The sequence below is a fragment of the Rosa chinensis genome, chromosome 7 (assembly GCF_002994745.2).
Source record: "Rosa chinensis cultivar Old Blush chromosome 7, RchiOBHm-V2, whole genome shotgun sequence".
NCBI classification, from domain to species: Eukaryota; Viridiplantae; Streptophyta; class Magnoliopsida; order Rosales; family Rosaceae; genus Rosa; species Rosa chinensis.
In genome coordinates, this window is record NC_037094.1 from 38,307,657 (window position 1) to 38,379,745 (window position 72,089).

The 72,089-nt window shown below is 38.4% G+C and overlaps 6 protein-coding genes across 6 annotated transcripts in view; 2 read left to right on the forward strand and 4 right to left on the reverse strand.

Annotated features, from left to right (window-relative positions):
• Positions 1 to 1,064, reverse strand: part of LOC112177886 — a 1,144-nt gene extending 80 nt beyond the window's left edge. The window contains exon 1 of the mRNA XM_024316126.1: positions 69 to 1,064. Within this exon, the coding sequence (XP_024171894.1) occupies positions 69 to 1,064 (996 nt within the window). The remainder of the gene's footprint in view (positions 1 to 68) is intronic.
• Positions 1,065 to 25,742: 24,678 nt separating this feature from the next.
• On the forward strand, positions 25,743 to 26,210 carry LOC112177887 (protein FAR1-RELATED SEQUENCE 4-like). The gene has a single exon (XM_024316128.1). The coding sequence runs from the start codon at positions 25,743 to 25,745 to the stop codon at positions 26,208 to 26,210; it is 468 nt and encodes a 155-aa protein (XP_024171896.1).
• A 17,330-nt stretch (positions 26,211 to 43,540) lies between these two features.
• LOC112177888 (calcium uptake protein, mitochondrial) lies at positions 43,541 to 46,098 on the forward strand. Its single transcript, XM_040511252.1, has 7 exons — positions 43,541 to 44,087; positions 44,170 to 44,237; positions 44,366 to 44,589; positions 44,734 to 44,817; positions 44,930 to 45,122; positions 45,226 to 45,522; positions 45,605 to 46,098. Exons 1-7 carry the CDS (start codon positions 43,700 to 43,702, stop codon positions 45,794 to 45,796), a joined length of 1,446 nt encoding a protein of 481 aa, XP_040367186.1. The 5' UTR covers positions 43,541 to 43,699; the 3' UTR covers positions 45,797 to 46,098.
• Positions 46,099 to 48,477: 2,379 nt separating this feature from the next.
• LOC112179239 (triphosphate tunnel metalloenzyme 3) lies at positions 48,478 to 49,559 on the reverse strand. Its single transcript, XM_024317593.2, has one exon. The coding sequence runs from the start codon at positions 49,331 to 49,333 to the stop codon at positions 48,710 to 48,712; it is 624 nt and encodes a 207-aa protein (XP_024173361.1). The 5' UTR covers positions 49,334 to 49,559; the 3' UTR covers positions 48,478 to 48,709.
• A 1,813-nt stretch (positions 49,560 to 51,372) lies between these two features.
• Positions 51,373 to 51,909, reverse strand: LOC112177889 (nucleosome assembly protein 1;3). The gene has a single exon (XM_024316130.1). It carries the CDS (start codon positions 51,907 to 51,909, stop codon positions 51,373 to 51,375), a length of 537 nt encoding a protein of 178 aa, XP_024171898.1.
• A 5,622-nt stretch (positions 51,910 to 57,531) lies between these two features.
• LOC112177890 (DNA-binding protein HEXBP-like) lies at positions 57,532 to 57,879 on the reverse strand. The gene has a single exon (XM_024316131.1). The coding sequence runs from the start codon at positions 57,877 to 57,879 to the stop codon at positions 57,532 to 57,534; it is 348 nt and encodes a 115-aa protein (XP_024171899.1).
• Between the last annotated feature and the right edge of the window lie 14,210 nt (positions 57,880 to 72,089).

Consider the following 72,089-nt stretch of genomic DNA (forward strand, 5'->3'; position numbering starts at 1 on the left):
AATTGTTAGTAGAATGCTTTAGTTTCATCGGCCTTAGGTATAACATGGCCATTTGGCAATTTAATTACTTTCTCAGCAAGAAGTTGATCAAAAATTATGTCAGCCTTTGTGATATCAAAAGTGTAAGTGCGGGTAGGTGTCAATCTTAAAGGTGTGCCATCTTTGGTATGGTAGGTTATCGGCTGAGGTTTATCCTTGATTGGGTTTGTTGGCTTTGCAAGGGCTTTACAAACCACTGGCTTGTTTACAAATAGTTCGGCAGCATTGATCTCGGCTGAATCTTCTTCCTCGACCTTCAAACCTTGGAAATTGGCCTCCACAGCATGAACAGTAGGGTTCTTATAATAAGTTCCCTTTGAAGCTGATCTGGCTTGATTCTCTTCTCTAATGATTGCCTCATATCTATCCACGCTAGTGGTTAATTCAAAGATGTCTCTAATATCAACTCCCTCATATTTCTTGCGCAACTCGTAATTTAGACCTTGTTGAGCTATCCGGACAAATTCTAGCTCCCCCAAATTAACTCTGCACTTGTTTCTTGCAGCCTTAAATCTATCCAAGAAATCTTGGGCCGACTCATGTGCTGCTTGATACATTTTTGCTAAATCAGCGTTGGTGACTTCTGGTTCGGCTCTGTAGAATTGCTCATGGAAAGCTCTTTCCATGTCAGCCCAGTTTTGAATAGAATTAGGAGCCAAGTTGACATACCAAGCATGAGCAGGGCCGGTCAGTGAGTTCTCAAACCACTTCAACTTCAAATCGTCATCTCCAGAATGCTCAGCACATCGCGCAGTGAACCGGGAAATATGTGCTATAGTTGATTGGTAATCATCTCCACTGAATAAAGGAAAGTCGGGAAATTTGAATCCCCTCAGATAGTCTCTGTTTTCAACCCTTTCCGGATATGGTTTGGTGTATTTCGGCCTAGTCGTTCTTCTAGGAGCCGGCCCTATAGTTTCTTCACAGATTCTCCTTATCTCTTCGACTGTTAACCCATTGCTAGGTGGATTTTGTCCTCCTAAACCGTTGTTATTTATCAGCTGTTGCACGTAATTATTGGCCATTCCAAATTGGGGTTGAGCTTGAAACGGCTGTCCACCAATAGGAAACTGGGCTAGTGGCTATGGAACATAAGCATGAGCTTGCTTCCATGGAGGTTGAAGTGCTTGGTTGAGTTGGCCTTGTTGATTTTGTATCAGCAAGGTTTGCAAAGTGTTCTGACCATTCACCATAGCCGCCATTGTTTGGTTCAGTTGCTCAAGAGATGTTTGCAATCCTCCTATTGATCGGTTAGTATTCTCTCCCAAAACAGTAGCTAACTGATCTACCAACGTTCTATTGTTGATTTCTCCTCGGGTAGCGAGTTCATTCGTCTGCAATTTAAAAACTTCATTCAATGCTTTGTACATATACTCGGCTGATACTCCGGCCGGACCTAAATAATTATCTTCCACAGTATCTCTAACTCTACCATCTCGTGCTGCATGGATGATAGCACCGGGAGTGGTTACACTATTCGAGGCACACTGAAAAGCATTAAGTGGCAATCCTCTAGACGGACTTTCAGTAGATTGTCTGGCCAAGGCTGCGTCAGCGGCTGCTCGTCTCATGTCTTCTTGCCTTGCAGCGGCGTCGGCTGCCGCTGCTTGTGTGGCCTTCTGTCTTGCGGCTACTTCGACTGCTGCAGTCTTTGCTGCTTCTTGAGCTCTATGTTCATCGGCTGATTGCTCTGCCGACGAAGCATCTGAAGTCCCATTCCCACTTGATTCAAGTGACATTCTGATTGGAGTAAGATCAAGCTTCGGCCGTGATGGACAAAAAGTTGAATTATGTCCTGACTCTCCACACCGAAGACACTTCTTTCCCCTGTTTACACTGTATGGGTTGTCTTGTTTTTGTTGACTAACCTCCTTCCCTTGCATTCAACCTTACTAAGAAAATAGTAATCCTGTGTCCCACTGGGCGTGCCAAAAGATGTTGCCTCTAAAAATCACCTCGGCCTATACAGCCGAGGGATCAAGGAACAAATGTCCTTCTCGATGAATAGATGCGGAGCGTGCCAGCACACGGCCAGAAGGCCAAGTGTGCAACTGTAGGTGTAGTGGATGTAGATCTGACTTATCAAGCAATCGTTAGCCGAGGAAGGAACTTATTCTCGACTGCGGTTCGATGCCTCTAAATTAAGGACTTGGTGGCTGAAGGTCGGGCAAGTTAGGTGCGGTCGTGAGAGTATGAGTAAATATGAGAGTAATAGCTATTATGCGACCACGAACAGTAAATAGCACGATCAAACAAGTAAAGCATAAAGACAATAAGGAGCAAATAAAAGATAATAACAACGAAACTAAAAACTGGAATGGCTGCAAATTATCAACTATTGTTTGAAAGAAAACAAAGAGAACAATTCGAAATCGATACTAGGCTACAAGAAAGATAAAGTAACTGAGATTGTAACTAGCAGAGCAAATAAACTAAGGTAACAGACGGAAAGTGTAACGTCCCGTATCTTAATTTACCTGTTTACTAGTCATTTGGACGGTAAACGACAATTACTTTCACTTTACCGTCGTTTCGATACTTTTAGTGGCCCTAAATTGTTGACTTTTTGTTCGGGTCAAAATTTGAGAAAATGTTCTTCATGAAAGTTGTAGAGGACGTTAAACCGAGCGCGTGGATATGTGGTACGTAAAAATCGGAGTTCGTATGCGAAAGTTATAAGTGAAAATGTGAATGTTACTGTTCATGGTAACTTTCTATATATATAGAAAGTTACTATGGTAGATTTCCATTTCCGGAAATCTACCTTCTTTCTCCTCTCCCCCGAACTCTCTTCTTTCCCCTTTCGGGTCCTTCTTCCACCCTTCGATTCCACGCATTCCGGCCACCAACCGGCGTGCAGCCGGCCACCATAAGAGCTCCTCCCTCACCTCTGCACCCTAGTAGCCTTAGGTTGTGGCGATTTGGCCGAGAAACCTTGAATCGAAGCAAAGTTCCTCATAGGTGCAGTTTGGCTTTTTCTAGCAAATCTTCCATTTCCGGCCGTTTCCGACCACCAAATTGGGACCGTAGGAGCGCCTTGAGCCGGCGAATGTTTCCCCTAAGGCCTCTTGCTCTGATTTGCATCGTGGAGGTCGAATCGACGAAGAACATCCTAGGGGACGAAGCTTGATTTCTGGGTTTTCTTCATCGACTTAATCCGAGCTCTTAAAGGACGACGTACCGAGCTATTGCTCGATGACGGAAAACGAATGCGTGATCGTCGGAATAGTACTGTGAGTGGACTTTTATTTTTAAATATTGATGCATGCATTTATTTTCTTAAATAATGCTCTAGTTTTAATCATATTACTTATTGAGCAAATGATTTGATTTTCGGAAATTCGATCTCGGTTTATCTCGTGGATTTGCTCTCGATAATGAGTTTCAAAGGTTGATTATGATTTATAATATTATTTGACAAATTGCTTATTTCCGAGGTAATTTTCCGGAATTATGTATATTTCTAATTGCCGATTTAAGTTCCTGGAAGATTCTCGAGATGAGTTTCGATGGAGTTGGAATTTCTTATATATTTATCGACTTTCGGTTTTGGCATTGGGAATGCCTTAATGATGATTTCGAGATTTTTCTGGAATATTATCGGAAATGGGATTTCTTAAAGAAATTATAATGATTTATTAATTCTCGCCCATTTGTTTATGATTTCGAGACTATTTTGGCGTGCGGGGTCACGTCGTTGAATACATGGATTTTATCTTGAGAGATTTTGGAGAAGCCTTATGGATTTACGGATTTACTGGTTTTCGATGGTTTCTCCTCACCATACGCGAGTTATGTGATTAGGTCTCCTCCTCACCGACTTTGTGTTGGTGAGTGGCAGTTGAGGTAGCTTATTCTCCTCCTCACTTACTTTGTGTTGGTGAGTGGCAGTAGAGGTGATTTATTCTCCTCCTCACGTGGGTGGCAGTCGAGGTAATGTTCTCCTCCTCACACAATCTATGTGTGAGTGGAAGTCGAGGTTATTAGTTCTCCTCCTCGCACAATCTATGTGTGAGTGGCAGTCGAGGGTAGGTAAAGCCTGGGAGGCTCCATTACCCGTATGGTGATATTTCTTCTCCATATCCTATCATTACTTAACTAGCGGGGCCTAGTCTGATTTTCGTTTTAACCAGCGGGGCTGGTCTTATTCTGTTGAGTATCGGAGTTTCCATCCTTCCTTTTAGTTGTTTGGGACTAGCGGCGCTAGTCGGTTTTCTTGAGCGGAACTCCTTTTGTTTTGTTTTCCCTAAATCAATGCATGCATCGGAAGATTTTTAATAAATTAAATGTGGGAAAGTATAAAATCTCTTTTGTTTAAAATTGTTTATTTTTGTCCACTCACACTAACGTGTTTTCAATACTTTTCCCTGGGCCTTTCGGTTTCAAATGCCCAGTTTGCAAGCGAATTAGTGAGGTCGGGCTTACACAGAGTTGAGGCATAGTTAACAGCATGGCTTCCGCGTTTGCCTTTGGGTTAGGTTGTCCTTATTTACCTTTCTATTTGAATTGCTCTGATTACCTATGGGATTTATGTCTTTCAAGTTGAGATTTGTGTTTTGTGAATTGGAGATTGATGTTGAGTTGGGGAGCAGGGTGGCTCCAGAAGTATAAGGATGATTTGATTTAGAAGTGTAAATGCTTTCTACAGGTTTTGGGTAGCCCATTTTAGGGGAAGTTCCGCTGAATTTTTGGTAGAATTTCTTCTAAGGTGGCCCTCGCAGGGCCACTTCGGATTTCAGGGTGAAATCCGGGGCAGGTCCTGTCAATTGGTATCAGAGCATTAGGTTGTCAGATTCTGTAGACTCGTTCTATCTTGTTACCTTATACGCTTGATGTTACGCAGAACCTCTCGAGTGATGGCTCGACTGCAGCGGTTTCACATCGTTTACTCTTCGGTGCTGATGTACTCATTAAGTGTGTGAGGTACATGTCTAGATGGTGTTCCTTTAGGTGCTATGCCTCTTGTACGCCGACCTCCTAGGGTTTTCGTTGCGTAGCGGATTGTTCGCTTGTTTTGCACATTTCCCTGCTGATGGTAGAGTAAGACTACTCTACAATTTTGAGTTGTGCTATGAAATATGATTCGAGGAAATGTTGTGGTTATTTCTTCCTCGGTGCCAGTAAGTTGTTGGGCAGGGTTTAAGATGCGAGAACGGAATTCTATTCCGTGCTTGAGTGTTTGAGACGAATGACTGGAGGTGATAATTGGTTTGGAATTAGGATTGTTGGGAAAATGGAACTAGTGGTAATAGTAGTTTTGATTTTATACCGAGAGATGTGTTGGATGGCATGATTGGTCTTGTAGGTGATTTTTGGGGCGTTATTGGCAGTCCTTGGGGGTTGTTGGAAATCTTTGGACTGGTCATCTTGGATTGTTGACCTAGCCATGACATTTGGATTTAGTTTTGTTCGGACTGCAGGAATAATTTCAGGTATTTTGAGTTATGAATCGGCCATCTTAAGTTTTGGATCGTAGTGAGTTTTGAGATGTACAGAAGTGAGTTTTTGAAGTTATTATGTGTTTTAAGTTTTGTAGGCGGGACGCTTGAAGTTTTGAAATGGAGTTTGAAATAGTTTTGCATTTGAAACTTGAGTATTTAGTTGGATGCGTAGAGCTTTATATTAGAGTTACGATTTTTGGCAGTATTTTAATTGGGAGGAATAAAACCAACTTTTTGTAAATGGTATTGTACGAGAGTGTGTGTCTTGGTCATTTGATTTTAAGTGAAATGGTTCAACGTAATTTCGGGGATTGACGGTAGTGACGCTGTTGGGGTATCCATAGTGGTTCAAACGAATTACTATGTGATACGGAGTTTGATTCGGTTTCTGAATCATGAAGTCATCGGAATTGAAATGTAGTAAGTTCTTGAAGGAGTAAGTGTCAGACTGATTGGTTGAGATGTTATAAGAGTAGTAAGTAGAGTAACTCTAAGGACATGGGTTTTCCCAGTTGACTCATGGAGTATTCTAGGTCATAGTTTGACCGGAGTTCTAAGTTATATTTTGAGTAAAACTTCTTATGGGTTGAACTTGAGAATTGGATCGTAATGTGGTGGGACCACTGTCGGATCCTGGTATCGCTGGGTGTGATACATGATGTAGACGGGTGTCCTTCATCCTAAAACTGGTGATGTGGTCAGGGGGAATGGCCCGTGTAGCAATAATTTGGAATTTGAAACCAATTACGAGCACAAAAGTGAGAATTGAGGTTTTGAAAGGTTTTGGAAATCAAGGACATTCGGATCGTCTTACAACGGTTGCGATCACTTTTATCGCGCATGGGGGTACTATTAAGTGTCATTGGATATCCATTTGGGTGAAATTGTAGAACTTGGAATCAAGAATTGGTCGTAGTGACCCCACGGGGTGTCCATAGTAATTCAAGTGGAAGTGCTAGGCGATGTAGTTATGATCTTAATTTAAAATCTTTGAGTTATGGCGAAGGTTTGGAGGCAATTTTCCTTGCGGGGCGACGATAGTCAACGAGTTTCGATTTGTCTTTTGGGGACTATGAAAGAATTTCTTTCCTGCTTATGGATTACGTTGTTACTTCAATACCTCTTTTCCTAAATTCGTGAGTCGATTTTCTTCTCGGTAGTATTTGAGGTGCTTTACTCTCGTGTAAACGATGCACTTTTGCTTACTTACCGAGCCGTTTACAGGTTGCTTTGAACATAGGGTTTTGCTGTCGCGAATGGAGGTAAACTTTTTTTTGGGGATTGATCAAAATTTGAATCTAGCATCTAGTAATTCAGATTGTGATGCTCTCGGTAGTGCGAATTACTGGGGTATATGAACTAAGATAATATTTGGGGGCAATAGAGATCAACGAGAATGACATGGATCCAATCAGATTTCAGATCTATGACTATTAAAGAAGTGTAACCTCAACTAAGAACAGCTTTAGTGTGTTGCATCCCCTCCTAAATTTGAATCTTTGGGTTCGTTCGAGGATTTCCTTTATGCGTTGACAACTATGGGACCTTTAAGTGAACGACCTTCGATCAGGAATTTAAGCACAAACAATTAAGGAAGTCATTTGTTTTGGAATTGTTGACTAGCAACGACCATCTTGTGGTTATCACAATATTGATGGTGAATGGGTTGGTTTTTCACTAGGCGATTTTTATGAGGAAGTTTTGAATGCTATAATTTTAATAGGGTGGTTTGTGACGCCAATACCATGTGTTATCTGAGCTAACCATTGATAGGAATTTTCTAGTTTGCACTCCTTTCAGACTTTGATATCTCAGGTTATGAGTATTTAAAGGAGGAGTGGTCAAGGTTGAAATTTCGGATCCCATTATTTCTTGTTTAGCTTGAATTATTTTTCAAGGAAAGATTTGGGGCGAATGGCACACAACCCAATATTCCTCGAATTCCATACCTGGGCATATACCCACGATTTATTGGAAATTAAATTGACAGCAGGAGTGTGAATCCTCAGTTTCCTATGATTTAATTTGAGAGGTAGGTAGCGTTTGAGAAATTGTGGTGCAATAATTGTTCGCGTAGTATGGTCTTTGGAATTGTTATTGTTGAAGCAGTAATTATATTAAATAAGTGTTGTTTTTTGTGGTAGCTAAGGCGCTACTTGTCTTGGGCTTGTGGTTAACTGTGATCACCTAGTGGTTATCACCACGTTATTGGTGAACAGAGTGGATCTTCACCATACAAGTTATATGAAAAGATTATGGATACCTCTTTCCAACCGAATGACTTGTGATGTCAATATCTTGTGCTATCTGAACTATATACCTGTTGTGATTTGCTGGAATAGTTGGGATGGTCGGGGACTCTATGGATTGTTAAGCCTTACCATCCCCAGTGTAGTGAGACTGGTGTGTTATTAATGTGTACTTCGGGTTGGTGTGTACTCCTCAGCGGTATGAAATTTCGAGGACGAAATTTTTATAAGGAGGGGAGAATGTAACGTCCCGTATCTTAATTTACCTGTTTACTAGTCATTTGGACGGTAAACGACAATTACTTTCACTTTTACCGTCGTTTCGATACTTTTAGTGGCCCTAAATTGTTGACTTTTTGTTCGGGTCAAAATTTGAGAAAATGTTCTTCATGAAAGTTGTAGAGGACGTTAAACCGAGCGCGTGGATATATGGTACGTAAAAATCAGAGTTCGTATGCGAAAGTTATAAGTGAAAATGTGAATGTTACTGTTCATGGTAACTTTCTATATATATAGAAAGTTACTGTGGTAGATTTCCATTTCCGGAAATCTACCTTCTTTCTCCTCTCCCCAGAACTCTCTTCTTTCCCCTTTTGGGTCCTTCTTCCACCCTTCGATTCCACGCATTCCGGCCACCAACCGGCTTGCAGCCGGCCACCACAAGAGCTCCTCCCTCCCCTCTGCACCCTAGTAGCCTTAGGTTGTGGCGATTTGGCCGAGAAACCTTGAATCGAAGCAAAGTTCCTCATAGGTGCAGTTTGGCTTTTTCTGGCAAATCTTCCATTTCCAGCCGTTTCCGACCACCAAATTGGGACCGTAGGAGCGCCTTGAGCCAGCGAACGTTTCCCCTAAGGCCTCTTGCTCTGATTTGCATCGTGGAGATCGAATCGACGAAGAACATCCTAGGGGACGAAGCTTGATTTCTGGGTTTTCTTCATCGACTTAATCCGAGCTCTTAAAGGACGACGTACCGAGCTATTGCTCGATGACGGAAAACGAATGCGTGATCGTCGGAATAGTACTGTGAGTGGACTTTTATTTTTAAATATTGATGCATGCATTTATTTTCTTAAATAATGCTCTAGTTTTAATCATATTACTTATTGAGCAAATGATTTGATTTTCGGAAATTCGATCTCGGTTTATCTCGTGGATTTGCTCTCGATAATGAGTTTCAAAGGTTGATTATGATTTATAACATTATTTGACAAATTGCTTATTTCCGAGGTAATTTTCCAGAATTATGTATATTTCTAATTGCCGATTTAAGTTCCTGGAAGATTCTCGAGATGAGTTTCAATGGAGTTGGATTTTCTTATATATTTATCGACTTTCGGTTTTGGCATTGGGAATGCCTTAATGATGATTTCGAGATTTTTCTGGAATATTATCGGAAATGGGATTTCTTAAAGAAATTATAATGATTTATTAATTCTCGCCCATTTGTTTATGATTTCCAGACTATTTTGGCGTGCGGGGTCACGTCATTGAATACATGGATTTTATCTTGAGAGATTTTGGAGAAGCCTTATGGATTTACGGATTTACTGGTTTTCGATGGTTTCTCCTCACCATACGCGGGTTATGTGATTAGGTCTCCTCCTCACCGACTTTGTGTTGGTGAGTGGCAGTTGAGGTAGCTTATTCTCCTCCTCACTTACTTTGTGTTGGTGAGTGGCAGTAGAGGTGATTTATTCTCCTCCTCACGTGGGTGGCAGTCGAGGTAATGTTCTCCTCCTCACACAATTTATGTGTGAGTGGAAGTCGAGGTTATTAGTTCTCCTCCTCGCACAATTTATGTGTGAGTGGCAGTCGAGGGTAGGTAAAGCCTGGGAGGCTCCATTACCCGTATGGTGATATTTCTTCTCCATATCCTATCATTACTTGACTAGCGGGGCCTAGTCTGATTTCCGTTTTAACCAGCGGGGCTGGTCTTATTCTGTTGAGTATCGGAGTTTCCATCCTTCCTTTTAGTTGTTTGGGACTAGCGACGCTAGTCGGTTTTCTTGAGCGGAACTCCTTTTGTTTCGTTTTCCCTAAATCAATGCATGCATCGGAAGATTTTTAATAAATTAAATGTGGGAAAGTATAAAATCTCTTTTGTTTAAAATTGTTTATTTTTGTCCACTCACACTAACGTGTTTTCAATACTTTTCCCTGGGCCTTTCGGTTTCAAATGCCCAGTTTGCAGGCGAATTAGTGAGGTCGGGCTTACACAGAGTTGAGGCATAGTCAACAGCATGGCTTCCGCGTTTGCCTTTGGGTTAGGTTGTCCTTATTTACCTTTCTATTTGAATTGCTCTGATTACCTATGGGATTTATGTCTTTCAAGTTGAGATTTGTGTTTTGTGAATTGGAGATTGATGTTGAGTTGGGGAGCAGGGTGGCTCCAGAAGTATAAGGATGATTTGATTTAGAAGTGTAAATGCTTTCTACAGGTTTTGGGTAGCCCATTTTAGGGGAAGTTCCGCTGAATTTTTGGTAGAATTTCTTCTAAGGTGGCCCTCGCAGGGCCACTTCGGATTTCAGGGTGAAATCCGGGGCAGGTCCTGTCAGAAATTCCACCTAAGCAAAAGGTAAGACGAAATAAGAAAAGCTTGATGGCTTGAGTTTCTTGAGTTTTGTGTGTTTTGTCTTCTATCGATGCTTCTATTTATATCGGCTGCTTTATGACTTGAACTGATCTCTTGACTCTTTGAAGTTGAGTGGAATTCGGCCTCCTCTTGCCTCAGTGACTCTATCTTGATTCGGCTTCAATACTTATCGTCGGCTGACTTGACGCTGGACTCTATCCGGATTGGCTTTGATGGACGTCATCAACGGCTGCAATTAATCTTGAAGTAGGCTTATCTTGGATTGAACTCTCCTCATCGGCTGACATGAACTTCAAGTCGATTGAAATACTACTTGATCAAATTTCATCTTTATCGCTTATCGGCCTCTTCTGGCAATCGGCCATTATCTTTCTAAGTTGAGTTCGGATTGGAAATCAATTAGAGTATTGGCCAACGGGCTTTTAGACAATAACCCAGTGACTACGGGCCGGCCGATAACCAATAACTTAGCTTCGTCTGACTCATGTTGAACCAACTGAAGTGTCCACTTATTCATCTGCCAACATTTCTAGCTACCGACCCAAATTACTTGTAGAGCGGCTCATTGTAATTAGAAATGACTATGCACATTAGTTATGTCCTAGTGGCCATGCAAATGTGGGTTCAAACAAACACCTAACAAATACAAGATCATCAGTAACCAACCCTTGACCATTTCGGTATCCCAAAACAGAACCTGCACATGGTTCTTACCTTCTTCGATTTCAATTGAAACTGACCCGACCAGCAGTTTTCTCCTTCTCCAAAACTTCCAGAAATGCTGAAATCCTTAACCTCATACAATCCAATTTGAACAACAACAATTAGGGTTTTCAATCTAAATCGAAGCAGGAACCTCAACTAAGAAGAAGGGATAAAAATCCAGCTTACCAGAAGAAAAGGATAAGCTGGTGGCGCTCACGGCGGCGTCCACGGTGGAGGTGGCTCTAGTCGGAATCGGAGGTCGGGATTTGGGGGATTTTGGCGATTGACGCGACATTGGATCTATTTCTAGAGGTGGTGTCGCTCAGGCGAGGCCGAAGAACGGTGAATTGATCTCAACCGAATAAGAGATTCCGGCGGCGCTCGTGCAGCCTTGTCCGGCTTCGGTGGGTGGCGGAACTTCTGGGTTTTGCTCCTCGTTGCTTACTGAGTCAGGTGGCGACGTCATTGTGGCGAGGTGGTGGTCAGAAATCGACGGAGGAGGAAGCGTAGTGGTGTCGGGGATTTTGGTGGTCATGTGAAGAGGTTGAAGACGATGGCATTAAGTGGCGGACGATTGTTAGAATTTCAAATCCAACGTAGTTGCCCATTCGTCTGTAAGGACCCATCATAGAGTGTTGTGGCGGCGCAATTGACACATAAATGGCACACTCAAATATGCGTAAGTATGATACTTATACCCAGTCACTAGCTATAACGCAGAAGGAGATTGAGTGGCGGTGGGTCGTAGACGAATTAGCATAGTTGCATGCGATATTGCATCACCCCAAGCGAATATAAGGAGATTGGTGCTCATTACCAATGTCTTGACTACCATTGTAGTCATTTCTGTGAAACCATTTCGGTGTGTACATGGGAATATGATGTCCAACATCAGTCCCATTGCAATAAACATCGAAAGTCTTCGATGTAAACTCTCTAGCAGTGTCAAATCCAATTTGACTGAATAGGATGATTCAAGGAGTGAGCCCATTGTCATATGATATGTGCTAGGAGTGTAGCATGAGCAGCATTACAAGTGGACAATGGCACAACACGTGACCAGCGTGTTTGCGTGTCAACCAACATTATGAGATATTTAAACGTCTGCAAGTTGGTTGAATTAGTCCATAGAATCCCCATGGATTCTATGTAAGAACAGATTGAGTATTTTCATATCCTTTGCATAGGACAATCTCAGTCCTAATTTCCCTAAGGAACGGCTTTGTAAAACGAGCGAGAGGCCTTAGAATCAACCAATGAGGATTTTGGTTGGGCCTAAGCATCTGAAACGCTATTTGAAGCAAAGTTGGTGATTGCAACATCACCTGGGGCATCATCACCATGATGTATGCTATCCATGGCATCATAAATAAGGACTATGCCAGCCCTAGGCTGGTGGTGGACGACGTCGATCACACTTAGTCCAGGAATCAACTTTTGATTCATGCTTCGTTTCGCTCAAAAGAAAGGATATCCATGTGAAGTCTTTAGTAGATGGATCATCATATCATGACCAGGATGACCTATCCTGTCATGGCAAAGCCAATATGTGTCTAAATCTAAAAGATCTTCTCTCATGACTTTATGGGATTTAATAGCTCGAATAGTGACATAGATCCACTAGAGAGACACATAAACTTCTCTAAGATGCGTCTCTGTTTGCAATCTTTAGAGGTATTGCAAAGAAACTCATTTCCGTTCTCTATATGAATTTTCATATGGAATCCGTTGGCTATTCATAGGTGTGATTTGCCCTAAGAGCGTAGAGAGTTTTCGTGACAGTAATCAAGTTGCCATTTGGCAGGGGGGACTTGGGCTATTCCATGTCCTTGAATTAATACTGATGACCCAGCCATCGTAGTCACAAAGTAATATGCTTAGAATCAAAATGGAGTCATAATGAAAAGAACTTGAAATTTTATTCATAAGCCAACGGAGTACATCATTGTCTCTTAACCATTAGGAGAATCTAATCCAAATGCTAGCTAATGCAAAACAAAGGTAGTCGTTTGACTTTTTTGGTAACTCTAAAGTAAATATGACCATGTGAGTAGAGAAATGTCGGTGGAGCAAAGCACACTTAAGTATCACTAGCTTATCTCAAAACCTTCCTAGACATCATACTCATTTTGGATGAGCCTATGTGAAGAAAAACAAAACCAATGGCATTTACTACGAAGTATATGGCAATTGTTTATTGCTTCTCTTGGAAAAATAAAGACTTAAACAGAATTGGCGATCTATTGATCCCAGCTAGATTTGTAGTCTTCAACCCTTCACTTTAGATCATCTTCTTGATCCTCTTGTTCCATATAGTGAGCTTCTCTTGCTTCACAATATGCTTTGTAGGGGGTGACAATTTCTTCACGAGCTCTACAAATGTATGCCCAATGACCGGATACTCCACATCGAGAACATACATCTCTTTGCTCAGACTCCGTTGATTGAGGCGGTTTAAAAGCGTCATTTAGATGGCTCTTAGTGTTGGTGGTGCCACCAACATGGCCAGAGGCGTTGCTTCCCTCTCTCTTTCCACGTTGACCTCTTCGGTTCCGTGTTCACCTATTTTGGCAGTTATCTTCGCAAGTAGAGCGATTATATGAACCAGAATGTCCAGAAGTATCCCTAAGATTAGGGTTTCGCTCTTAGCGCCCTCTCTTAGGGGCGCGACTATAATTGGATTCCGGAATATGATCTGTTTCCACGAATCTCGAATTATAGTTCTTCACAAGGATGTTGTCATGCTTTTCAGCGACATTCAAAGTTCCAATGAGCTTATGAAACCTTGTGATTTGTCCTGCAGTAACATCGATTCGATAGTTCTTAGCAACCATCAATGCAGAGATGGGGAAGGTAGAGAGAGTCTTCTCAATCAACATTGCATTTGTGATCTCTTTACCACAGAATTTCATTAAGGATACAATGCGAAGCTCTTCCGAGTTGTAGCCAAGAACTTACTTGAAATCATAGAAGCGGAGGCTATGCCATCTCACTTCTAGGTTAGGAAGCAAGGAGTCATGGACGTAGCCAAATCTTTATTCGAGTAAGACCCACAGCCTTCTGGGGTCTTCTTCATTCATATACTCGTACTGGAGCGAATCATCCATATGACGAGTCATTAGGATGATGACTTTCGCCTTATTTGCCTCTAAGGCTGCTCTATTTGCTTCCAAAGCTTGAGCTTGCTCAACAGTTAGCACGTCCTGGCTAGGCTCGAGAATTGTATCCAGGATTCCATCGGCCTTGAGATGCTGGTGGACATTACGAACCCATCTGTGATATCCAGAGCCAATTGTTCCCAATGGAGCAAAGTCCAATTTATTCAGGTTACTGATCATCCTGAAAGATAACAAGAAAAAGGGTTAGTTTCAGAGCGGATAAAGCTACCACGAAAACATATAAAATTTCTGAGCATAATCGCTCCCAAGAAATTAGGAATTTCTGGGCGTAATTGCTTCCAAGAAATTCAATTCCAAGAGGTATTGAATTAAATCGAAACAATGACGTAAGTGGTCTATCATAAATTCTCTACAAACTCTAAGTTTAGAGATCTCAACAAGCTCCAGGCTTAGAGTGAGCACGAACCTCCACAGTTCGGCTTAATTAGGTCTCCCCTATGACGAAGAAATGGGGGTAGATGAAGGGAGTTTGCAAGTCCCCGAGAAAAAGAAGAGAAATTGAATAAAAACTCAAAACCGGGAACTTTTAGTAAAAATTACCTCGAAATAGGTCGCAGGAAAATTTGGCCGGAAAGTCACCGGCGGTGGTTGACCAGTGGGATGGACGTTGACATCTTCTGGGCCGCTGGACTTTCTGGGCTGGTCCCCCTTTTTTTTCTTTTGCAGTGGGCCGCGTCTTCTTTCTTGGGCCGATCTGTTTCCCTTTTTTTCTTCTGCCTTTGACCTAAGTGAAGGCCGCGGGGCCCCTCTATTTTTCTTTCTTTCTTTTCTACTTCTGGCGCGCCTTCCCCCTCTTCTTCTTTCTTTTCCTTTCATTTCTTCTTCTTGTGGCAGTGGGCCATGTCTGCCCCCTCTTCTTCTTTTTTTTCTTTTTTTTTCTTCTTCTTGTCGCAGTGGGCCACGTCTGCCCACTCTTCTTCTTTCTTTTCTTTTTTTTTCTCTGCCCAGCACGGGGGCTGCTCCCTTCTCCCTTTTTTCTCGAGCCTTTGACTGAGATCTCCTTCTTCCTCCTTCCTCTGTTTTTCTTTTTCTTCTGTTCTTTTCGTTGGCAAAGCAAGAGGGAGCCGCTGCTGCTGGAGACCGTTGAGGTTGCGCAAGAGAGCTAGGTGGGATAGAGGTGCAATTAACTGGCCGGTAACTGGGCTCCTGAGATCGAAGGCTTCGAGTTGTGCGGCGGAGGTTGCTAAGGTTTGAAGGCTATAATATTAGGGTTTCAAGGTTAGGGCTTCTTACTGATAACGTATTTAAGGAAACCAAAATTGGGAGAGAATTGAGTCATGCTTTCATTGATAATAAGGGTCTCTTTATATAGAGGATTACAAGACATAGAATTAGAGTTGTACAAGGAAAGATAATCGTATAATTAATCAGATAGCTGTGAATATCTCCGAGAGTATCTATAATTCATAACCCTATTACAACTAGGTCAAGTAACCTAGAGTTTGGGTCAGACACATTGTCTGGATTTACTTGAATATATAGCACATTTTTAGTTGGTGTGGATCATTATTATATGAACGTGTTAAATTAATATTAAATTAATACTAAAAGATGTTCAAAAACCATGTTCTTAATATTATCTATATACTAATAAGATGTATCAAACATTCAAATCTCCAGATAAGTAATCTCTTACAATCAATTTTCAGTAAATTTTCTCTTTTCAATGTTACATAAAAAAATAGAGGTTAAATTTTATTTTTCTTTCGACATGAGAAGTGTCAAATGCGAGGACTATGTAAAGCATACTTTTGTTTGAGATTGACCACACTCTATAAATTTTTAGATTTTCTAATCGAAATGAACTTAAACCGAGTTTCTCGCTGACAATACAGATGGAATAACTAAAATTATGTGCTACGCAACGTGAAAGACTTTAGAAACTCGATTTCTTTTAGGGAAGACATCTTTGCGTGTTGAAAAGTCTTAATAAAAATCATTATAACAGTCAAAAAAAGAAGATTGATATATAGACACTTAGACAGGAATGAAAGATCAGAAAGAGAGTGCACGTACAACGCAATATTAGACGAAGTTTGTTTCTAAATTTACACCTGATTTAGGGGATGTCAGATCTTTCTATATAGAAGGCAAGTCGCTTAGGTTTGGAAAGGCCTAATTGATCAGCTTTTAACATTTGAGCAACCGATGACATGGTTGGCCTATTTTAGTGGGAAAGCTGGTGGAGTTTAGGGTTGAGGTTGGAATGGGAGGTTGAGTTTGTGGTGAAGACGGTGGTGTTTGGGCAGATATGGGTGAGTTAGTCAGCTTTTGTGGTGGGAAAGCCGAGCAAGGTAACTATTAAGAGAAGAAGAAGGTTCACTTCTGCCATACTTACCTCAACAACTAGCTACCAACTCCCTAAAAGTCATGCCAGCTTGTACATCAATGACTTGTTATTAATTTCCCATAAAAGTATTTGCCTGTTGAAAAGTATCTCTGTTCTAAATCGATAGTCAAATTCATTGAAAAAAAAAAGACTGAAATCAGAGGAATGAAGGATGGAAACTGAACTGACCAATATGATGAGGCAATGACAATGCCAGGTATACGTCCAGGCCAAAACCAAGGGCTCCATGAATGAATGAACTGCCACAACTGTCATCTAACTCAGCGTGGGATATCGTCAGAAATAGTCAAAACATTGACAAAGCAACTAGGTAAATCCCCTGATGTATGGCAGTGATCATTGATAGATCTTCCTCTAAGTATACACCAAATATGTGTTTGGCCCAAACTCTAATTATTTGTTTCAGTTGTTATAGTGTACAATCTTCTAAATATCCCCAACGCCAGCGCACATCTTCTGCCTAGCCTCCAGCGACCAAGACAGACCACCGACCAGCATTTTTCGGCCAACTTCCGAAAGCCTTTTCTCTAGGTAATTTTTCAATTGAAGTTCCCGCAGTGAACATGATCGAGAGTTTAGTTTCATTCGAAAACATGTGGCAGCTTCTTGCAAATGAATCTATTTTATTTAGTTATTCAGTTAAAACAATGAGTCGTTATTGTTGCAGATAGCAACAACCATTTCATCCAACATGCGTATTTTTGAGGCAGAAAGCCATCCTTTCAACCAGCCAACCTTGAACACAATACTAACTTCGGCCAGGTTTTTCCATCAATCTTCTGGCCCTTGCTTAATTCCTTGTTCCGTAAACCGGTCGCTAGTTGATCTGATCATTTTATCTAGTTTTTGTACTTTCTTTTTCTCTGGGAACTTGCAACCTCCGTTCTTCTACCTCCCACTTTCTTTTCACGTGGGATTCTTAAGTCAAACTATGGGAGTTCGTGCTATCACTGAACGAGGAGTTTGTTGAGAGTTTTTAACAATCGACCTCTACATCATTGTTTCGATCTAATCCAATATCACTTAGAATTAATCAAATTTCTTGGGAGGGATTACGCCAAAAAATTCATATTGTTTTTGTGGTAGCTTTTTCACTGAAACTAACCCCTTTCCTTGTTCTTTTTTAGGATGAGTAACCTGAATAAGCTGAACTTTGCTCCATTGGGGAGAAAGGGCATGGGATATCACAAGTGTGTTCATGATGTCCGCCTACATCTCAAGGCCCAAGGGATCCTAACAACGATCCAAGAACCTAGCACTGATGTGCTCACCAAAGCTGCTGCTAATGCTTTGGACGCGAATAAAGCTAAAGCCATCATCATAAGGGATGAATCTCTTCAGTTCGAGTATTTGAATAAAGAAGATCTCAGAAGGTTGTGGGTCTCACTCAAAGAGCGCTTTTGGAATGTTCGTAACTCCCTACTTCTAGACTTAGAAATGAGATGGCATAATCTTCGCTTTTGTGAATTCAAGCATGTACTTGATTACAATTCTGAAGCATTCCTCATCAAATCTTTAATGGAGTTCAGTGGTAAAGACATCACAAATACTATGCTGATTGAGAGGATTTCTCCACCTTTCTCGTCTCTACAATGTTAGTTGCTAACAACTATCGCATTGAAGTGAATGCGAGATGGATCACAAAGTTTCACGAGCTTATTGGAGCCATGTCTATTGCTGAAAAGCATGACAACATCCTTGTACGTGAAGAACTATAATTTGAAAATCGTGAGAACTAAAGCTGTTCTGGAGTCCAATTATAGTGGCCCCCCTAAGGGAGGATGCCGCGAGTGAAACCCTAAATCTAGGGATAATTCTAGACGTTTTGGTTCATATAATCGCTCTGCTCAGGAAGGTAACCGCCAAAATAAGAGGACACTGAATCGAGCAGTTAATCGTGGCAAGAGAGAGGGTGGAAACACCACAACCATGTTAGTAGCACCACCAGCGCTAAGAGTTGTCATAATCGCATCAATACTTTTACTTTCATTTTACGACCGAACTCCCATAGATATGCTTGTATTATTGAAAAGCCTTCAAGTTCCCTGACCACACTTGGCTACTGAAGATGGTAACAATAGTGTAATACCCAAGAAATTCATATTAATTTATTAGAATTTCCTATAATTAATAAAGTGTTCGTTAGTACAATTTCGTGGTTCGAGGATGGAGCGGAAGTGTTTCGGATGAATAATTACTCAAAACATTTTATTTTTGAGGGGTCAAAATGTTGACTTTTTATTCGTTGAGTTTCTTAGAAAACTTTCTTCATAAAAGTCGTAAAGCGCGTCGCTATGAATTTGTGGACATGCGGAACATGAAAATCGGAGTTCGTAACTTCGTATGAAGAAGTTACGGCCAACGGAAAAAGTTTCCAATTTTGGATAAATAGAAGAAAAAAAATCAGAAAAATATGAAAAAACCTAGGTTTCCACTTTCGAAAACCCCAAGTTCTCTCTCTCTCCCCACCGCCGACCCGAGTTCTATTTCATTTTACGGCGATATCTTCACCATCCGGCCACGTATTGGGGCATCACCGATGTCGTTGGAAAGCTCTCTTCCCCCTCTTCAAGTCTATGGTGCCTCAGTGGCACGATTTGAGCCGTAGAAGGTGCAGTAAGGCAGAGAAGGCAGTGGCAGTGCCATTTCAGACCCGTTGTGATTTCATCGTGTTCCGGCCACCTCTGACGGCAATTCTTGGAAAATTTTAAAGCCAATGAGACGCTGATCAATCTCTCCAAGTGGCTAGAACCAATTTGCAGCGAGGAAGGAGAATCGAACATATTGAGATTTTAGGGTTTCACCGTGTTCTTGAATTTTCGAGGCAAATTTCAACCAAATGGCTTAGATTCTGACTTTGTGCTAGTTGAGACTATTGTTGTGCTTGTTGAGATGAACATTTTGGCATAGGTTTCATGATTGGCAGGTTGTCTGCGGCGCGCCAGGCCAGTTTTTGGGTTTTTGTTTTCGTGGTTGCCTTCTACTCGTCAATATGAGCATGTTGATATATTACAGGATCATGTTGTGATCATTTGAGAAACGTTAGGTTTTTTTAATTTTCTCGATTTGCTATCCGTGAGGATCCGACTGTTGGATCATCATATAATTTTGTGAAATTGATCCTAGAAGTGTTTCGGAGACCTTGGGAGGTCTCGGAGGAAGTTTCGTCTTGTTGGACGTAGTCTTTGGTTTTTAGTTCGCGTGTTTTGAACTTTAAATGCTTGTGTATGTTGTATCGTATTGAGTGTGACTTGTTGTGACTAGGTGTGATGAGGTTGTTGAGAGGAGTATGATAGTTCGAGCTTTATCACGTGTGGTGTGTGAAGACGCAGCGGGATTTAGGGGTGAGTAAATCTTACGAGGTTCATTTATGAATGGAGTTACTTTATTATTTGAAATTATTTGTTAAATTGTGAAATCGTTTTCGAAAATAAATATTTGTTTTAAATTATATGAACTTGATCGTCTACAGTTCACAGGTAAGTAAAATGAAGTTTTAAATTAAAAATAATTTTCACGGGTTTTGTAGTTGTGAACTATAGTTAGTATTAGTGGCATCCTTGAGTGGATGACTACGTATATATATAATTACATGAAATATATATATATATATATATATATATATATATATCTTGGTGGAATTGTGTGTGTAGTTCACAATTGTTGTGCAATGTGATGTTGAAGAAAATAAATGATTTTGTAAAGAAAAGACGGTTTTGTCGTCTTTGAGTTTTGAAAGAAGTATGTATGATTTTGGTGATGTTGAGAAAACAATATTTGGAAAATGATTTCATTATTGTTTTGAGGTTGTTGGAGATGAGGAAACAATATTTGGAAAATGATTTCGTTATTGTTTTGAGGTTGTTGGAGATGATGAAACAATATCATGTGACAACCTGTGTCATGACCTATGTGATGATTTCATGTAAATCATGTGGGTTGTTGTTGAGTGATTGATGTTGTGGTGATTGGTGTTATTAATGGATGATTGCGTATTGTTTTCTAGTTTTTTTCTATTATTGAATTGCTTGTTTTCTTTCGTAATCTCCTAAACTAAATTATATACAGGGATTACTATTTTTTGAATTGATTGGTTTTAAGGATAAATTTCAGTTTAGTACCCTGTATTTTGGGGGTAACATCATGTCAATCCCTGCTCTTTCAATTTAATCAGCAACACCCCTGTGCTTTCAATTTCAATCAGCCGTGCCCAAAATTTGCTGTTCCGTCCAATTTAAACGTTAACTTTGACTGGATTGACAAAGTAAAATTTGGACGGAACAGTAAAATTTGGGCACGGCTGATTGAAATTGAAAGCACAGGGGTGTTGCTGATCAAATTGAAAGAGCAGGGACTGACATGATGTTACCCCCAAACCACAGGGTACTAAACTAAAATTAATCCTTGGTTTTAATGTAATCTCTTAAACTAAACTATATGTAGGGATTACTATGATTTCTAAAGGAGATATTTCTACATCTTTTAATATCTCCTAAGTTCTAACATATACTATGTGGTGGTTCAGATGATCCAGACATTCATTGATCCTGAAATAGAATAAAGAATAAAGTTAGTAAGATATAAACAAGACGTGGACCAAGGTACACACATCAAAAACGTCACATATACATGTATAAACCCAAGTCAACGAAATTTTTATAGTGGTTAGTTACAATCTTCTACAACTTTCGAATTAACCAACTTTAATAAGAGATTTGCAAGTCAAAGTTTGGACGTGCGGCCCAGAGATTCTAATGTTAATACAAGTCTTCCTCCCTTTATCTTTTGGTAACTCTTTTGGCACAGAGCCAGGTAGTAGAGGAACGATTTTGGCGGAGCTACTCCCACATAGTGGTTTTGGCCCTCTTGTAAGCACTTCTCGTATCCAATCAACCTAGACACCCTGTGTTACTAAGGTGCGCCGCAGAGATAAAAGCAGTTGCTTGACAAGTATTAATAAAAGAACTCTCACCTGTTCCGTTATGACTCACATCCTTCTTACCAAAACCAATTCTTTCGAAAATTGTCTAAGTGTATGACTTCAATAAGACATAATGAACCATTGTTTTGGACGTGCGGCCCAAGTCCTTGCCTCCACACATATTTCTTCTCAAATCCTTTAGGCAACCTTACTGAAATGGCCAGTGCAGGGGAGGACGAACACGAGAGGTAGAAACCATTTTGGCACAAGCTACTCCCACATAGTGGTTTAGGCTCATTTGATTGCGCTTCTGGATTCAAAACCCATCATGGACGTTGTCCCCTTCCTAGTCACCATTTCACATAGGCTATACTTACTTAGATAAGAAAAGGCCTAAGTGTAAGACATTTTTTAAGTGTTAATAAAAGCCGCCCTCAACCTTAAAAGACCTGAATCAGGTGCTAATAAGGGGTTAAGGCTAATATTAACAAATGAGACTTCACCTATTCCATAATAGTTCAAAATCTCTTACCAAAATCATACCTTAGTGGCGTTTTTTATCACATGAAGACTTTTCAATCCCCGGCAACGGCGCCAAAAATTGATACGTGCAAAAGCATTCGCCAATTTAAACCCTGAAAAATATCATCGTTAGTATAGATCAAATAGGGTATCGTTCAAAACCGGGGATTGAGGGTGCTAACATGTGAGAAATAAATTAATAAAACAATACACAAGTTACGAAAAATACAAGAACATTTACAAGTTCACACGAAAATTAGAGAGAATAAGAGAGACATACATTTAACACAAAGTTAGAGAACAAAGAATGAAGAAACAATCGAAAATCACAAGTATATATATACATAGAGTTCGAAACCAACAAAGAATTTAAGTTAGAAAAGGTTTTGGAAATCCTACTCCTACTTAAATACATTTTACAAGTCCATATCATATTAGAAATCCATATACAACAAGGATTACTAGCTATATACTAATTAGTATTACTTAATCATTAAGAAAACAAATTAAAGACCAAGTCAAACAAGGAATCCTAAGTCAAAACTAACTCTAACTACTTTCCCTAAAATTTAGGAACAAACACATAACAAACTCCTAAAAACCACCAAATTAATTCCTAGAAAACACTAACACATAGACACTATTCATGAATTTTTAAAAACATTTTTTTGACTAATTTTTTTAAATTATTTACATGAACATGCTACCTAAAATTCTAAGTTAATTTTATTTATTTACACAAACAAGAAAACATAAAGATAGGGGGGTTTTGAAGATTGAATTGTAAATTTTCAGAAAACAAATAAAGATTAAAAATCGTTTCTATACAAAGGTGGGAAAAGAAGAATTTTTTGGAAAACAATTCATCAAGGACCATTCAAGAACAACATATTCATGCATCCCTTAATCTTATTTATTACCAAGAACGCCATCAACCAAGACACAAAGATCAAAGCAACCAATGTCCCTTTTAACTCTCTTTCTTATGTTAGTCGAAATAGCAAAGCACCAAATCAATTATACGTTGAAAATTCGTTTTCAAATCATTAAGTTTAAGAAAGAATTGATGAACATGCGAATCCAAGCATGTTAAAACTATTCAACACATGCATAATCTGATTTCGACTCAAAGCAAGCCTTTACTACTTTTTCAAATTAGGTTTCACATGCAAAGCATCAAACCTAATTACTAGCAAGTTACATGCAATTCATCCTATTATGTTTGTCAGACCAAGTGAATCGTTAACATGTAATGAAGCACAAAATTCAGATTATCATTCTATCAATTCGGCAATCAACAAAGATCAAGAACACATAAACACATTAAACATCAAAAGCACATCAAAATCGCATCCAAAAACAGGTTTGTCACATCATAGTTTCAGTTTACACAACAGAAATTCCAAAGCAGAAATTCTAACTACAAACAAGCCACAACCGTGAAAATACATGAAAAGATGATGGTATGAACAACCCTTGATCACGTCCCAAGGTCCAAAGCAGCTCCAAGGTGGTGCACAAGTGTTGATCATGGCTATGCTCCTTGAAGATTGCGAAAACCTGAAAACTAGAGAGAACAAGTCATAAATCGAAATTGTGGAGAAAATTCTGAACCTTGAAACGTCAAATACACTAGGTATATATAGGAGAACGTCTCAAGGTACTCCCAATTCGTTTCTACTTGACTTCTCTTAGTTCGTGTTGATCTAGGACTTCTTTGACACAAAACAGATTTCCCATAGGATTGACCTCAGTGTACTAAAATGGTCATAACTTTCTCTAGAAAATAGCTATCGAAGAACCGTAAAAATCTCTGGAAACTAGACATCCGTAGCTTTCCAACCATATAAAGATCATAATTTTCTGAGCTCTGAGCGATTTATGCACTCCATTGAAATTGACTGATCTGCACAAGCAGTAATCCGAATCTGTAATGGATTTGACTTTTAATGCACAAGTTGAGTCCAATTCGATTTTCCTTCACATCACATGCCTCTCACATGTCTTCCACGCCTATTCTGAAGTAGAAAAGTGAAGAACCTTCAAGAACTTTCAAGATTATCACGGCAATTCCAATCCTTACTCAACCAGAAATCCAAACTCCACATTGGTTTGCAGTTCGAATTCCTTGAGACTTCCTCCTCATGTGCACGTCATATGATCTTCTTGAGACTTCTAGATATTTCATGAACGTTCCAAAGTACTCCTAGTGCGAGTAGAACTCCATATGCAAGTAGGTTTCCTAGTTGAATACAAACTTCTTTTCTGCAATACTTCTACACTCTTCCGGAACCTTCTTGAGTAATCCTTATCTAACAGGGACTCCTTGTCACACTAATATTCCTTATCTGAGTAGAATTGGGTTTCCTTCTCCAAGAAGAACTTCTAATTTCCGCGACTTAAGAGTTTGAATCCAAGTCAGCTTCTGATTCCTACTCCAACTAGGATTCCTTTTCCTAGTCAAACTGGGAGAACTTCCATTTCTTCATTTTCTTTCCATTTCTGCGCCACTTATGCTTCCTTTGCCATTTTTGGACTTTGAGACTCCATTTACACCTGCAAAACACTAACTAAGTTAAATTGATCAAGTTAAAGGAAATAACTTAGCAAAATATAGGGTTTAAACATTATAAACGTCGCATTTTATGCTCCTATCACCTCTAGTTTTTAGGTTTTCACAACCTTCAAGGAGCTTTGCCATGCCATTCTCTTCCATTGATGTGATCTTCACTTGTTGCGACTGTGTCTACATTCCATCACGACTTATTGAAGATGCATAAGTTTTGAACACAGGTACGTACGTAGGAGTAAATTTTATAGTTGTCTATTGTTTCCTTTGTGAAGTTGTCATCTCCTTTCTAACATCATATGTTCATAGCGTTGTTCACAGACCCATGTCATTATAATTGACTGCTGTGCCGAAGGCTATTTCATTTGCTAACGATTATTGACCACTTCTTGGTAATGTGGACTAGAATTTCATATGCATAATTGGGTAATACGGACTGCATTGAATGATGAATTGAAACTGCATAGGCGTCACCCCTAATTTTTTATATTGGGCAATGTCAGATTATTCCACGGCTTCATATTTATTCATACATTGTTTTAGCGAATGTAAGTGTGATTGTTGGTTATTTGTTCTAATTGTTAGTTGCAAAACCCCAAGAAAGGGAGTTTGATATAGACGACTACGAACAAGACCACGCTAATTATCATGTGTTGGGTGAAGATGGAAACTGTAATAGCAGGGTGGAGGACTACATTAATTTGATGGGTTATCGTATTAGAAGTTGCAGAACGTAGACATGGTTGGCAAATCTTTCACTACTCTGGAAGAAGCTGATATGTTTTTTATTACGATTATGCTCACACCATTGGGTTTAGTGTTCGGAAGGATGTAATGCGAAAGTCGACAAAGAACGAGGTCATTTCAGAGAGGCAATAGTGTTGTTCTGGCAAGGAAAAAAGACGGAAGCAGCAGAACAATGTTACCGTACCACTAAAGCGCAGTCCCTCAAAGACCACCCAAACTGAGTGTCTTGTTTGGCTCCGTGTGGTATACTGTCCCCTAATGATGAGATACAAAGTCACAAGGTTCGAAGCAGAACACAATCACAAGTTGATACCAAAAACATATTCCCATTTGTTGCGGTCACGTGGTAATTGTAAGTTGTCATATGTGGCCTATGTAATGGCCCTTTGAAATGTATGCGTTCGAACATGCCACACTTACGAATATATGGTGGACCAAGCAGAGGGTTATGTGAATGTTGGATTTAGGGGAAAGGATCTGTACAATAAGCTGGACGCCACACGTAGGGAAATTATGTTTGAGGGCGACACTAGAGCTGCTCTTGCATGCTTGAATGGCAAAGGTGATAGGGATCAGAGGTTCTTCTGCAAATTTAGTGCTGATGAGGAGAACTGCTTGTGCAACCTTTTTTGGAGAGACTCCACAACCTTGATTAAGTATGGTTGTTTTGGAGATGTGTTTTTATTCGACAACACATACAACACAAATTGTTATGAGAAGCCGCTGGTTCTGTTTGTCGGATGTAGCAACCACCTCACCAGCGTTGTTTTTGGATGTGCTCTATTGATGGACGAGAATATTAAGTCATATACATGGGTGTTAGGGACCTTCCTGTCATCCATGGATGGGAAGAAACCAAAATCAGTCCTAGCTAATGGTGATCAGGCAATGTGATCTGCATTAGACAAGGTCCTACCCAAATGTCCCCACCGCTTATGTTCTTGGCACATCAGCAAGAATGTTACTGCCAACAATAAATGCCCCAAACTTTCAAAATCATTTCGGAGGTTGATGTGGGATCAACTAACTCCGGACCAGTTTGAGAAAAGGTGGGCTAGCATGATAAAGGAACATTCTTCTTCAAATGTTGGTTGGTTTGCCTCAATGTATGACAAGCGTGAAAGATGGGCAGAAACATATTGTCGAGGTTTTTTTTTTTGCTAAAATGAGGAGCACCCAACGTTGTAAGGACATGAATAGGTATGTGAAGGATTACTTGAAGCGAGGAATAAAGTTGGTAGAGTTGGTGCCAGCCATTTGTAGATCAACACATTGCAGGCTTAGAAACAGGTTGAAGGAGTTGGATTATGACTCTATCAATTTAAGCCATGTGCTGGCCAAGCAGCTGAGGGAGTTGGAGGAGCATGCTGCCAAGTGCCAACCGTTATAGTGACAATGTATTCTATCTTGTAAGGAAAGAAATTAAAAGAGTTGGAGGGCTGGTTATAGAGAAATCTGTTTAACGTCACGGCAGTCGTATCTATTCTATCTCGAAGCACAGCAGGCCTAACCGGAAATACACTGTACTGTACTTCCACGATGACAAAGATGGACCAATAAAGTGTTCCTGTAGGAAGATCGATTATGATGGCATCCCATGCATGTTGTTATGTCATGACACGTTCATGACATGATAAACATAAAAGTTCTGATCTTGTTTAGAATAAATAGAGTTTATGTATTGAAGGAGCTATGGTAGCTTTGTGTTTTTTGTTTGTTTTTCTCATTCTCTAGAAAACAAATTGTAATGAATATTATTTTATGAGCCTAGTCTTTGGTTTTGCTCATGATAGTAGAATTAAGGAGGGAATCAAAGAAACCAGCAAGGGAAAAAACAAACCTCCTTAAAAGAATTTTAAGAAGGGTAAAAAATTACATGCTTGAGTATGACCCAAGGTGAAAATAGGCAATAGCTTAGAACTAATTAAGCTGCCTAGTGTCTATAATATAACATAATCAGACAAAATTGTTCATAGCTTGTCTTGTGCCAAATCCTCTTATGCTTCATGGCTCTACCTGTAGGAGTTGAACTTTATAGAGAAGATTAACTACTTATAAGAGCTTTGCTAGCATCAATGGATGATTGACAACTGTTGACTAATATGGTAAAAAAAGATTTGTCAGCTCGTAAAAACTCGAATTTGAATGGTAGACTTGAAGGTATAAAAGGAAAAATACAAGATTAATAATACTGTTAGCATTGTAAACCCCAAGATAACTCTTGGATGGAGCTCAGAGGCGCATTAAGCAAGGTCGTCCTCAAAATTAGCAATGGAGCTTCCAATTAATTAGGTCATTAGTATGGGAAACTAGTGCTCAATGAGTTGTGCTTGTCTGTGAAATGTTTGTTACAAATTCACATTTACTATATACTAAAGCGCTTGCACTATTCATTTTACTGTTTATCTTGGGGTGAGAAATGACTCTTTTGCCCTCTGTTTTCCCTCAACTTACGGTGTTGCCATCGTCCTACAAATATCTGTTTTCAGTTGTTCGGAAGCCTCTACTTACTCCGACCTCAACCTTGGACTGTATCTCTTTCTTCGGGAAGCATCTGTTTACACCGACCTCTACTGTTACACCCAAATCGTTGATCCCAATCGTGCCACTACTGATTCCTCCATGTCTTCTACAGCCATATAAACGACATTCAGAGAGTTAGGTTCGTTGCTTTTCGTCTGTGATTTGGATTTGCTTTCTTTCTTTCTGCTCATAATCTCCTCTAATTTCAAGTACCCAATACAATTTCTTTAGGAATTCACTCTTTGTGGCCCTATACTATCAGTTTTGAACAAGCGAACTCATCTTCGGGTTTGTTTTGGCTTATTCAGTGCATTGTCCATGCACAATTTCTCATTCTCTCTGATCTTATTCCCGGACAGTGAAAAGCAGAAAGAAAGCGGCCGAGAGAAAAAGAGAAAGAGAGGATACGTATCGGTGCAACCCAGTTACAACTGATTGTTACATCAATGTTTTCCTCCATGATCGAGAGATAGAGTCGTCGTTTGGAGGAGTTTTGATGGTGCAACCTAGGTATTATTGTAGGCTCTTTCTCACCAATTTCTTTTTTGGGGGTTTTTATAATTTTTTTTTTTTTTTTTTGGCATCAGACGGAGCTTTGTTGCTTGCGATTTGTGAATTTGGATTTTGATCAAGGTAATTGTGGTCAGATCATCGATGCTTTGCTTTTGTTCCTTTTCTCTAGTTGCTTTTGATTAGGGTAATTAGGTGGGCGGGTTATGGGTTTTTACTTTATGCATGTTATTTTTTTGTGCAGGAATAGATTCGGCAAAGAAGACCTCATTTGGTAAGTGTTCTTGCTGTCTAGACTTTTGTTGAATTTAGCATGAGAATTGTCGGAGAAATCATGCTCAAGTTTAAATCTTTAGAAATTTTTTGATAAGGTTTGTTTTTCTGAGAACTCTAGAGGATTAATTTCTTTGAAGTTGTAAGTTTTGAACTTTTTAGTACAATTTTAAAGCCATGGCCACAGAGTAGAGTAGAAAACTAAAATGAGCTGGTCTGCTGGTGTGAGATTATATGCTGTTGAGGAACTCTTCTTATGCTTAAAAGATGGTATATGAAACAGGGTTATTGCTCTATGGGTTTGACGATCTCACAAATCAATCTTTACCTTTGAAGTATTTTAATTAAATTAAGTCTGGATTTTCTAGAGTTATCTGTATGGGATTTTGTATCTATTCAGAAAAGAATCATAAGCACTTACTAATCCAATTCATAGAAGCTTTGAAGCTTACTGCACCTTTGTTTTGTTCAGTTTCCATTTCTTTGAAAATACATTGACTACAAATGAATCTGTAACTTGATGACTCCATCTGTGTTTGTTTGTCTAAATTCTGTGCTGCAATGTATAGATCTTCACAACCTCGACCATGTGCTTAAGAAGTGTATACTGATACTCATTCTTGATTTGATTTTCTGAGTTCTGCTAATCTTTGGCAACTGATTTATGTAGAAGAATTGAAATAGAGAAAGACTTGCAGCGTATGAATTTGGTGATTATTCAACATTTAGAGGTCCAACGGATCCATGTTTTATTACTGATTTAGAAATCAATTTGCTGTCTTTGAATTCTATTTAACAGTTAATCTTAATTCATAACCAGTAGAGAAATTGGACTTATTACAAATTTAAACGGTTTATTTTTGTATCTAGGACTAATTAAGCTTATGCTTTATCTACTGTTTGGCTAACTTTGAAGAATCAATTTTTGTCAATTTTGATGAGATTTGATTAAATGGATCAAATATTTTTGTATGTTTGATATGGTTATTAGTTCATGATCATCGTGAAACAAGTAGCATATTGTTTTCTTTGTTGTTTGAATATAGCAGTACGTATGTCCTTCTGAAGGGAGAGCACATATAACTTTAATATATTTGGGGGTAGGGGGCTTGGGATTTTAACACTACCAGTTGAGAACTGAATGTGGTAACAGCGATGGGTAGGGTTCTTATAGCAGTTGAGTATGGATATTTTGTATGCCTAATGTTTTTCATAGAATTCTTTTCTCTTATGGAATTTGATCCATAATGTGGATAATCATATGCTTTTCAAAGCTGTGTTGCCCTTTTTTTAAACTCCCTTGTGATACTTATATATGCAGTCATTATATCCTCATTATATGTTTAAGAGTGTTCTGGTAATTTGAAAAACTACAAAAGTAGCTTTTGGGTGTTCGGACATTATTTTTTTTTACTGTTTATCTATATCTGTTTCAAATTGCATTTTTGTGCAGATAGTATACACACATAATACCTTGGTTGTGGACCCAATTCTGTTGTTAATTCTTAGAGATATATGTATGATCATTGATCAATGTAATTTACCATTGTATATTTTGCTTTCTGCGGAAAGGAACATTGGCCAAAACTGGAAAGAAGCTGTTCTGTCACAAAAAAAATTATTTGTTTATTTATTTATTTATTTTGGTGGAGAATTAAATGTAGTATGGTGGTCCTATGCACCCCTATGGCAGGATGTATGGAAGTTTGGATTTTGTATATATGAATTCTATAGTATGTTCACCACTTCACCTGATGGCTTTCATAAGTTTGGAAGATCTTTCTTCATGAATATAAGAATTTATCGAATAAGGGTTTCCATAGAGTGGTTGATTGTAGTGTAGTTTATAATATTAATGCTCTATCATGTTTGTGAGAAATAGTGACCACAAAAAGTTTCACGAAAAGAGTAGGTTCGTGTTTGCTGTGTGTGATTTTTTCATTGCTAAGTTCAGCATTATGGTTTATTTTTTGTTAATCTCTTTAAGCTAAAGGATGGAATTTTGTATTTGTAATTCAGATTAGTTATTAACATATTACATTGTGCAATCTTAATCTGCAGTGGGGTTATGGAATGGGCGGTAGGAGAGGATCAACAGCATATTGGAGGTACAGGTCATACTAGAGATGTCTCTGAATTTGTATTAGATCTTTTGTAATGTCAAGAGAGTGCCATGCAGGGTTAATTGAATTGTGTAAGAATAAGAATTCTATCCTTGGGTTACTTCCTTAATTATATCTTTCTTCATGTTCTAAAATTCTTCATTTCAAACAATTCCAATTGTTATTAAAATACAAGAATATATCAAAATTGTAATATAGATCAATATTTTCACAACTATATTACACATTTTAGTCTTTATTTTTATTTTTTATTTTTATCAAAAACAACCTAACGAAAATGCATTACTATAATTGGATCGATTGACAATAATAAAACCCGCAGGCCGCAGCAGCGCGCGGGGCGCCTCTTTCTAGTTATTATTAAAGCAGAGGACTTGAGATTGTTGGAGTTGTTGATTGATTGATGTTCAATCCCAGACGGGCCATCGTAGGTGAAACCATTAGTTCTTGAAACCACTAGCTGCCTTGGTCTTCACAGCTACCTATGCAAGTGCATGAAATCAGATACTATCTCTGTCTTTAATATTTTTTATTTTTTTTTATTTTTTTATTATGTAATGTGTTCATGATAGGGATAGTCGGATAGCCCTTGGCCCCTTAAATTTACGTTTGATAAATCTCCACCATTGATTCTATTTATGCTTTATCTTTCGAGCCTCTTAACAGTTTGTGATCTTGCATTTCATTTATTCTATTTTGTCTTATCGAAAATGTTCACCTGGTCAGTTATTGACCAAGAAAATAATGCTCAACCACCATTGGATGTAAATCCAAGGGCAGAGAGAATTATTAGTAAGTTGAGGTGTTTTGTTTTCCACCTTTGGATGTAAATCTAAGGGTTGTTGAGCATAATTTTTTTAGTCAGCAACTGACCAGGTGAACACCACTGTTTGTCTTATTCCCTATCGGGTGCTATTCTTTTTTATCATCCCATGCTATTTTTGGTCCTCTGCGAATTGTGAGATAGAGTTTTATTTAATATGGCACAATTGAAATTGAATTGAACGCTGTCTTTTCATCTTTTTGCATTTTTTTAATTTTAAATACATTAAAGCCGTGCATGAACTTGTAACCCTAATATTAAGCGACTGTGATGAACATTTATCATTCAATCATGTAATCAATGGGAAAGCTATTGATGGGTATAGTTAGATACAGATTTGCTCACCTAAGGGACAGTATTAAGGGACTGTGAGGGACAAATGTATCTTAACCACATGTATTACATATAAAAGCAGAAATTATAATAATTTAAAACTGTGCATTTATTTTCAGCCGTCAGATTCACTTGTCCCTCACAGTCCCTTAAAAACTGTCCCTTAGGTGAGCAGGCCTTTAGTTAGATAATTGCTTGTAGAGGTGGCAAACGGGCCACAAAGCACGAGCACGGCACGGGCCCGGCACAGCCCAAGCCCGTTAGTGGCCCGGCACGACCCGAGCACGTTAGAATAACTGGTCGGGCTGGGCCTAAGAATATTGGCCCATTGGCCCGGCCCAGCCCGAGCCCGTAATGGGCCCGGCACGGCCTGAGTACGACATATTGGGCCGGCCCGTTACAAACGCAAAATTTCATTTTTTTAAAAAAAAAATATTAAAAAACTACAATGATGAGATTTGAATATGACATTTTTATCTAAAATCCCATGACAATTCCACTAATACTTTCTTTTATATTGTCAAAATAATGAAACAAAACATTATATCATTGTTTTGACATAAGTATTTTTTCTAAATATTAAATATATGTTTATTAATAAAGACTAATCTCATAATAATACAACTATAGAATGAAGGAAAGAATAATAGATACTAAATCTTCATTATATTAATAAAGATTAATCTCACAATAATATACTAAAAACAATATATTTTGAGTTTTTTTTTTCTTTCTTTCTTATAGTGAAATATAAAAAATTATTAGAAATCTAATCTTAAAAAGCTAAGATTAAGAAAAACGTTGTAGAACTTAATTTATTTTAATTTTCTAAATAATTAAATAAAATTAATTTGTATTTGTTCAAATTAAGATTTTAAAATCGTGCTTTATAGTGGGTAGGCACGAGCACGGCCCGTTATTGACCCGGCACGAGCACGGGCCCGGCACGAGCCCGGCACGATAATAAATGGGCCGGCCCAAGCACGGCACGAAGCACGACTAGGCCCGCTTAAAATGGGCCGGGCCGGGCCGAGCCGGCCCGTTTGCCACCTCTAATTGCTTGGTACATTTAGAAATACCCGGTATTTTGATGTCACAAAAAAATCATGAAGTTGGTTCATGACCTATTGCAATGGTCAAAGTTGTTGTAGGAGAATGAAATTGTGTTTATTATTGATAATAGGAGCCCTTTAAATAGGGAGTTACAAGGTACCCAAAAGGTAATAGAATCTGATTATAATTGAATACCTAGAACACATTCCTATTACAACCCTAAATCCTAATTTGTAGAGGCACATATTATGTCGACATCCTTCAACACTCCCCCTTGTGCCGCTCAAACTTGGTGGTGACGCTTTGATTATTGCCTCGTTAAAAACCTTGCCAGGTAACAAAAACCCTGTGGGACAAAAATAATCCTGGTCGAAGGACAAAAAGAGCATAACACGTCCTTCACTCTTCGAGATCCAACATGCAGACATCATGCCTCCCCCTGATGTCAATATCTCCCCCTGATTGCTACAATCATAGGAGTTCGGATAACTTTCTCAATCCGATGTTCTTCACATGTTTCTCGAAGTTGGATTTTAGTAACGACTTAGTAAATAAGTCTGCTACATTATCCTCTGATCGGATTTGGTTCAATTCAATATTTAGAAGTGCTTGTTGTCATTTTGATGGAGGGGAGGAGGAGCACGGAAGGTGGCATTTTGCCTTGTGGGGTCTGATCCCACACTTCCGTCATTTCTTTTCTCTCTGTAGGGATAGAACAAGCTCATGTCAATCGTACCTCTCAATATCGAAAGATTGTCTTTATACCAATCTAATGACGTTGCATTGGCGCAAGGCTATATCTAGCCAACAAGTTCATAATTAAGGTGTCCGGTCTTGTATTGTGCTAAGTACAATAATGCGCCTATTGTACATAAGTAAGCACTTCTGCTATTAACAAGTCTTCGTCATCATCCCTGGGATGAAACTGATCCCTTTTAGGGTCAAGACTATGGACGACCATGGGAGTGCATCTTTGACTTTATCAAAATGCAAAGCATCTATTGACACGGTATACAAGTTCTGAATCTAGACAAAACCGTGTTCTCCCAAGGTCCTTCCTCTCAAACTCAGATTTCAGGTGTTCAGCGGTTTCCCTTAGCTCTCAAGGGTTTCAATTATGTTTATCAACATAAACCGTGACAATTGCAAATCCGGAACTTGTCATGGAAACGCGTGGCCATAGTTCATCATATCCCTTCCCATCAAGTAGTCATTTTAGCGAGCATTTTAACCTCATTGCAAATACACTCCGTGGTATAGAGCCACTTGACTTGGGTAAATGAAGTCCATAAGAACCTTCATTATATTCCGTATCTAGATCCCCATAGAGATACGTAGTGACCACATTCGTAAGCTGCATGTTCAGTTATTTGGAAACTACCAAACTAACAAGGTAGTGGAGTGCAATGACATCCATTACGAGAGAATATGTCTTCTCGTAGTCGATTCCAGGGCGTTGTGAGAAACCTTGCGCCATAAGGCGAGATTACCATCTCTTTTTCTCATCACGCTATCTAACGAAGATCTATTAATGTCAACAGGTTTTATGTTAGGAGGTGTTGGCATCCCAGGCCCGAAATCCTTCATCTTCGTTAGTGAATCCAATTCAACCTGGATCGCATCTTTCCATTTAGGCCAATTTTCTCTACGTTGGCATTCTTCAACGGAGTAAGGTTCGATGTCATTGGTCTCAACAATTCCACGTCCTAATGTACACTAGTGTAGTTCGTAGAGATCTCTATATTCTCAGGAATTGGTTCTAACATTGAGGCGTCCCCCAACGATGTCTCTTGAACATAACCACAATCCAAAATATTCTCATGAGATGGATTTTGAGTATCAATGATCAATGGATCAAGTTGTGCCAAACTCACTCTCTTCTTAGGGCGAGAATCCATCGAACCTATGGGTCTCCTACTCTCTCTAGCGGAACCCATGGCCTATGACGCCATTATGCCACCTTTGTGGCGCCACCATACCACCATCCATGGTGATGTTGCCGTACCCATCTTTTGGGTGGCACCATGTCCTCTTGTGGAGACATCAATCCTTGCAGGCATGTTTGCAGCAGGTATATGTGATCTCGTCACTTTTAGGGGATCAAGATGAGACATAGTGGGGACAGACCACGAAAATTCTTGTCGTTCCTGTTGAACATTGACATTCTAATCTCCCCCTAACGACAGGAAGATTGTCTCATCAAAGTGACAATTCGCAAATCCAGCGAAATAGAGATCGCCTGTCAAGGGTTTTACGTAGCGGACTTATAGTTGGAGGCCTATGGCCAACACAAATATATATATATATATATATATATATGCATTCATTGCAATGACTCATGTTGATGCGCTGTGGCGGCGCAATTGGCAAATAAACCGCGCACTCAAATATGCATAAGTACGAGATATTTAGACTCAAACCTAGTCACTAGCTGTAATGCAAATAAAAGTTGAGTGGATGCTATGAGTCGTAGACGAAGGAGCATAGCTGCTTGCGATATTGCATAACCCAAGAGGAAATATTGGTGCGCATTACCAAAGTCCGGGCTACCATCGTAGTCTTTTAATGGTGGCTTTTCCACCAGACCAATTGGGTGTGTACATGGGAATATGATACTTGATATCAATACCCAATGATATGCAATAGTCATCGAAAATTTTCGATGTAAACTCTCTAGCATTATCAAGTCAAATTGACTGAATGGGGTGATCTAGGTAGTGAGCCCGTAGCCATATGTTATGTGCTAGGAGTGTAGTGTAAGTAGCATTATGAGTGGATAATGGCACAACACGTGACCAACGTGTTTGCGTATCAACCAACACCATAAAACATCTATACGGTCCGCAAGTTGGTTGATCAAATCCACAAAATTCCCTTAGATTCTTTGTGAGAATGGAATTATTTCTTCAATCTCCTTTGCATAGGATGGTCTCAATCCTAAATAACAGACTTTACAGAATGAAACATGGGCCTTATAATCAACCAATGAAGGTTTTGGTTAAACCACAATGTCACAATGGACTTGAAAAGTAGGGAGAGGAGTTGAAAGGGTTTATGGCGTCAATGCCATGTATTTGCCGCAAGGGGTAGGCGGCACCGGCCATGTGTGGCCGATCTTTGCACAATCATGGTGCCATGAGGCGCATGTGCAGCTCCTCGAACCAATTCTTGGTTCTTACTTTTCTTCGTTCGGAAAATGGATGTCCGTGTAAAGTCTTTAATACACGGATCATCATGCCAAAGCCTATATGTGTCAGAATCCCATAAGTCGTCTCTCATGACATGGTTGGATTCAATAACTCAAATAGTGGTTGCATACAACCCACTAGAGCGACACATAAGTTTCTCTAATACTCGTTTATGTCCGTAGTCATTAGAGGTGATGCAAAGGAACTCTGTTATTCTCATAATGTGTTTCCACATGAAAACCATTGGCTCTTATATAATAAAGTTTGAATTAAGGTATGTCCAAGACATTAATAAAAGAATTGACACTTTATTAATAGCCAATGATTACATCAAAGTTTCCAAAATCTAATCCAAAATAAAATCAAACTAAGATACATTGTAGTCACTCTATCCGTTTGGTAACTCCAATCAAATATGACCAGGAAAGTAGAGAGAGATGTTGGTGGAGCGAGGCTCTCTTAAGTACCAATAATCTCAATTACTTTCCTAGACATGCATCACATTTTATTGGGTCCGCCACATAAGAAAGAGTTAATACAATTGTCATTTATTGACTAAAGCATATTGCCATTACAAAAGTTCTTGGAAAAATAAAAGGACTAATCTAATCAAAGTTTGCTGCATCCTTGTGCACTTCATCTTCAGCTTTGAAGTCCTCTATGGTGAGATTGACATCTCTACCATCTTCTTCTTCTTCTGCAAGGTACACTTCTTGCTCCCTCAGGTCCCTATATGCCTTGTATCTTGCTGCTAGTTCCACGCTTGCCTTGCATTGCGTGAACCAATGCTCAATTGATCCACATCGATGACACTCATCATTGTGATTGCCTCCCTTTAATTGAGGTGCACGTTGTGTACGTTGCAGGCGTTCCCTAGGAGGGTTGGTGCCACCACCACGACCCATGGCGCAACCATTACGGCTAGGGATACCCCGACCTCCTCTCCCACGTGTGGCATTACCACCACGTGTATCCACACCAAACTTGCGGTTTCCTTCCTAGTTAGGGCGGTTATATGGGCCCATACGTCCCTCACATCCCCCATTCTTAGGGTACTGCTCCTTGCGCCCTTCTTAGGGTGCATTATAATTCGCCTCATGAACGCTCTTAGTTCCAATGGGCCTTGAATTATAATTCCTCACGAGCATGTTATCATGTTTCTCAACTACAGATATAACATTGATAAGCTGATGAAACCTCGTGATCTGTCTAGCATTGACTTCAGTACGGTATTGCTTTGATACCACAATGGCTGAAACGGGGAAGGTGGAGAGAGCTTTCTCAATTAGCTCTTTCTCTGTGACAGGTTGTCCACAAAACCTCAACATAGACTGTATGCGAAGAGCTTCTGAATTATATTTAGCAACAAACTTGAAATCAGCAAAGTGCAGATTGTTCCATTGAACCTTCAAGTCAGGGAGGAGGGAATCTTAGACATTGCCAAAATGCTCTTCTAGCACTACCCATAGCTCTCTTGCATTCTTGATCGACATATACTCCAATCTGAGTGCCTTGTCCATATGGCATCGCATCAAGATAACTGCTTGAGCATGCTTTATAGGTGTTGGCCCGAACACAAGATCCGGGTTAGGTGCCTGGATTATGGGTAATATTCCCTTTGAAGTGAGATGGTTCTCAACATCGATTACCCAACTGTGGTTTCGACATCCTGAAAATAAGAAGAGAAGATATATTAGTTTCGGAGTTAAACTTCCACGAAAACTAAAACAATAAGATTTCCGAGCTATGCTACCAAGAAATCAATTTCCAAGAATCTCTTTTGGATTAGACCAAACAATGATGTTTTAATATGGTCACAATTTGATGCTTGTGGACGCTCTTAGTCCAAGCATTATGAACACTCTTAGTTCATACGAATGCTCGTAGTTCGTTTAATTATGAACACTCTTAGTTCATACGAACACTGTTAGTTCGTTAAGCATGAATCCCCACAATTCCGCTTTGTTAAATACTCAAAACCATTTGGCAACATATATTCCAATATTTACAGAAAATAAAAGGAATTTAAATACAAGAAAGCAGGAACTTTAATCGTAAAGACTTACTTGATAATTTAAAGCTTTACTTCACGATTCTTTATACACGCGCGTGTTGATACAGGCATGTAGCTAAAATAGGATTGCCGGAATCTGGTCGGAACCTCCCTTCTTTTTTCCCTTTTTTTCTTCTTTCCGGGCCCAAGCCTGCTTCCCTTTCTTTTTTTCTTTTTTTTCTTCTTTCCGGGCCCAAGCCTGCTTCCCTTTTTTTTTTTTTTTTTTTTTCTGCGGCCCAGGCCTGCCCCTTTTTCTTTCCTTTTTTTTTCGTCTTTTCTTTCTTCACTTCTTTTCTTCTTGTTTTCTGGTTCTTGCTTGTGGGCGTGGGGGCAGCACCGGCTGTGCTGCAGAAGGCTGGAGGCTGGCTGGGGTAGCAGCTCTGCGTGGGTAGGCTGCGCCGGTGGGCGGTGGGTCGTGGGTCGTGGTTGGAGGGCGCTAGGCCGAAGCAGCGACAAGATGGTGATTGATCAGGCTAGGCCAGGAGCGGCTGGGCCGCAGGGAGGCGAGGCCGAGTGCGGCTGGGCTGCAGGGAGGCGAGGCCGAGTGCGGCTGGGCTGATGCGCGGGCTGCAAGGGGCAGTTGCGCGGTGGGGCTGCAAGGAGGCTGGAGAGCTTGCAGCTAGGGCTGCAGGTGAGCTGGGCAACGCGAGCTTGCAGGTAGGCCGGTGGGCTGGTGCGCGGCAAGGGCAGCAGAAGGCTGCAGTGGCTTGCGGCAAGGAGGTAGTTTTTGGTGTTTTTGGCTCGGGTTAGGGGCTGCAGCAACTTTAGGGTTTTTCTTTTTTTTCTTTTGGGCTAGGGTTAGAACTCGTGCTGATAACGTGTTGTATGAGAATGAAATTGTGTTTATTATTGATAATAGGAGCCCTTTAAATAGGGAGTTACAAGGTACCCAAAAGGTAATAGAATCTGATTACAATTGAATACCTAGAACACATTCCTATTACAACTCTAAACCCTAGTTTGTAAAGGCACACATTATATCGACATCCTTCAACAAAAGTCTATATTTGGATTTCTGTAAAGTTGACAAAGCATGCATCGGTGCTACTTTAATACATCTGAAATTATTTACCTAGCAAAACATCTACTAAATCCCAATTTAACATTTACTTTTCTTGTCCAAATTGATATATGATCTTTAGTTTAACTGTCCAATTCCTTATATAACCACATGAGTAAAAGACGAAATTACAAAAAGCAGGCCATTTTGTGGAGATATTCATAGAATTTCTCATACTATTTACTAATTAATTAAGCAACGTGCGTAGAAGTAGTATAATTGTCTATCACAGCACAGCAAACAACTAGAACAGATTAGCAGTAGAACACAGGAAGTACGTATTAAGGAATTAAAATCCATACGTACCCAGCAGATCAATATAGAACACCCTCATACAGAACATGAAGGAACTGAACTAGCAACATAAATTAAACATAAGATATAAATATATTATATGCATGGCAAAATTAAATACAATAATACAGGGAAAATGGACTGATCGTAGCTTGCTTCCTGATGTACGTAGCTGAACCGCTTCAAAAACCATAATTTTCAACCTCTGATAATAATGAACCGCTTGATCACCAAATCTTTCCAGCGTCTTAAATCTGGGCCGAGTGATGACGCTGGAAAGATTTCGGTCAGGCACATCAGATTCTCGGCTTAATTACTGACTCATGAACACGTGTATTCGATCTTCTAACACAGATCGATCAGGAGGGAATTGAAAAGAGGAGGTATTAGAATTAAGAAGCAGTTGCTAGTATTGCTACCGGTCTACCCTAAATAAGTAGAAACAACCGGGTGGGGGGAGCTATCAGCTATAGCTAGCTAGCTTAAATGATGGAGGGGGCTCATTGATTTTCTTCATCAGTTTGTATGATCGAGGCTGAAGTCATCTCTCTGTGTCCATTATGACCTTGGAAGTTGTTGATAGAGAGAAAGAGAAAGAGGTAACTATTGAAGTTGCAATTGCTTTTGACAGCAACACAGAGAAAGCAGCTCGCTAGATCATTATCAATACCACTTGCATGAGTCTCCATCTATATTAATATTGATCAATTGGCTCTATATATAGTAATTGGTTAATTATGGCATTCAATCCATGACTTATAAGCTACCTTGCATTGAGAGTGTTTAAAATAAAAATTTCTTGTGCCAGTTGAAGTTGTTGGGACTGTTGGGGTACGTAGTTCTTGCTCTTGATTCAAGCTTATAACCCATTTATACATGATAGTTTTACATGAACCTAATGTTCACCTGTTCAGTTATTGAGTAAGAAATTTATGCTCAGTCCCTTGAATTTAGATTCAATGAGGAAATAATTAGTTTTGAATGTGAGTTATTTTATTTTCTATCATTGGATCTATATCTAAAAGTAATTGAGCACAATTTTTTTACTCAGTTACTATGGAACAATTGAACACCATCGTCTATAATTAAATAAATGAGTTCAACCTATGCACCGGACCCTACGCCCTAAATCTTGAGGCCCAAGGTGAAGTGAGCAAACCATTATGATTCTATTATTTGGGTTTCAAACTGACCGCCAAGGCACCAATCATCCACAAAAATAAGAATAATAGTTCTTGCCACTAAAATATATGAGTTACTTAATAGCTTCCCCATTAACTTGTACCTAGCTACTTGTCAATGGACGCAACATATTGTGTTTTACATAATAGCAGCATCAACCAATGTGGCAATGTATTTATGTATTAGCTAGGCTGATAGCTAGTAGCTCAACCCAGAGCTCACTCAAAGGTAAACAAATTACAATAATATGGTTACTAGACGTAATAGTCTAATACACACCAAAAAAGAGTCAAATTTTAGTGCAATCTGAAGAAAAAATTTCTAGACTTGTACAAAACTACAAATTTCATGACTCTTCGGAACACAGCATTTCAAGGAAAGCAGAATTAACCAACCCAAAAGCACAAAATAATGATCAAGTGGGTTTCATATCCTGAAACATAGTAGTCCAAAGTGAATGGTCATCAAAATCAACGTCCACCCGTTCCTTCTCATATGGAGTGACTCTTCCATCAAGCGGTCCGGACAGCTTCGGGCTCCTATTCTTCGTCACCATGCCATCAGCCGATCATATGACCGTCCATCGAACAGTCCAGATGCCTTGGGGCTTCTATTTGCTGAAACCATTGACTTGTCAGTCACCATAGGACCTGAAGTGAGCCTAGGGCTCCTATTTGCTGTGTACATGAGCCTCTCATTGACCTTCGAGTTAAGGGTCCTGATAGCTTTAAGCTCTTAGGGTTAGGGGCCATCATCAACCTCTCATGAATCCTCATATCCAACAGATCCGATAGCGCAATGCTCCTAGCAGTTTTCATGACCCTTTGGCTTCCTCACCAGACTTCGTCTCCAATGCTCTTGATACTTCTCTGGTTGATCAGCCACATGCCTGGGGGACGATGATATCTCGTTCTCTTGGAAAGCCAATCTTGTAAATTACTTGCTGAAACACTTCTTGGTTTTGATGAGCGCCCAGCCGAGCCTTGAAATTGACCTTGGGTGGTGGCGGTGACCACCGCCACCCTCATTTTCCTTCTTGGTAAGCTTGAGTATCTCTAGCCTGTGCTTGGCCACAGAGACTCCCATGCTCAGCGGGAACTCATGGTTGAAGAAAGCAATGTCCTCCATTTGAAATGCTAAATAGTACATTTATTTGTATCCACTAACTGTGTGCTAGAGATTTTTCTACTATACAGATCGAATCCAATGGAAAAAAAAATTATTTATACCATGAAAATGAAAATAAAAAATCGATCGTTTCAAAAAATTTTAATTAATAGATATGATACCCTTCTTACTTTTAGCTTTGTAGGATGAGGGTGACTGGGTGAGAGTTGGAAGTTTTCTATCACTAGGGCTATTATATTAGGGATAATATTTTGGTATTATTAACCGTTATCAAGTGAATTATTATTCTAATTCGAGAGGTTAAAGTGTGTTTAATGCAATTTCACTGAAATAAATAAAAGGAAAATGATTTGTGGCCTCAATGAGGCCTAAGATTTGTGGCCTCAATCTTAGGTGTCATGCCATGTCATCTACAAAAATCACCTATTTGTCAAATCATGCCACGTAATTTTTGAGAAAAAGACCATCTTATCCTTCCAAAATCTAATGACTCTAAATTATTTTGGTTTTCTACCTCAAAAATTATTTTGGCTTTCTTCTAAAAAAAATGGCTTTCTTTCATTTCTTTTTCATTACACTCATGCTTAGATTTAAATAACAATTTTTTTTTCTTCAATCAAGAGTAGAAAAAATTTCATGAAATTTAGTCAATAGATTTGCACGTACATTCGATTAACAGATTTGTATAACACATGTATATGAATTCAACCTTTGTTGGGTTCCTGCAAATTTTGAAAATATAATGTGAAAAATACATATTCATATAATTGTATTTATTCTTTTGTTCATTGTTTTCTCTTTATGTAGCTAGGATTTAAAAGTTAGATATGAATTTATTACTTTTTGTTTGTCTTTCCCTTATACTTAGATTGTAGATGTTAATTAATGGTTGCTAACGTGTAATTTTTTCTTACCTCTTAATTTAGACATAAGTATTTCCCAAATTCAATTTACTAATGCTATATTTTTGTTGATGAAATTAATCAATATTTGGAAAGAAAAGTTAACGTCTATTTCTTGACACATAATTCAATATATTAATGCCATTTGGGAAGAAACATTAAAGGAAAAAATTTAATTAAATGAAGAAAAATATTGATCAAATATCCCTTAAATTAATATATAATTAATAGCTGATATTTTTTTTCACCTAATTAAATTTATTAATGTAATTGATTCACCTCCTAACATCTAAAAGGAAATGTAAAAGGGTAAAGTTGGTATTGAAATAGTATGATGTGGCAAGATATATTATATGGAATTGAAAATAAATTTTTATTTACTTACATGGCATGACACCTAGGATTTGAGGCCACAAATCTTAGGCCTCATTGAGGCCCTATATCATTGCCCCAAATAAAATTTATTAAGATTTAGCTTTAGTGTCTTGTATAGAACTCCACATATCTTCATCAATCACATGCAAGTAGCATTGGTGGGATCTCTCGATCATAATTAGGAAATGCTTCCGTGAAATCCTAACTCCATGAATGAGTTTGTGCCATAGATGGAAACAAACACATAGAACCACGTACGACAACCACCAACGAACTTTTAAAAAACCGTTAGGAGAAGAGATTCAGTCAAAGGTTTGAGCTACCACTTTTCCCGCTCCAAAACTAACCGTACACCTCTTCACTGGAAATCAATTCAATTCTGTACCATTCTCTCTTCCTTTCTCTCTCAGTCACATTATAACCTCCACTCATTCTCTTTGTGACGAAGAGTTGATCAATCTCTCGCCCATTTTCAGTTTCTGTAAGAATTGTTAGAACTAATTGAAGCTCCATCTTTCAGTAACCAAAGTAGCAAACCATAGCTAGAGATCGAGATTCATATTATGTTTTCTTGGGCATCTTCAAGAAGATCCTCAGGGGTTGTTTTGGGTGTTCAACGACTCGGCTCTTGCACATTGTTCAGTAAATCACAACCCTCATCATCGCCATCTTCGTCTTCTTCGATCAGCTCATCATGTGGTGGCACTTTTGGCTGTAACAATGAGTACAATTACAAGAGTAGATCAGGCTCCTCTAATAAGCGTAGTACATTTAATTTGATTCAGAGGTCAGTTTCTTCAGGGGTTCTAATTCTCGGGTCAAGCATAGGCTATTCTTATTGGTCTTCTGCTTCCTTGGATCCAAATGCCTCTGTTTGTTTTGCTGATTCCAAAGAGGAGGCAGCATGGGCAATCGAGCAGGACCCAGAACAATTCAAGTCCCTCTTTTCAAGTACAGTACCTTAATTGTTTCATTCACAAAATTCATTTCTAAATTACGAGAGACGTGTACTAATTAATAGATCTTGTTTCAGATACATTTAGGAGAAAGAAGTTCTTTACGTATGAAAAAAAGATAAGAGAGCGAAGTACCCCTGAAAAGGTATAATAATATGCATCGTTGAATTGAAGTTGTCTAAACGAAGGAACTTGCATGAGAAACATGCATGTTATCGTACATATATATATTCTACTAACACGCACTCTCTTGCTTCTTGTTTGTGTTTATAGATTTTCAATTACTTTGCATCAGTTCGAACCCCTAGCGGAGAGTGCTTTATGACGCCGGGGGACTTGATGCGAGCTGTTGTTCCTGTGTTTCCTCCCTATGATTCAAATCGGGTTCGAGAAGGCTCTTTAAGAGGGGAAAATGTTCCTGGAGAATTGCAATGTGCTCCTTCTAAATTCTTCATGCTTTTCGATACTGATGGTGATGGCCTCATTTCATTTCAAGAGTGAGTAGTACTCCAAATTAAATGTCCCCATTATATACTTATCCTATTATTTTACACATACCTATTGCGCATCTGAATCCAATTCAAGGATCAAATGCAGCAGCATATATACTCATATAAAACCACATTTATCATGAATATTAGGTACATGTTTTTCGTCACTCTCCTCAGCATTCCTGAATCGAGTTTTACTGTGGCTTTTAAAATGTTCGATCTTGACAACAGTGGGTGAGTAACTTAAATATGGCATTTCAATTCGTCAATAGGAAATCCATTTTTAAAATCTTGGTTTCCAAAAAAGGTTGAAAAGTTCGATCTAACTTGTTACATGTATTAACAGAGACATTGATAAGGAAGAGTTTAACAGAGTTATGGCATTGATGCGAAATCACAACAATAAAAACAAGGACGGCCACAGGGTCAAAGTTGGTGTAGAAGAGGGAGGCATACTCGAGTACTTCTTCGGCAAAGACGGCAAAAAAGGCCTCAAGCATGAAAGATTTGTTCAGTTTTTCAGGGATTTACACGAGGAAGTACGTTAATTCTCTCTGTGACTCTCCCAGTCATTTTATGATTGCTCTATCTCAGTCGGTTTAATTGATCCCGTTTTTCTTCATGTATTATTGAACTTGAAAGATGTTGCGCTTGGAATTTGCTCATTATGACTACAAATCAAAAGGAACCATAACAGCTAAAGATTTTGCCTTGTCCTTGGTTGCATCTGCTGATCTCAGTGTCTTATACAAGTTGCTTGATCGTGTTGACGATATTAACAACGCCCCACGTCTTAACAACATACAAATTACATACAAGGAATTTAAAGATTTTGCAGAGCTACGCAAGAATCTGCGGTCTTTCTCTTTGGCCATTTTCAGCTACGGCGAGGTTAATGGGGTTTTGACAAAATCAGATCTCCAGAGAGCAGCTTCCAAAGTACATTCTGACATACCAATCTATCTGTTACTTCTGATTAGCTTCTTTCATGTGGATACTAAATATCAATTAATCTACACAGGTATGTGGCATCAATGTTTCAGACAATGTGATGGACATAATCTTCCATGTATTTGATGCAAACGGTGATGGTGATCTAAGTGCGAACGAGTTTGTCAAAGTTTTACAGAACCGTGGAGGTGAACCCGTAGAGTCAGGCCTCAGTGGACTCCTAGCTTGCTTCTTAAACTGTGCAAGTAAAAGCTGCTCCTAAGCTCAGACCTGATCACCCTAAAAAAACCATTCTCCTTAGCAATGCCACATATGGCTCTAATCTTGGGTTAAAAGTTGAAGGCTGTACTCAGAATCTGTCTGCTGTGTGATTGAGATGGTACATAAATAACAGCAGGCCGATATTACATATAGACCACTTATTTCAATTGCAGATTTACTTTGTCACATAGGTGATTGTAACCGTTTAGCTAAATCAGTCGAAAGTCGAAACCTATGGTCTTTACAGATCATCTTCATCATTTATGTACAAATATTTTCTAATACTATGATATATTAGTCTTATATAGTTCTTAATAAATGCAGTTCTTGTTCCCAAATCAAGTATGCCATGCTATTTGAATATATGTAACATTTCGATTTCAGCATCACTTATTTAGTTTATTTACACTCGAACATTTATCCGAAATGGCAAGCAGATCTTTGCCAACTAAATAAGCATATATATCATCTCAGATACTCAGCATCATAAACAAGATAAGAATGTCATTTGCATAAACCCGTCGACTGCTCTCGGGACAGGCACCAAAACCCCACAAATGCTGACCAATCTGAGGCAATTCCTGCAGTCGATGCTAACAACAATAGCCAATCTGACGTGGTAACTGACATTGCAAATTCTCTTGCTTCAATGCTTGATAATGAAAATGGTCAAGTTGGGGGTCCTTCAACTGATGCAGAAATGGAAAGCGAACTTGCTGAAGAACTAGCACAAGAAGATGCTTTCACTGAATATGACAGACTATGACATTGAAGTTACTAGAGAAGGTGAAGCCATAAGTGAGTACTTAGCTCTACTGACTTCAGCAGGAACAAAGTGAATACCAGTTTGCCAATAAGAAATGCGACTTTAACAACCGCGCATGTACCTATATAATAGGCACTAGGTCATGGATCTAGTTATGGTGATGGTGTTCCAGATTATCATTTTCCCAACTATGTCAAGACTAATATTACTGCCATGTAGTTTATCTATCCTGCCTTCCACCATTTCTGGAATTACAAAAAAGCATATTTGCTGCTTTTAAGTAAATGCGGTATAAACATGGTATAAACATTCTGATTACTAGGTATCAATTCAGGATACGATATCCATCTTCAAACATAAGGGCAACAAGGTTAGAGAGGACAATCAATGACTGCGTTTCTATAAACTTGTGATAGGTGTAAAAGAATACAAGATTACATAAGGTTCGCTATCATTAGTATTCACAAAATTCTCTGAATTTATAAAATGTTACTCATCCGAATCATCATTGGAATGAGATTCACTGTCTGTGACCATAACTATCTGCTTCATTTCAGATTCTTCATCCTCAACTTGGGTTTCCTTGTAATCCTTGGGAAGAACATTACAATGGTCTGCCATACTTTCTCCGCTTGGAATAATCTGTTTGGTTGAAAGTAGCCATTAGATTCACTAAACAGAGAGATAGAGGGGGAAAGAGATAGAGGCTTGCGGATGCTTGCAAAGTGTGGGGTATTGAATTGTAACTGCATACAAGCATTAGAACTTATCATAACTGCATACTTGCAATGTCACTGGTCATTAGCTGTCCTACCAAAAAGTATGAAAGCAAGAAAATAAATATCTACCTATACCTCAGTAACTACCACATATACCACTATCACCACTCCAACGATGGAAGAAAGCCACATAATTGAAAATGCAGAAAAACCCAACCCTAATACTTCAGTATTTAATTAGATAGACCATATTTGTGTGACAACACTATGTTAAAGCCCAAGATCCTCAAATTAAACACAGTTCCTTTTTAACACACTGGATGCATATTAGCCTACTTCCTCTCATCATATGTAGTTTTATACTTCTACTGCTTGTATCATGTTAGGAACTAATAACAGAAGATAGTATAGTTGAAAATGTGCATTTCAGAGGCGCATAAGTGGATACCTTCTCATCTTCCAAATGAATTTGTCATAATCTCTTCTGATAGCAAAATTCATATGACCACCAACCCTCTTGCTGCATAGAAGACTTAATATGTTAGAGGAGTTTAGAATAGATGCACAATCATCAATAGGGAACCAGACAATAGTTTTTAGGTTATATGAGGATGAGAAATAGGAAAAGAACAATTTGCTCCAAGGAGCGATTCAACAAAAACTATTTAATTTTAGAAAAAAGGATATGTGATCCTTTCTACAGTATATGTAGGGCTATATATATTCAAGCACTAAACCAGCAGAGACATTCAAGACAGTTTTAGAGTCACAGATCTTACTCTGATAAAGCATTGGTCCTTGACTCCTTGAGTATTTCAAGCAGCTCATCTGGCGTTTTATTCTTAACTCATTTCTCAGTTTCCACAATCATGCTGCTAGTATTCTGCTGCAGAATTGGCTTCCCACTCTTTGCTTCCTCCACCTTAGGCATGTAACATATAGAGTTCTGTCCATTCTTATTGAGCATAACCACAGACTCCTGATCATCTTCCTGCAGTAGTTGTAGTCCCCATTACTATATATTTCATAGTTTGGGGACTACTCTCTCTCTCTCTCTCTCTCTCTCTCTCTGCTCGTGATTAGCTTCCGAATCAACTCATTAACTCATTCGAACATGATCACTGAAACAACATCCCACTATAAACAGTATTCAAAAACATAAGCCCAACACAGAATCCTACCACAACATGCATCATATCTAGAAACTTCATTCATTCGAACACGATCACTAAAACAACATGCCTTAAAAACAGTAACCATTCAAACACATAATAATCCTACCACACAATGCACCAAATCTAAAAACTTTATTCAACCAAATCGCACTATATAAAAACTTCATACAATCCAAGTTCTTCACAAAACCGACATTGTAGAAGAAGCATTAAAACGTAGACAATTATATCAGAAAGTTCACCACATTAAATCCCTAAGGCAGCTTCCCAGCTCGAAAAGTCGCAAACTTGGACACTTTGGAGTACGAATACCTCACCCCATTTTCCTTCAAGAACTCCTCAAGCTTCTCCTTGGCTCCATCAGGATCAGCACTCTCACACTCAATCTCATAACAAGTCCCAAACTCATACTTGGTCTCATCCACCTCCAATTTCAACCCTTTCCAATCATACACATCCCTCACATTCCCAAACCCTCCCATCCCCACAAACCCTAGAACCCCAAACTCCTCCCTCACCCTCCTCAAAACCCTAGACTCCGCCGCCATCATCTTCTCCGGCTCGGCGGCGCACGCCCGCCCCACCGCCGGGTCCAGCTCCTCCTCGTCCTCCTCCACTCGGCTGACGCCGTCGACCAGCACCGCATTCGCCTTCAGCGTCACGGCGCAGAGAGGGCTCCGGTCGGAGAAGCGTAGCCGGAGCGCGGCCCGCCGCGCCGAGAGCTCGGATTTCGAGCCGTCGAAGAAGAGATTCTCCTGGCGGTGGGTGCCGAGGTGGAACGGCGCTAGAAGAGCGGTGACCTGACCGTGGGCGGCGGCGTCCGGCAGCCTCAGCTTGACCTCGACCTCCATTAGGGCTTTGGAGATGGGGTGAGACATTTTTTAATTTCCGATGATGCGGTGCGTTTTGGTGGAGGGGTCTTTGGAGCGGTCGAGGTGGCTGAGGACGGTGGAGGAGGCGGTGGTGGTTGTGGTTATGACGGCGGCGCGCTGACGAGCTTCTTCGAGTTCTTCTTTGTCTTCGATTTTGAGTTCGATCTTGGTTGGCTTCCGTCTCAGCATTTTTGCTCTTACATATCACTTCCCCCACTGATTTTCTGAGCGTGTATTTTACGGAGAGTATTTATTGGGTTTGAATCTTGTGGCAGTATTGGGCTAAACCTTGGACTTAGACTTTTGTGTCTCTGTATTGGGCCTAAACTAGATGATCCAAATCTGCAAGCAAAACGCTGCTTTACCCACATCTACCTTATGTTTTGTTTTGGTGAATCTCGATGGAAACGGCCGGTATTTATACGCTAATTAAAAAAGTAGATTATAGAGAAGGGAAAACAGCATAACTAAAAATTAGGAAGACTCATTCGATCAAAATTTATAAATGATATATATTAGGGGTGGGTTCGGTTCGGTACCGGACATTCAAGACCAATACCATCTACCGTACCAGACACTCTTGGTACACAAAATAGGCTACCATTACCGGCCACAAAAGTCGGTATACCAACTTCTCGGTATCGGTTGGTATCGGTTGGTTGGGCCTCCAACCGAGTTTAAGATTGGGCCAGCTTTCAGCTATGGCCCAACTGAAATTGTAAAGGCTCAAACCTGTCAGCAATTTCCAAACAAAGGCCCAACCATAAGCAAAAAAACTGTCATACATAACTTCAGTTCATCTCATCAATCATTCATCACTTCATAGTTCATACAAATTATAATTCAATAATTCACAGTTCATCTCATCAATTCACAGTTCAATAATTCATCTCATCAATTCACAGTTCATGAAACCATGAAACCCAGAATAAATTGGTAAAGAAACTAAGAAACTAAGAAAGAGTCCCAACTCACAGGTTTAGAACTCACATATACAAGTAAAAAATCAAGATTCCACTTCAAAGAGACTGATTCCACTTGAGATTAAGTGATTAACTGCAGCAAGATGCAAAAAAGTAAAACCATTACAATTTTAGAGATTACTCAGTCTAGAATCCAAAGATTAACCAAAGAGAAAACTCAAATCTACCAAAAATTGATACGAGAGAGAAAACTCACCGGCCGTAGGCCATGAATCGAATGAATTGATACGAGATTTCTGGGTTTGAAGATTTGAATCGAATCGAGAGGCGAAGAGTTCTGGGTTAGAATCGAATCGAACTTCGACCGTAGGCCATGAATCTCTGATTAGATACCAGATTTTCTGGGTTTGAAGCTTTGAATCGAATCGAACTTCAAGCCGTCGATGCCTCGAATCGAATCGAATTGAAGAGTTCTGGGTTTGAAGCTTTGAATCGAATCGAACTTCAAGCCTTCGAGGCCTCGAATGAAATCGAAGAGTTCTGGGTTTGAATCGAATCGAGAGGCGGAGAGGGTTTGAGTGATTGAGTCTGAGAGAAAGGGCTCGGTTCGAGCCTCAAGCCTTCGAGGCCTCGAGGGGCTGAGGGAAAGAGTGGCTGAGCAGTCTGGGACTCTGGTCTCTGGGTGGAGTGGTGGGCAGTAGACTAGTAGTCGTATTACCCCTTCAGGGTTTGGAGAGTTTGAGTCTAATCAACGGTTATAATTTAATATGAAATAAAACTATTAATAATCAATGGTTTAGATCTATAGATATAAAATATATTTAATTATATAAATAATATATATAATATACGGTACGGTACGGTATACCGTATTTATCTTCAAATCAGTACCAGTACCGTACCAATATGTTCCTCTCGGTTCGGCACTACCGTACCAATACTTCGGTAGCCGACATTTTCGGTAACCAACATTTTGGTTCGGTTGGTACTCGGTTGGCTGGTTTGTCTCGAGAGGATTTGCCAGCCCTAATATATATAGGTGGAGCCAAACCCCACCAAACTAAATGTGAGGAAACAGTTCCAAAATTTGCTAATGCATCGGCGGCTTGTTTTCCGAATTAGTCAAATGAACTTGAGCACATTCTTGCCATCTTCATATTCATCCCCATTGTACCATGATATGGCATGAGGAATAAATTTGTCTCGAATTATTAAGCCAATTGCATAATCTCGTGGAATTGCACCTTCGTATAATGGTTTATCAATTCTAGGAGTACTGTTAAACAAGTTAAAGAAGCTTTCTCGTTTTTTGGATTTCAATACTTTCCTCCTAATGTTATACTCTCGTGTCAAGCAGCATTCGTCGAGTAGTGTGCACCACTTGATCTCTGTCCCAATTGTCCTCTCCATTTCGCCGTAAAATGTTTTAGTCAGGACTGGTTTTTTGAAATGAAGATTCCTTTCAGGATCAAAGATGAAGTCGAGCTCAAATCCATTCAGATTATCTAACTTACAGCACTTGATATCAATGAGACATTCGAGAGCCTTTACATCGTGAAGTTTAATCACATCAGCAAGTATGAAATGATGCATCATTGCCACAATCCAAAAGTCAGGTACTCCTTTCTGCTTTGTTTGCTTTAGGAACTTCTTCATCATTGCTTACTCCTTGATCACTTTCACTTAAACCATTGACAATCTCGTACCTCTTCCTATAGAGAGGCTCATACTACTCCTGGTGTTTTTCTTCTCATGCTGCTTTCTTCGCACAAAACTTCTTTTCAAGATCCTTATCGTGCTCGTCCTTCTAAGCCTCATCCCAGTATTTTGCCTTCCATTGATCTAGCTCTGCCGCAAAATTGTTTTCAAGCTCAACAACTTTGTCATGTATCTTCTTCAACTCCTCAACGCACTTGAGGATACCATTATGCTACTCCTCCACCTCTGGGGGAAGATCAAGAGTGCCGACTCGGAAAGAGGGGACAGAAAAAAAAATCTGCCAGCATTTTGTGGGCTTCCGACTTATCATTATCGGTGGCTCTGGACAGTTGGCTTCGTTTTTCATAGTCTTTACCCCTTTAATTTCTGCCCTAAAACGATTAGGTGAATTAGAACACAAATTTAGCTTTATTAACCTGTAGATTAATATCATTGTTCAACCAAAATCATATGCTTAAAGATATAAAAGGATGGTACGAAATCAGATTGTAAAGATATCATAAACAACTCAAGAACATAAATAAATGAATCTAAAAATTATTAACATAAACTGGTTCTTAACAAAAATCTCACTCCAATAACAAAGTTCATAATCGAAATCTGAAATTCAATACTAAAGAGTACGAAAGCATAAATAAGGGTCATAGATTACACTTTTTGATCTTCAAGGAAGCCTTGGAGAACATCAAGAGAATACACAACTAGGCCTTCAAGAACACGAGCAGCCTTGGAGAAGACATAAAGCTCTTCACGACAAGAGGCTTTTTCTGAATTTTAGAGAGGGTTTTGGAAAGAAGAGAGCTCGGCTAATGAACTGAATTTTACGTCAAGAAGTGATCGTCTTGGCATCAAGAATGACTTCTATTTATATAGGAATCGTCCTCTCTTGTGATGTCATCTTGGCCATTCATCTAAAGGTGAATAATCCTCTAAGTTTCCTTGATTTTCTCACGACAAAGTTTTGAATTTGCTAATCTTATTCCATAAAGAGTACACAGCATATCCTTTTAAATTCCTTAGAATTTTGCACGGCAAACTCCACATTTCCCTCCTTTGAATTGTGTTAACTTCTTCCTCCAAGAGTTGTGCACACAACGAACTCCTACAATAAAGGCAAATCAGAAATTAATTAGAGTCTATAACCAATAGAAAATAAGATAAATAGGAATAAATATTGAATAAAAACACTTCCCTATTATCTCCACGAAATAAGGAGACTCCTTGAATTCCTCCTTATTTTTGTGCATCATTCCCTTGTTCTTTGCACGGCAAAAAGTCTTCTCCTCCTTCAAGTTTGGCGTCATCTCTCTAAATTCTCTCTTTAAAACAGGAAAGTCAAAAATAGGAAAGTTCAAAAGAAGAAAGTTCCCTAAAAAAAATTAGGAAATATTTCTTAAAATGAAAGAGGAAAATTTCTAAAATGACTTATTCTTCATTTACATTCATTTCCGCTCTTTTTCGCCTCTTTTCTCCATTTCCAACCTTGAAGTACATATAAACAGAAACTACGTTAGAGTTAGTAATTTTAAGAGAATAACTTAGCCAAATGAGGGAAAATACATATTAAAAACGTCACACTTTGTGCTCCTATCATTCATTCATGGACTTGTCATTGGCAATATGAATCCTTCAAGGATTTGATTAATCAATATCCTTATGATGACACATAGGATTTAGAGATTTGCTTTTAGTAATTTTCTTTTAAAATCTTCATAATAACCATGATAACCTGCCATAAGCCTCTCGTTAATATAACGGCTATATGTAACACTATGCTTATAGGAAAATTGTCCCTTAGAGAAGAATGATAATCACATGCTTCTATAAAGATAGATTTGTGTCATAGTGATTCCAATTCACTGGAATGAACATGTCACGCCCCTGATTTTACACACATGAAAATCGATATATATAACCCCATAATTATATATGCGTGAACGTCCAGTCATCAATACAAAATACCTGGAATCTTTTTCCCTTTAACTTACACAGATATTGATGCCCTGAACCCTCAAAGTTAATATACACTCGCTCTATAGAGTTATATATTACACAAGCTTACGAATTAAATTGTCAACAACAAGATAAAACGTAAATGCTTCTCAGAGCTCACTACAACGGAAGTCCAAATAACGGTAAAGTCACAAAGATGGTTTCCTACCGTAAAGCTGCTAGCTCGCTGCCTCAACCTTGATTATCCTAACCTGCAAGATTAACCCCTACACCGTTTGAATAGTGTACTGGGTTATCACACAACAAACCCGGTAAGCTTTTGCAAGCCCGTATGAGTAACTCAAAACACACATACGCAACTCACGCCAAACGAGGAAAACAACTCACGCTTTGATTCCTTAAAACACGAAATAAGGAGAACAACTCACACTTTAATTTCCTTTCAAATCGAAATAAAAGAAAGCAACTCACACCTTGTTTCCTTTTAAAACGAAACATAGAAAACAACCCACACTTGAATTCTATCAATAAAACATAGAAAACAACTCACACCTTGAATTCTATCAGTTGTACCATAAGCGTACCATAGAAAGCAACTCACACCTTGATTTCTATCAGTAAAACATAGAAAACAACTCACACCTTGTTTCCTATCAAATGTACCATAATCGTACCATAGAAAGCAACTCACACCTTGATTTCTATCAAAACGTTAATAAGGAAAACAACTCACACCTTGTCCCCTTAAAAACCATTAATAAGGAAGCAACTCACACCTTGTTCCCTAAAAATACGTAATGTCAAGAGTTGTCAATAACCAATTCCCGTTACCCCATGAATTACCTATATGGCAGACAGATTAGAGCTCTAACTGAAAACGTAACCACTCGTCCGGCCAAAGACGTGGTCACCAGAGATTCTGCCCAAGGTCTTAGACCTTCGATCCTCGGGCCGCACTGTCCCTTGGAGCAAAACATTAAAGGAGTCGCACAGGACCCAAAATGTTACACAAATCGCAACGCTTTTGAAAACAATCGAAATCAACATTTCCATAATCATTGTTTTCTGAAAAAGCCATAACACAAAACAATAAAAAGCATCAATTCATGCCTATTGTTTTCATACCCAAATCTCAACGCTTTTCTCAAATCTCAACGCTTTTCAAAACAAATCGAAATCAATCATTTCCAAAAATCATTTGTTTTCCAAAAGCCACACCCCAAAACAATAAAAAGCATCATTTCATGCATATTGTTTTCATAAATCCACAAACCACCCAAAACATATATATTTCACGTAAATATATATCTACTAATACATGAATACGTATGTATATATATACATCCCATAATATATATATATATACACACACATAGTCATCTACTCAAAAATGCTACTAATACCAACTATAGTTTGCAGTTAACTAATAACTCTCAAAACAATAAGGTATTCCCGTTCGTGAATGAACTTCGTGAGATTACTCACCTCAGAATCCCGCTGCGTCTTCTATACAGAACCGAACTAGTACACTATCACCAACAACTCGTCCAATTCACCTTTTAGAAGCACCTATTCACCAATGATCTCAAATCAGTAACGATTCATAACCAATTTAAGTCCGAAACCCCTGTTTTGAACTAAAATCCCCCAAAGTGGCGCCAATCGAGGTGAAACCACATCCGAGACCTCCCAAAGTCTCTGGAATACGTCCATGATCGATGTGACCAAACCACAAGTCGATCGGACGCTCAAATCCTCACGGATAGAATAATCGATCGGTATGAAATTGCAAAAATCATAACAATTCCATACGAACTCCAAAATTTGCATATTATATATCGAAACGCTCGTATCAACGAGTAGAACATATATAATACCAAAAACAGTTCCTTAAGTGGCCGGAACACTGCCTGAAAGCCACCACAGACGGTGGTGCACCACCGCCGGCCAAAAACACATTATTTCACAAAACTCCCAACATCAAAGTTCTTCATCTAAGCATGCTTGTGAACTCTCATAACTAGCTCGAAGTCAGAAAACAAGCTTAAGGGATCGAAAACTACCTCACAAGCCGTGAACAGTAATCCCAACTGAGTTGAACCGATTTCCACGTAAACCGATCAAAACAAACCACATAGATCGATCAGCAAGCCTATTCTGAACTCAACCAAGGAAACACGAAGCCACAAAGTCGCCGGAGTTGTGTTTTCCGGCCGGGTCCGAAAACACCAACCTGCACCGCCTTCTACCGCCGCTACCACCGAGAATCGGTACTAGAGGACACCACAGGGAGGAGCGCACGGAGGAGTAGAGCTTATCTGGAAAGTCTCGTCGCTGGAGATGGCCGGAGCTCACCGGAAAAGCCGGGTCGGGTCACTGGGTTCGGGTCGGGTCGAGCGCGGGTGATGAGAGAGAACGGAGCTTCTGGTTTCCGGAAAAAGAAGAATGAATGAAATGGAAATAGTAAGTTTCCGAAAATGGAAACTACTATTTATAGAATTTTCCCTAAACTTCAAACGCTCATAACTTTCTCATACGAACTCCGATTTCCGCGTTCCACATGTCCACGAACTCGTATCGACGCGCTCTACAATTTTCGTGAAGGAAGTTTTCGGAGAATCCCAACGTATCAAAAGTCAACCTTGAACCCCCCCTAAAGTCATACTTTTCAAATAATTAATTCGTCCGAAACACTTCCGCTCCATCCACGAGCCACGAAACCGTCCAACAACCATAAATTAGATTCCGGAAATTCCTCGGAAAATATTTACGAATTTCCGGGGCATCACATTCCACCCCCCTTAAAGAAATTTCGTCCCGAAATTTACACGTACCACACCCACAAGTACGCATAAACCAAGCTCAAGTCCAAATCTCATTTCGCAACAACCTGTTCTTGTCTCATTATACAACATACTTAGCTCAATAATGGATACAGGTACCCTACCTAATATCGCAATTCAAATGCATCCTACCATCCCACTTGGAGATAATCTAAACATCTCACCTGTTCAATCACGTACTAATGCAACAACAATTATGCACAACTACAACACTATGCACAACCACCTAAGAGTCCATAGTCCTGTCCTCATAGTATCTGCATCGATATATCATCAATTACAATACTCTCATTGCTAAATTGAAAATGACATTTCATTTCAAATCAATCGATAAAACTCTAGGTTTTTGCCACAGTCAACTATTTGCAAAATCACAATAAGCATTCCAACTATCTCCGAACATAGTAAGATGAGATTCAGCCTCGGCCGAACTACCCATCAATTGTCACATGGTATCACACATACAAACAAAGTTGTAAAAGACTCCTCTGTTACAACAATGAAAAATGCATCATGCAACATACCACCTAAAACAGTATTTTATAAAAGGAAGCCACACGCAAAAGTCTAACTATAGACATCAGGCAAAGCCTGTCACAGCACACAAAGGAATTAGGTTCTCCACTATCATACTTCGCCTTAGCAAGAAAAGTCTTAAGGCCGATAAGACACCTCCATTCCCTACACTTTGCTGAAAATTAGCATCCACTCAGACATGCCCCAAAGGCTGCTGTCCTCGCTGATTTCCTTGTCCCCTGCCCTGCTGCTAGGTACAATCCCTTGAGAAATGCCCTGTCTGGCCACAAGTAAAACACGCCAAGTTCTTCGGTTTTGTGCAAGCCTTAGCAGTATGGCCAATCTCCTTACAGTTGTAACATCTCAGAGGTGCTCCCTGCCCAACAGGTGCAGCCCTAGCAGGTGCAGCCGCTTCCCTAGCTGGCGCCTGCTGATGAGTCCTGCGCCTCTTCCAGAACCCACCCTGAGCATCTGTCCCTTCACTGCTCTCAGCAGTTGCCTTCCCCTTCCTTCGGGAGTCCCTCTCAGCCGACTCCTGCTCCTGGAAAATCAAGTTCTCCTGCTCAATGGCCATAGCCTTAGCGAAAATGAGCTCCATCACCTTCAGTTCCAGAACGGCGACATCGTGCCGAATCGAAGCATTCAGTCCCCACTGAAACTTCATAGCTAAGCTCTCAGCATCCATCTGTCTCACAAAGCGATACAACCTTGAGAACTCAGCCTCATAATCCCTCACACTCTTAGTCCCTTGGACTAACGAGACAAATTCCCTTTCCAACTGCTCCCTCACTGAAGGCGGAAAGTACTTCTTCCTGAATAGTTCCACAAACTCATCCCAGGTCATGGTGGACACATCCATAACCCTCTGTGTGCCACTCCACCATACCCGTGCATCGCCTTGGAGCATAAACGCCGCAATCTTCCTCTTCTCAACGTCATCGCAGACGACCATCTCGAAGTAGGTCTTCATGTTCTCGATCCATTGATCTGCCAACATGTGATCCGTACCTCCCTGGAATGGAACTCCTCCCAACCTCAAAATCTCCTTTGCCAACTTCGACAAACGAGTGGGATCTACAACATTCGCAACCTCCACAACAGGTGGAACAGGCAGCTCAACATTCGATGCCTTGATATCATTCTCAAACATCTCCTCAACAGGAGGAGGAATCCTGCCCCTACCTCTGGCTCCACCCCTGCCTCTGGGTCTACGTCGACCCCTAGCTCGGCCTCCTTGTGAATCCATCACCTAAGAAGCATAACAACCTATGATTAATACTTGTACAACTTCCAACTACAAGTATAAGTCAACAACATGACTAAATCAACCACCTTACTACGTCAGAAGATACAATTCTATCCCCTACGTAAATCTCGAGTCAAATCTAAAGGTCCTCATTCCTCAAAAGACTATAACTCCTAGAAGCTACCTTAAGCTCCTACACTTTGTTCACTGAACCAACACTACCCTGATGACTCACAATCCAACGCTCATTGCATACCCAATGACTATATCAATACCGAAAAGCAACAGATGGGGATCCGCTGCAGACGGGCCATCACTCGAGCAGTATTGATTGTCACCAAATATGCACCTTACGCTCTGATACCAAACTGTCACACCCCTGATTTTACACACATGAAAATCGATATATATAACCCCATAATTATATATGCGTGAACGTCCAGTCATCAATACAAAATACCTGGAATCTTTTTCCCTTTAACTTACATAGATATTGATGCCCTGAACCCTCAAAATTAATATACACTCGCTCCATAGAGTTATATATTACACAAGCTTACAAATTAAATTGTCAACAACAAGATAAAACGTAAATGCTCCTCAGAGCTCACTACAACGGAAGTCCAAATAACGGTAAAGTCACAAAGATGGTTTCCTACCGTAAAGCTGCTAGCTCGCTGCCTCAACCTTGATTATCCTAACCTGCAGGATTAACCCCTACACCGTTTGAATAGTGTACCGGGTTGTCACACAACAAACCCGGTAAGCTTTTGCAAGCCCGTATGAGTAACTCAAAACACACATACGCAACTCACGCCAAACGAGGAAAACAACTCACGCTTTGATTCCTTAAAACACGAAATAAGGAGAACAACTCACACTTTAATTTCCTTTCAAATCGAAATAAAAGAAAGCAACTCACACCTTGTTTCCTTTTAAAACGAAACATAGAAAACAACCCACACTTGAATTCTATCAATGAAACATAGAAAACAACTCACACCTTGAATTCTATCAGTTGTACCATAAGCTTACCATAGAAAGCAACTCACACCTTGATTTCTATCAGTAAAACATAGAAAACAACTCACACCTTGTTTCCTATCAAATGTACCATAATCGTACCATAGAAAGCAACTCACACCTTGATTTCTATCAAAACGTTAATAAGGAAAACAACTCACACCTTGTCCCCTTAAAAACCATTAATAAGGAAGCAACTCACACCTTGTTCCCTAAAAATACGTAATGTCATGAGTTGTAAATAACCAATTCCCGTTACCCCATGAATTACCTATATGGCAGACAGATTAGAGCTCTAACTGAAAACGTAACCACTCGTCCGGCCAAAGACGTGGTCACCAGAGATTCTGCCCAAGGTCTTAGACCTTCGATCCTCGGGCCGCACTGTCCCTTGGAGCAAAACATTAAAGGAGTCGCACAGGACACAAAATGTTACACAAATCGTAACGCTTTTGAAAACAATCGAAATCAACATTTCCATAATCATTGTTTTCTGAAAAAGCCATAACACAAAACAATAAAAAGCATCAATTCATGCCTATTGTTTTCATACCCAAATCTCAACGCTTTTCTCAAATCTCAACGCTTTTCAAAACAAATCGAAATCAATCATTTCCACAAATCATTTGTTTTCCAAAAGCCACACCCCAAAACAATAAAAAGCATCATTTCATGCATATTGTTTTCATAAATCCACAAACCACCCAAAACATATATATTTCACGTAAATATATATCTACTAATACATGAATACGTATGTATATATATACATCCCATAATATATATATACACACACACATAGTCATCTACTCAAAAATGCCACTAATACCAACTATAGTTTGCAGTTAACTAATAACTCTCAAAACAATAAGGTATTCCCGTTCGTGAATGAACTTCGTGAGATTACTCACCTCAGAATCCCGCTGCGTCTTCTATACAGAACCGAACTAGTACACTATCACCAACAACTCGTCCAATTCACCTTTTAGAAGCACCTATTCACCAATGATCTCAAATCAGTAACGATTCATAACCAATTTAAGTCCGAAACCCCTGTTTTGAACTAAAATCCCCCAAAGTGGCGCCAATCGAGGCGAAACCACATCCGAGACCTCCCAAAGTCTCTGGAATACGTCCACGATCGATGTGACCAAACCACAAGTCGATCGGACGCTCAAATCCTCACGGATAGAATAATCGATCGGTATGAAATTGCAAAAATCATAACAATTCCATACGAACTCCAAAATTTGCATATTATATATCGAAACGCTCGTATCAACGAGTAGAACATATATAATACCAAAAACAGTTCCTTAAGTGGCCGGAACACTGCCTGAAAGCCACCACAAACGGTGGTGCACCACCGCCGGCCAAAAACACATTATTTCACAAAACTCCCAACATCAAAGTTCTTCATCTAAGCATGCTTGTGAACTCTCATAACTAGCTCGAAGTCAGAAAACAAGCTTAAGGGATCGAAAACTACCTCACAAGCCGTGAACAGTAATCCCAACTGAGTTGAACCGATTTCCACGTAAACCGATCAAAACAAACCACATAGATCGATCAGCAAGCCTATTCTGAACTCAACCAAGGAAACACGAAGCCACGAAGTCGCCGGAGTTGTGTTTTCCGGCCGGGTCCGAAAACACCAACCTGCACCGCCTTCTACCGCCGCTACCACCGAGAATCGGTACTAGAGGACACCACAGGGAGGAGTGCACGGAGGAGTAGAGCTGATTTGGAAAGTCTCGTCGCCGGAGATGGCCGGAGCTCGCCGGAAAAGCCGGGTCGGGTCACCGGGTTCGGGTCGGGTCGAGCGCGGGTGATGAGAGAGAACGGAGCTTCTGGTTTCCGGAAAAAGAAGAATGAAAGAAATGGAAATAGTAAGTTTCCAAAAATGGAAACTACTATTTATAGAATTTTCCCTAAACTTCAAACGCTCATAACTTTCTCATACGAACTCCGATTTCCGCGTTCCACATGTCCACGAACTCATATCGACGCGCTCTACAACTTTCGTGAAGGAAGTTTTTGGAGAATACCAACGTATCAAAAGTCAACCTTGAACCCCCCCCTAAAGTCATACTTTTCAAATAATTAATTTGTCCGAAACACTTCCGCTCCGTCCACGAGCCACAAAACCGTCCAACAACCATAAATTAGATTCCGAAAATTCCTCGGAAAATAATTACGAATTTCCGGGGCATCACAGAACACCCTCTTGTAATTTAGGGGTTGATAAGGTCTAAGTATTTCATCACTTTTCTAATAATTAAATTCATTGGAATTGCCTCTTTCCAATATGGCCAATAGTATAGTTTGTCAACATAATAAAACATGATATAGTATATTGAACTTGATGATTTTAGTGGCTACTATAGATAAGAAATCATCAATGATTATCAATAATATTTGATCTCACACATTTATGCATGCGTTGGATGTAATACGTTTTAGTGATATCAGGTACCCATGCCTCTTTTAGGCGTATATTGTCTCACCAAAAAACTTAATTAGAGAATACATATCTTTATATAACATCATAAAGAGAGTTATATGGCTTGTATAATCTCCATTGAAGCGGAGTTAAAACTTTGAACCAAGTGGATATATTCCATAGTGATTGACACCGTTTATTTGATGACATTAGTCTTTCCTCCCCCTAACAGCTGGAAGACTGTCTTATTTGACAATTCGCAAATATGCATGCGAAAATATTGGATTTATGATAGTCATTGGTGGGTGCCGAGCCTAAACCAAATTTTAGGTCAAAAACTTGTAGTTAATGAGTGTCAATTTCTCATAATTTTTTTTTATCGGGATGAATTTCTCATAATTGATTGAGGCTCTTTCTTAAAATAAAAATAAGACATGGTGGATAAGTATCACACACCAATTCATCTTTTTTTCATAAATGATATATCTCCCCCTAATGGTGGGAGGATTATCTCATTAAAGTAACAACTCAACAGCATGTGATAAATTATAATTTTCTCGTTAGGAAGGTTTGCAATTATTTTTGTATTATACAATAATGTAAAGTATATAGATGAGTCTACATTACATAGTAGATAAAATAATGAAAGATTGGTCACACCAAAATATATTTATTTTGCCTAATGAAATTTTTAGTTCATGATACAGTATACAGTAGTATACTTATAGTTGATTAAGACAATATAAATTAGGTGGAAATTTCATTACCAATATATGCAATGGTATTCCATGTAAGTAACATAACATGAGCTCAGTTGGAGCCATCAATCAAGATCTGCAAATCTTAAGATAATTATTACCTTAACTTTCTTGATTATGTGCATAATTTCTTTATATGCAAGACAAATATGTTTATCATGAACATTCATAATTCTGGTTCATATTGACAGTGGTCCATATGGGTATAATCGTATTTATACATTTGTTGTTACATGCATAATGATTATATTCAATGACCATTATATGCCACTTATGATTATTCTTCTCATAATGGTTGTTACATGCATAATGATAATATTCAATGACCATTATTTTCTATTTATGATTATTTTCGTCATAATTGTGCATATTCAGTGACTTATATCCGCTTCATATGTTTATTTCATTTTTTTTTTTGGTGAAAATAAAAGTACCAAAATAGATTTTGTCGTCGAGATTGATTTGATAATTTGATAGTAATTGTTAATTTATAATGAGATCGAAACTATATGTTTCTTGATCCAATTACATGAGAACTTAGTATTCATCCGCTGATTGTTATAAAATCAAATACATTGAAATATCTTGTTTTTTGATTTACAATTATGTCAGGACCTTGTTCTCTCTCTTTATGAGTATATGTGAACCTCTGTTCACTTCACTTTTGGAACAAACTTCTAATTATGAAGAAAAGAAAAAAATTGACGAAACAAAACTAAGGGAAATCGGAAAATGCCTAAACTGAAAACACCTGATGGAACAGTGACTATGTATTTGAATAACAATCAAGGTTTTGTAAATAAACAACACAATTAAGAAGACCTCAACAATTGCTGACGCAGTGTAAACCTCACCACTGAGGAAACTTCACTGCGTGGCTTTTAACGTAGCCAGCATGAGGAACAAATCCACTAATAAATCAAATTGTTACAGATCACAAGTCGTAGTATTCAACACAACTACGTTACGAGCAACACAGCTAACTTGTATACAATTTGAAAAGCCTATACTGCAAACTCAAATCTCTCAATGTCTGGTAAGCTTCAACGAATCAATCTTTCCCTTTCTCCTTGTATCAAGGACTCATTGATTTCAAGTATGATATGTGAGAAAGAATGCAGTGAACAGGAAAAGTAAATATGAAAGAGATTTTTCCAAAAATCAGTTTGTGAAGACTATGCAACACATGAAACAATCAAAGATTCCTAACGCCAAAAACTCTCCATTCACAATGCAGTTTAAGGGACCTTTTATAGAGGAGCAAAACTCCCCCTCAATCAAATCTCTTCTTGTCACCAAAACAAGATAAACATGGAAATGTTTTAAAACTGTTTTGAATATGCAATCGAATCTTTTCTAACCATAATCAATCAATATCTCAAATTGATATGCATGTTGAAAAACCTTTTAATGCAGATGAGAATATCAAATCAATCTAACCGATATGCATATCAATTTAGAATCATGCAAAATGATATAGAATGAATACCATCTTTAACTTAAGATAAGTGAGGCGATTCTCCTTGATCTTCTCTTCATGATCCGATTATGCAATCTTCCTCTTTATTTCCTTGAACCACCGGGAAGACAGGAGAATTATTCTCCCAATCCACTGCACTTTCTGTTCTCCATGTGACCATGGGAAAGCATGTGTTGAATGGTAATAGCCCAATATACTTACATAAACATATGTTTAAAATTAATCGGTGTTAAGAACATCACCGTTGATCATGTCATCAACATGTTTTCCATTGTCCACAAAAAATAAAATCGTTGATTTTGAGTGGAGTGATGTCCAATGAATCCCAAGGGATCTAACTGATCAATATAATTGATTTCGGTTTTATTGCCTTTAAAAGAGGGCTTGGTAACGTGCCACTAAATGTTTGGGCATGCGACAAATGAGCCAAAATTGGTTATCGTAACTACATCTGCAGCCATATGATCTAGGATCTATAAGTATTAGAACTGTGTGTTCTATGACAAATAATAGAAAATTTATATTCGAAATAGAGGTTTCAAAGTGTTTATCAATAGATCTCATATGGAAAACACAAAAAAATATTTGTGTGATGTCTGTAGAGCTATAGGTTCTATGACTACTCATTCAGCGAACTCGAGTATTGACTATTGGAACAATAGTTCTCAAAGTGAAATATTGAACATGAGTTCAAAAATTCCTATAAAATTATTTATAGAAATATTTGGAATTGGACCATATAGATATTGCGAAATCCATTGTAATGTATGGTAATAAGAACATAGATTCTCAATATAATCATCTATATATACATACCACCTCCAATAATAAACTCATAGATCATGGTTCATGGTCATCAGCGATAAATTTGCACCATTGAACACTTTAATCATCAGCTAGCATAAAAAGAAAAAATAAAGAAAACAACGAAGAACAAAGCGTGTTGATAACGTGTTATAAATTAAGAAGAAGAGAGTAAGAACATAGAGAGACATAATATAGGAGGAGGTAGAAGTGTATCATTCATTTTCATTAGGCTTCCTTTTATAGAAGTAAAGTTTACATCATAAGACCATAACTAATGAGCATTTACGTGGACAACAACATATATATAATATTTGCAACAAACTTGGTTTAATCATACTTTAATTTATTATTTTAAAAAATTTGTACCTTAAAGTAAGGGGTTAAACCTTGTACTTTCCCTAATTTTAGAAGGCATACCTCCAAGTTTGACCATCATTTGTGGTGCTATAGTGTTCAAGGCCTTCAAAATTTTATTGAAGTTTTGACTGGTGATGAAACGTGAACGTCTAAACCTTTGACGAATATTACAATATCGATCATTATGCCCACAATCATTAAGAATGTAGCTACATTTTCTTTAACACATATATATCTTATATCTTTCAAAGCAGTTCTCTATCTAATAATAGTGCACAATTTTCGAAACACATTAGCATACATTTTATGCAACTCTTGAAAACTTTGTGGGTTTTCCTCCAACACTTTATGCATATAATGATATCCTATCCTAGTAACTGGTCGACGTTTGAACGAACACTCAATACTTCAAGGCATCATAATCATAGTCTCTCAACACAATGATCACTGCTTCAATTGCCATCAATAAATACTTAATTTTTTCATAAAGTTCTTCAATTTTTTCATCATCTATTTCTTCCTCCCATATTTCTTCTTCCTCTATTTCTTCTCTTTCCATTACTCTAGAATGAAGTAATATGCTACATTATTTAAAATAAGTGTATGCATGAGTAAATAGAAGAATTAATTCAAAACATGCATGCATCTAGAGCAAAAGGAAAGAAATGCATAACACAACTACTGATTGCATTAGTATATGATGAGTTAATAACAAAGCATAATGTTCAATTATGGAGTTATAGACATGCAAAATCAATAGCTCAACAAAGTCATATTAAAATGCTAGTGATATTATGCACATGAAAAATCAATATATCAACATGAATCACTGTATTCCTAAAGTACCACTCCAAATATAAAAGTAGGAACAAAAGCCTATCAAGTTGACATTGTACATCTAAACATTCTTACGTTGAAAATATTAATTGAATTTCATTAGTATTCAAAGTTTTTCTTTCCAATTTCCTACTTCTCAGCAAAGTAGGACCATATGCTAGCTATGCAAATTAGATTTTTCTAAGTCCCATAATATAAAAAGTTCGATGCAAGTTGACATAGTTGCTAAGACGATGTAGGTGTCTAGTGTCAAGGATAAAAATTCAGTGGAGAGTTATATGACTTTTATGGGGTTATTGAAGAGAAGAGATATGAAATATCGATTATTATGCTTTCAAAGCCCCATCATTTTTGTGTTCATAGGCAGAGAATGAAAAATGAATAAAAAAGATGGGTTTGGTTTTACACTTATTAATCTTAATCGACATGGCCATAAGAAAGACAAATATGTTTCTGCTGGTCAAGTGAAGCAAATTTTTTTTTTTTTTTTTTTTTTGTGAAAGATCCTCTTGATGCCTGCTGGTTGGTTGTATTAACAACACTAAATAGAGATTATCGTGATTATTTCTATGATGATAATCTAAGGGACACCACCTTGGAACATCAACCATTATGTACATAAATATCATCTTGTGATGAAGACGAGAATTAGGTTGATGCCACTTATCTAAGAGAGAATGTTAAAGGATTTTGGGTCGACCAGTTCACAACTTCAAAAGAACAATAATGACTTATGTTTGTTTTGTATTCTGACTGGCTTATATTTTTGTGATGTATTTTGAGTTGAACACTTTGTGATTACTCTATGTATCAATTATGTTATGTGTAAGAGAAATTTTCTTTTAATAGTCTTAGATTCCATAATTTTGAATTTGTTTTCTTTTAATTTGCTTCATGCTTCTTTTACACCTTAAATCTGATTTCTTCTATTTTGTTTTCCTTGTTTAACACTTATTTTCTGCATTGTGAACAGATTGTAGGACGCAATAGGTTCAAAGAAGAAGGAAAAATCAAAAGGAGCCAAAGAATCAAAGAACAAAGTGGATCAGGTTACTAGTCTACCAGAGACTGATGATGTACATGCTTGATGAGAGAGATGATTCTATATCAAGTGACACCATCACGAGCATTGAATTAACCAAAAGAAAAAAACACAAGGAAGCGAAGTGTAGTTGCAATGTACAAGGTTGTGGTGAAGAAAGCATTGGGGAAGAAAATTAAAGTGACATACATTGACATAGCAATCCAAATAGAGGAACACGGCACACTCTACAATCGTACATGGGCATGTTGGTGTGGACAATAATACTCCTCATAAACGTTATAAGCTAGCCTGATGTGGATTCTAAATTGAAAGGAAAACTTGGGTAGATATTCAGATATTGTAGCATGAAGTGCATGTGTTTGTGTTTCTTTTCTAGGTTTAATATAGGTTGTCACCTGAGCACACTTTGTTGCTACATAGATTTAACTTTTTTAGGTTTTCTTTTGTCTTAATGTTAGTGCATAAAATTGTGGGAAGAAGATTATCCAACATATAATCTCCCACCTTCAATCTTCGAAAAGCCCTAGAAATATCCATCTTGCAATTGATCATTGTGAGTCGCTAAAAGACAAGCGCGTAATTTAACCCTGCAAAATGTAGTTGTAAGTATAGAATAAGTAAGGATCGTTCTAGCCGGGGATTGATAGTACATCTGTAATTGCAAAAACAAGAAAAAAAATTAATAAAAGTTAAAAGTATTATTTAAAAAAATAAAACAAAGAATAGAAATATATAAAAGTTAACACAAATTAGGGGGTTTTAAGAATTATTAAATCAAAAGTTAAAATAAAAAAAATATAAAAACATATATACAAGGGTGAAACACAAGGAATAAAGATCAAAACCACAATCATATGCATGAAATATAATTACAATTTCAATAGTTGATTATCTATGTCATGAGAAAGAAGTTGACCATGTGAAACGTTAAAAAGCAAACGATTTCTCATTTTTTACTTTCCTTGAATAATTAATCTAAGTGAAAGCACCTAAATCAAGTCCATTGAACATGCAAATTTTCTAACTGTGCATCAAGTGTTCTCAAATTAGTTTTTGAAGTGAAGTATATGCCACTTTCAGCCCATTATTTGGAAGTTAGTATTACTTAATCTTTAACTTGTTAGTTCTTTTAATTATTCTTTGTTTGTCATATCTATAATTTTTAATAGTGTTAATGTTGAATTTGAGCACTAGTTTCTGCTTGATCATTGCATGTAGGCTTCTTGTCTACCTTCTTTTAATAAATTGAAGGAATTGAAGCTAGTTTCTCAAGGTTGGTATCGATTAGAATCACTATTACTAAATATCCTCGAGATGTCGATGTCAACGAAGAGGTGTAACTAATATGATGTGCATCTTGACTTAACTTAATTTTCAACAGCTACTGATACTATTTCCCGATGTTTTATTAGGGTATCTCTCACCGTAGGCCAAAAGCCAAACCAATGTAGCATACCAAAAACTATATATTCTCTCCAAAATATCCATTTGACATATCAACAAAAAGCAATGTTGTCACCGTAGACTAAATTTTATAATCCAAAAATAAAACATCACCATCTCCAACTGCTATAATTCGTTGTTTTATTTTATGTTGTTGACTTGTTGTTCATGTTTGATGGCTATTCCAAGCCAAAAAGGTTGCTATATGTTGCAATTTCATTTTTTTTATTGTATTTTATATTTTGATCAGGTATAGATGACTTCCAAATCAAAGCTTCAACAGAGAGAGAAATATATATGTTAAATGAATTTGCAAATGATATTCTTATTCATATGCTATCATATTCTGCAACATATGTTGTAAGAACCAGCATTTTGTCAAAAAGATTGAGGACCATATCAGCCTCTATTCCTAACCTAGATTTCGAAAGCGAAATTTCAAATGATAAGCTTGGTTTCAAGAGATTTGTCAATCATTACTTTCCTTGCATAACTTATTTGACATTAACAAGTTTCGTCTTTGTTGTTACGTTGAGAACTTCCCTGACATTGATAGATGGATCAACACTGCACCTATGAGTAATATTGAAATTGAGATTTCTATCATATCAAAGAGAGACTAGATTTTTGAGCTTTTAAGCATACTTTTCACAAGAGATACACTGTAGGCTTTGACTACAAGGTTAAATTTTATTATCAACCCTCTAGATAATCGTTTGCCAAGCCTCAAATTTCTATATGTCCACATTTTTCATCCGAACAAGATCTCGATGATGAATCTTTTATTCGATTTGCCGGTACTCAAAGAATTTATTATAGATGGAACTACAAGAATGAGGAATGAGGATTGTTGATGAATACTCTATGGATGAAAACAATAATAATAAGATTGTGCACTGTACCTGAACCTAAAAATGACAATGAAAGTGAGGATGAAAAAATAGATTAGAAAAACAGTTTTTATATCATTGCCTCAAAGGTGGAAACCCTAAATCTTAGTGTGGATGTTCTGTCATGTTTTAAATTCAAATTTGAACACTATGTAGTCAAAGCCAATATCTATCTCTATAATCATACTGCAAATGAGCACCCTAAATTTACTAACCGTGCATCAAGTTTTCTCAAATTAGTTTTTGAAATGAAGTTTATATCTCTTTCAGCCCATTATTTGGAAGTTAGTATTACTTCATCCTTAACTTGTTAGTTATTTTAATTATTCTTTGTTTGTCATATCTATAATTTTTAATAGTGTTAATGTTGAATTGGAGCACTAGTTTATGTTTGATCATTGCACGTAGGCTTCTTGTCTGCCTTCTTTTAATAAATTGAAGGAATTGAAGCTAGTTTCTCAAGGTTGTTATCGATTAGAATCACTATTACTAAATATTCTCAAGATGTCAACGAAGAGGTGTAACTAATATGATGTGCATCTTGACTTAACTTAATATTCAACTGCTACTGATACTATTTCCCGATGTTCTATTAGGGCATCTCTCACAGTAGGCTAAAAGCCAAACCAATATAGCATACCAAAAACTATATATTCTCTCCAAGATATCCATTTGACATATCAACAAAAAACAATGTTGTCACCGTAGACCAAATTCTATAAGCCAAAATTAAAACATCACCATCTCCAACGACTATAATTCGTTGTTTTATTTTATGTTGTTGACTTGTTGTTCATGTTTGATAGCTATTCCAAGCCAAAAAAGTTGCTATATGTTGCAATTTCACTTTTTTATTGTATTTTATATTTTGATCAGGTATATATGATTTCCAACTCAAAGCTTCAATAGAGAGAAAAATATATATGTTAAATGACTTTGCATATGAAATTCTTATTCATATACTATCATATTCTGCAACATGTGTTATAAGAACCAGCATTTTGTCAAATAGATGGAAGACCATATCAGCCTCTATTCTTAACCTAGACTTCGAGAGCGAAATTTCGAATGATAAGCTTGGTTTCAAGAGATTTGTCAATCATTACTTTCCTTGGATAACTTATTTGACATTAACAAGTTTCGTCTTTATTGTTACATTGAGAATTTCCCTGACATTGATAGATGGATTAACACTGCACTTATGAGTAATGTTGAAATTGAGTTTTCTATCATATCAAAAAGAGACTAGATTTTTGAGCTTTCATGCATACTTTTCACAAGCGATACACTGGAGGCTTTAAGGCTTTGACTACAAGGTTAAATTTTATTATCAAACCTCTAGATAATCGTTTGCCAAGCCTCAAATTTCTCTATGTCCACATTTTTCATCCGAACAAGATCTCGATGATGAATCTTTTATTCGATTTCCCTGCACTCGAAGAATTTATTATAGATGGAACCACAAGAATAAGGAATGGGGATTGTTGATGAATACTCTATGGCTGAACACACTAACAATAAGATTGTGCACAGTACCTGAACCTGAAAATGACACTGAAAGTGAGGATGAAAAAATATATTAGAAAAACAGTTTTTATATCATTGCCTCAAAGGTGGAAACTCTAAATCTTAGTGTGGATGTTCTGTCATGTTTTAAACTCAAATTTGAACATTATGTAGTCAAAGCCAATATCTATCTCTATGATCATACTGCAAATGAGCACCCTAAATTTGCTAACCGTGCATCTAGTTCTGAAGTGAAGTATATGCCTCTTTCAGCCCATTATTTGGAAGATAGTATTACTTAATCCTTAACTTGTTAATTCTTTTAATTATTCTTTATTTGTCATATCTATAATTTTTAATAGTGTTAATGTTGAATTTGAGCACTAGTTTCTATTTGATAATTGCATGTAGACTTCTTGTCTGCCTTCTTTTAATAAATTGAAGGAATTGAAGCTAGTTTCTCAAGATTGTTATCGATTAGAATCACTATTGCTAAATATTCTCGAGATATCAACGAAGAGGTGTAACTAATTTGATGTGCATCTTGACTTAACTTAATATTCAACTATTACTGATACTATTTCTCAATGTTCTATTAGGGTATCTCTCACCGTAGGTCAAAAGTCAAACCAATATAGCATACCAAAAACTATATATTTTCTCCAATATATCCATTTGACATATCAACAAAAAGCAATGCTGTCACCGTAGACCAAATTTTATAAGCCAAAAATAAAACATAACCATCTCCAACTGCTATAATTCGTTGTTTTATTTTATGTTGTTGAAATGTTGTTCATGTTTGATATCTATTCCAAGCAAAAAAGGTTACTATATGTTGCAATTTCACTTTTTTATTGTATTTTATATTTTGCTCAGTTTAGATGACTTCCAACTCAAAGCTTCAACAGAGAGAAAAATATATATATTAAATGAATTTGGATATGAAATTCTTATTCATATATTATCATAT

Excerpts from the sequence above, each read along its gene's own strand:
- LOC112177887 (XM_024316128.1), top strand. The coding sequence starts at position 25,743 with ATGGTGGACCAAGCAGAGGGTTATGTGAATGTTGGATTTAGGGGAAAG.
- LOC112177888 (XM_040511252.1), top strand. The coding sequence starts at position 43,700 with ATGTTTTCTTGGGCATCTTCAAGAAGATCCTCAGGGGTTGTTTTGGGT. Across the intron at positions 44,088-44,169 it reads ATTCAAGTCCCTCTTTTCAA|ATACATTTAGGAGAAAGAAG; the intron begins GTACAGTACCTT and ends ATCTTGTTTCAG. Across the intron at positions 44,238-44,365 it reads AGCGAAGTACCCCTGAAAAG|ATTTTCAATTACTTTGCATC; the intron begins GTATAATAATAT and ends TTGTGTTTATAG.
- LOC112179239 (XM_024317593.2), bottom strand. The coding sequence starts at position 49,333 with ATGTCTCACCCCATCTCCAAAGCCCTAATGGAGGTCGAGGTCAAGCTG.
- LOC112177889 (XM_024316130.1), bottom strand. The coding sequence starts at position 51,909 with ATGATGAAGAAGTTCCTAAAGCAAACAAAGCAGAAAGGAGTACCTGAC.
- LOC112177890 (XM_024316131.1), bottom strand. The coding sequence starts at position 57,879 with ATGGAGCTCATTTTCGCTAAGGCTATGGCCATTGAGCAGGAGAACTTG.